Genomic DNA, 72,089 nt, shown 5'->3' on the forward strand with positions numbered 1-72,089 from the left:
TCAGGAAACAGACCAGACGACATGAGTAGATAGGACCGCCATATCAAGCGGTCCAACAACGGTCGAACCTGTCTAGTCTCCTAAAGAGACGCACTCTAATTCCTATTCGGGTACAAAATAAATTGATATTATCTTAACCAAACAATATTTGAATAATTTTGACAGACAGCGTAAAATCTGTATTGGAAAGGTCAAAACCGACACAATCCCCATCAATACAGCTGTCATACCGTTCTGCGTCCCCGGGCATCTTTCACTTCTATCGAACTATTTTGTTTCAATATTGGATCCCTGAATATATTATGCTAAGCGGGTACCCCGGTTTGCTTATAATTTTATCAAGGATAATATTTTTGGACTTAAAAAATACATTATGTTGAAAACGATATTTTATTAGATAGGTAGGTTTGCCGTGACTCTCAGTTGGACGTAGTTTAACATAAAAGATCCAAAGCACCGTCATGTTACGCTTTAACTTCGCTTTTGTTGCTATTGAAACTAGATCCAAAATCAAAAAAATTAATCGTCGAGGGTTCAATACTTTTTGTTAAACTAGTTACGTCCAGTTTTTGTTGTGGTTACGAGGTTAAGCTTTAAAAAAGCAACCCTGTTGTCCCTTATATTTTTAGGGTTCCATGGCCAAATGTTAGAAACGATCCCTATTATTGTCACTTCGTTGTTCATTTATCTGTCTGTCACAGGACTTTATCTGGGATCTGAAGAGCTGAAACATAGAGAAAAAAAAATGCTATAATTTTTCTATCAGCGGCTGTAGGTCAAAAAGTAAGTGTACCATTTGTTGCAAGGCCGACAACGCATCTACAGTCCTGATGGTGCTGCGGATGTCTTCGTCTGACGGTTATCATTTAGTATCCTCTGCTCCTTTGTCTACTATTAGGTACTTACATAAAAAAGGTACTTTATGAACTCAAACAAAAAGAAAAAGAACTGCGACATAGCCCGAAACATGTCGAGCTAAACGCATTTAATATAGGTGTTGTAATTACCTGTTGTTTTGTGTGTATACCTGTTACGTGTTGTAATAGGCATAACCCTATTGTATCGAACTGGCTCAGTCGATTTTTTGATATTACGGGTTATTTTGTATCACGTATCACGTTGTAGACATGCTTACTACTTTGCGAATACGACCCCAACCACATGTCACTCTCAGTAGACATATTCGGCTTTCGGCGAATCCCAGAATATCTGGTCGTGGCTTTAACTGCGACTTACGAGTAGCTAGACGCTCAGACTATACCGGCTCCGACTGTAGTTTCTTTAGTTTAAATAAAGGAATAGTCTTATACTCGTACTTGATTCTGCAAACTGGATAAACTTAGTTACTTCGGCTTAACTGCCAACATAGGGTTAACTAGTATCAAAATGCATGGACTGACTCCCAATCCAAAGTTAACGAAGTTCTTTTTTTTACTCTAGACAGTGTAACCGCCCCTTAAAATAATTCTAAACAGGTATGAACCTGTACTTTACGTAACAGAAAACAGCGCACGAACATCCAAACGATACACTCGACGCCCATTCTAGAGCGAAATGGCAATATAGCCGGCTCGTCCGTTCGCTCGCCCGGTTGTGTGTTAGACAAGCACTGAATGCCTGGTACCACGAAACTCAGTGCGCGCGGTGACAAGCGACGCTCGTAATACAGTTTACGATAATTAAGCGACTGTTACTATTCCGAAAGTTTATCATAATATCTACTAATCAACTCGCTCAAATAGACTGTAGATACCTAGTTTAATAAGATGTTTTCTTTTACTCTGTCAAGTTATGGAACTAACTCGAGAGCTCTGCTTTGCATTAAAATGAATTTCCTTTCACACGCTGTCACAATACAGTTATGAAAATTTTCCGCAAACTTGTTCTAAGGAAGGTATTAGGTACGCTCGCCGTGTCAGTACCAACTCGTTATATACGTTTCGGTCAAGTTGTACAAGTCGGAGTTATCTTTTCTTTCGTTTTATGAAAGTTGGCCACGTCGTCAAGTTGTCGGGCGAGTTGTTGGGAACTTGGGGACAAGGCTTATGACTTGGTAGCTTTGGAAAACGTGACAAGAATCTAAATTCAGCCGTGACATTCACTAATCACGTAATGATAATAAGCTCAGCTTGGTAATAACTATAGGTGGGCAAGCAGATAATGTCAGACTTCTGAGAGCGAGCGATATGACACGTTTGATGTCCAAATCTTTTTTGTTTTGAAATCAACTCTGAGGTTATCAAGTTAAAATATTATAAAATGAGTTAAAGTAGTGAGATTTCAGCTAAAAAACTCATGTAATTGGCCCCTTAATTCAATAAATTTAGGAATCTGTGGAGATATATCAAAATCTACGTGCTGGTACAGTCGCCAGCATTAATATCTGCCACAACAGAGCCTGCAAAAATATCTGACACGTCCTTCCGGCCCTAGAAATAGAGTTGTATCAGATATTTATGCACGCTTGTTGTGTCATATATTGGTGCTGGTGACTGTACCTATGAGTCTTAGAGATTACGTCTAGCAAAAGCACAATGTCAGAGTGACAAATGTAGACAAATGAATGTTAAATTAACACAAGCGTTTATAAATAATTACTTTTTTTTACAAGCTTTTATTTTATATAACACGTATTACAAAGTACGCTTGCGGTCATTTCTTTCGGAGCACTTTGTCTACAAATTGACGATGAAAATTTTAGTGCACATGATTTAGTTCAATTGAAAATACTTAGCAACACATCATTCACGAAAATAAGTAGATACAGTCAAATAAAATTATATCTAATTCTGACCATTACAGAATGAACCTGCGAAAAATTTGTCAACTTAACACCATGAATCCTCGGCGTACAGTTCTAAACATACTAATTTTACTACCGTGTACCGTCTTCATATTTAATGGTACTAAATTGTGTCTTTAATGATATTTATTTGGATAAATAAAATAGGTACTAGATTTGACTGTTCCAGTTTTAATTAATTGAATGACAAAGACAGAGAGAGATAGAATATAATCGAATACACAACTTAAACATTACGACAGGCCAGGATGATCTGTTATCACAAATAGGTTTGACACCTCCCCCAAATAGAGCATCCTGTATTGAAAAATACAATAAAATATAACAACCTGTACATACAATATATTCAGTAAAAAGAAAAAACATCATTAATATTAGAAACTAAGTTAGTCACAGCAATCTTCTTGCACTTCCTCTTGCGGCATTCAGAGACGACGTGTCCTTTTTCTTGCAGCATGTACAAACTGGTGGGCGAGGGCTTGAATTCTTCGAAGAATTGGCGAGCAGCGCAGCAACTGGCTCTTTTGATAATGAATTGCGTATGTCTTCTTTCAATAGGTTCGCAGCTACGGAGTCTGAAGTCAGTTTTGTTCCAGAGTTTTCAATTGCCATGACCATGGGGTTATACTGATCAGTCAGTCCTGTTAGCATAATGAGTCCAACGAATTCGTCATCAACGGGCTCGTTGACTACAATGAGTTGCTGCAGTGTGGCACGTATCTCACTCACGAAAGCTTCCATATTGTTGAGCTTGGAGTCAAACAGTTTTCGCAATAGTTAGTCGCCGCAATAAGCCGTTGTCTGCGTATGCAGCTTGTAGCTTCTTCCATGTTTCTTCTGCCGTTAAGGCACTCATCACGATAGGATAAACTCTCGGAGTCAAAGAAAGGCAAATTTTTGCAGTAGTTTTTGCGTCAAGGCGTTGAAAAGCTTCGTCCCCTATTTCTGCTTTAAACTGTGCGGGGTTACTTACACAGTCCCAAAGGTCGCACATGATCAGAACATTCTTCATAGCGAAGCACCACAACGTAAAATTTTTTACTCCTCTCAAGTTTTTCGATACTTGGAAAAATCGTAGAATTACTTTGTGCCGACGCCGCTGTGGTTGCCGATGGTGACGAGGATTTCCCGTTTGTCTCCATAGCACTTATACGAGTACTGGACCCATAACCTGATATTTATATGGATAAATAAAATTGGTACTAGATTTGATAGTTCCAGTTTTATTTAATTGAATGACAAAGACAGAGAGAGATAGAATATAATAGAATACACATTTTAAATCTTAAGACAGGCCGGGATGATCTGTTATATATCACAAATAGACTTAAAATTTAACTCTACTTTAAAGTATTTATCTGAACATGCTCCTAAATACAGTTAAAACTACGATCATGTTTAGATATTTGATACCTACTGAATGTTCCTCTCATTCACTCAAAAATTAACTGGTAGAGGTCCCTTAAAAGGATAAATTTGCCTTTTTACAAGTATTTCTAATATTGTCATTTTTATTTGTTTATTTATTTATATTTGTACCATAAACATACATAAATACATATTTATACCTAAGTACCTAAACCGCTCTGATGTTTCTTGTGGAATTATATTATTATCAGTAAATGTTTTTTAAACATAGTAGTGATTAATGGGTGATATAAATTTTATCGTACACTAATTATGTTATACACAAGCATCATTTTTTTCTTCTTGGTCCCATCCCATCTTGCTTGAAGATAATAACTATCGGCGAGCAACATAATTATTAGGTACAACCCAAACAATAATTATGTTACGTAAATTAAAATACAATTACGCACAATATGGTTCCTGTTTGTCATAATATCATTCCCTTATCTTATACAAGATAGGGCAATATCGCTAAGGACGAAGGAAGCCCAAATGGAGCCTATAACAATAAATTATGATCTCCCTTATACATGTAGAACGATCTAATGGACTAGGTTTCGAAGCCTCTGTTTAGGTAATGGATGGCCGTCTTTATTTCTTCGTTCGATTTGTGTTCGTGCTTTACCTACTCTGTTTCGTGTCGTCGAATGAGAAAATGTAAATCCTCGTTTTGAGAAAAAAATCCTTGCCAGTTTTTACTGTATTACCATCAAATTTTTGTCATAAAATGCAGTATAAAAGAAATACGTTTAAATATTTATTTGTTTGAATATTTTCCTGTTTAAGAGATAATCTGCAAGATTTTTACTTTTTAGGGTTCCGTGCCAACGGGACCCTATTACTGAGACTCCGCTGTCTGTCTGTCTGTCTGTCCGTCTGTCACAGGGCTCTATCTCTGAAGCCGTAAAAGTCAGACACTTGAAATTTTCACACATTATTTATTACTGTGGCCGCTATAACAACAAATACTAAAAATAAAATAAAGTTACAAATTAAAGGGGGTCGTCATACAAGAAACGTGTATTTTCCAGCGTTTTTTGGTTGCTAAGGCGACCGAGTCGCCGAGCTATGTCATTTGAATATTTACCTTTATGTTTGCGATTTTAATGATGTTTTATAAAAGCTTCGATAGTATAATATAGTGACTGTCTGATTGTGTGGTTTATTCGGTTTTGTGCAAAATCAATAAAGCAATTTATGAACCACAAACCTCAATGAAGCCAACTTTGATAAAGCGCTGGCCAAATCCACACCGTATTAATCACTATGTTTACCTATTGTTTTTTACACTAAAAAAATCATAGTAAGTATTTAACAGTTTAAAATACAGTATACAATTTATTCACACTAGCTGAGCTTCTTATTATTTAATTACACAACATACGAAGTCTGCCGAATTTCCCGCGAATGAACAGAGTTGACAGATATTTTTTTTAACCGCGCGCGGCAAGTTGCGGGCAATGGCTTCAGAAGCAAACAGCCTGAATCAAAGAGAATGAGAAATGGATTACGACAGCACCGGAAGTGTTAATTGCTTAGTTTGGGGCTAGGTCAATTGGTGTAATTTGTCCCAAGATATCATTATTATTATTATATTTACACCTACACAAGACCCACTTGCATCATCGCTAATTTACGTCTAGGGAAGATAAGAAGGTGTTAGGTAGGTAGGAGGTAGTTTTTTTTAATTTATTGTACGGCTTTGTTCCTACGATAAATATTATAAAGCGGAATTTTTTGGGTCAAATCCTACAAGTTCACTGTGACCCACTTCCTTCCAGTGGTCGGATAGGAAAAATTCGTGTCTAGATTCCTGTCCTAGACACGAATCCTAGGGCTATCGCGTATGAATTCGCCGCTAGAGGCTCTAGTGTAGCGTGGGGTCTCCGAAATGTCAAATCTCATAGTTTTGGGTGAGCTACGCGGGTTTGTTTATAATTAGAATAATTTTGAGAATATTTTGCATAACCTGAAATTACTTATGGCAGTTATGCGTTACCGGAATGAATGTGTGTGTTTTGAGACAGTTTTGTCTTTCGGAAACATTTGTCCTCCCTTTTTTTCCGAACAAAACGGGACTACGCAACACTGTGGTTGCTCGATATTTTTATGGTACGGTTTTAAGGTGTATTAAATATGATTTTAATCTAAACTTTGTTTTCACGACCGTAATAACTGGCTTTGAAAGCCACACTAACCTCACGCAATAGTAGCGCCATCTAGAAAGACAAAAATGATAGCCCTCATTGAGTGAGCACGATAAATACGATTTTTTCCGATATAACCTAACCTAACAAACAAAACCGGCCAAGAGCGTGTCGGACACGCCCAAAATAGGGTTCCGTAGCCATTAAGAAAAAATTAAGTAATATTTTTCTAAGGATTTCGTATTTTATACGGAATCTTCCAAGTTTAGGTATATTTTATACTTTAGGCTGCTATTTACTCATAAACTACTAATAATTCTCAAGAAAACTTAGCCGTTATAGTTTTCCTTGAAAGTTTGATATACCTACGACCATCCTGAATTTTCCAAAATTTTTCCACCCACTGGTTTAGATTTTAGAGGGGGGGACGCTCGATTTTAATGAAAATTTGCACTTTAAAGTTTAATATTTCGCAAACAAATCACTGAATCGAAAAATCATCTTACCAAAGCCCTAATAGTTTTAAAATACCTATCCAACGATATCCCACACTTTACGGTTGGATGAGAAAAAAAATCACCCCCACATTATGTCTATGGGAGGTACCTACACTAAAATATGTATATTTTTTATATTTTATTGTACTATTTTGTCGGCATAACTTACATATATATCCGTGCAAAATTACAGCTTTCTAGCATTGATAGTCCCTGAGCAAAGTCGCGGACGGACAGACAGACAGACAGACATGGCGAAACTATAAGGGTTCCGTTTTTGCCATTTTGGCTCCGGATCCCTAAAAAGTTGGAAAATCCCCGATTTTGTCACTTCAAAGTTCAATATCTTAAAAACGGCTGAACCGATTTTGATAAAACATGTCTAAGAACCTTCGATAGAAAACCTGCTTTTAATCAAAAAAACCGCATTCAAATCGGTCCACTTGTTTAAGAGATACGGTGCCACAGACAGATAGAACGACACACACATAGCGGTCAATAACACCCCTCTTTTTGCGTCGGGGGTTAAAATACGATGTAACACCGTTATGCAGTCCATCTCTACCTTTCTATAAAACTATGCTTTGAAAGAAAATCGTACTTACCTACCCCATGCTCGCCTCCTTAACAGCGTGCCCCCCGTAATATCTGTAAGTGCTTTCAGACGGAGATATTCATAATACATTAAGTATCACTCTTTTATGAAGTAAATAATATATAAGCCACTTTACATATTATATGTGAGCTACGGCGCCGCATTCTTCTTCAATTTGACTGCACAGATGTTTTAGGTTATAACGCTATAAGTTTTGCGAAAGTGTACCTAAATATTCATTTTTTTTAGGAATTCAGTAAAGTTTGAAACAAGAAAGGTTTGCTTAATGTTTCTAAATGTAACCTGAAAAAATAACTGCAACTAAGGCGTTTGGTTTTTTAACTTTTGGTGATACTCACTCATAACAAATATTAACCGGGATAATCATTACTATCTTAAACACAGTCTTATTTTTGATTTCCGTTAGCTTTTAGGGAACATCCAACGTGAAGTTGATTTCTTCAAGACGCTAAAAAGTGTCGTAACTCTTACTGTTGAAAATATAATCATGAATTACTTTATTTATATTAATTATGTAGAATGAAACACAGCACCAGCAGCAGCAATAATGCACAGTGTTAAGGTTCTTAATTTATGACCTTTCCTTAAGTCCCTAACCAAAGAGTATCTTTATAAGAGGTCATACAAGGCCCTCATTTTGAAAAAAAAATACCTACAGAAGTTAGTTCTATAACTATAAATTGTAAGAAAACCTATCTCAAGCATATTATAGTATTTAAAGTAGCATAGGAAAATTCAGCAATCCCTTGAAAGATACGGAATTCTCACACAAGTTTATCTTGTACTTGACGGTTTTTTTTATAAAACGGCATAAGATGAAGGTTGAAAAAAACGGTAAATGCAATAACGAGTACCGTCGCTTTAGACAATATAGTCTCACATTTCCAATAATGTATCAGACACTAAACATCCTTTGACCCGCAAACTTGCTCGGCCATAGATGTTGCGTTAAACGGAATGCACTTTGAATGTCTGAGGATTACATGCTACGTGACAATAGCCGTGTCGATTTACTCGAGCGAATAAGCTGTGGAAGTGTTAAGTAGAGGGACTCAGGCGTTCTAGCTTTCTAGAGATTTAATACGTCACTATGTGGTTAAACTAGACCAAAGTGATCGCAGCTGTACACATTTCTGATTTAATTAATATTAAAATAAGATGCTAAGCCCCTTGTTCGTACCTACACGCTCACTACTATTATTTATACTACCCAAAAAAAAGAAGCCACGTAAGTTTCATTGGTAAAACAAAAATACTATTAGATATAATACGGTATTTGACTATTTTTTATAAGTTTGATAAAATTAAAAATTCACAATGCCTGTTATCGAATAGGTAGAGAAACAATTTTTAAGCTACCTTTACAAATAACCAAGTTATAATGGTTTGAAATTCAAGATTAGACTGAGAAAGACATACTGGCATGTGACGTCACACGCCAGTACCACCATACTTGCTGGATAGAGAAAAGCGTTTGAGAAAGAGACAAGTATACATATTTTTCAAAAAATCACTATAAATCCTATTTTCAACCGATTTAAATTTTCTCTTCGCTAAACACTATCTGTATATCTATATTTTCAAAATAATATTTAGATATGGCAAATTAAGTAGTTGTCAAATACCGTATTCTTTAGAAGTAACATTCCTTGTCTAGATATGACTTTATTAATACAACCGTAACACAGCACAAATACTTTTCATTCAATAAAATGTATTCAGATAAAAAAGCTAACGTGATTTTGCAATCATTTTGATTTCATTTTACCAATGAATTCTTATTTTCTTTTGACTAGTATAATAATAATGTTATATAGCAATTATTTCGCCTCTATCTATACAGGGTAACTCCCACGTTGTGAACAATTTTTTTTGCTCTGAACCTTTAGTTTGATCACTTGTACGTAATAATATTATTATGCTAAAATCTGTTTGTAATCTGTAATCTGTAAATGCTGCATTTTTCATCATCATCATTATAGCCGTAGAACGTCCACTGTTGCAAAGTCTTTGTCACTATTTTAATCTACCTGTGCTTATGGAGCACTATCTGTCATCTTGTAATAATTAGATTTATCATAGTTTATTTATTTGTTTTTTGATGTTTATCCGACTGCCTATAATATATTTATTTTAGACGTGTATTATATACACGATAGTATGTGTAGATGTATTTTTTGCGGTTTAATTTTCTGATCTACTTGATGCACCACCTGCGGTAAACTAGTATTTCCTTCTTTCTGTAAAAAAGGTTGCCTGAAAGAGATCGCTCTTAAGCGATAAGGCCGCCTATTGCTTGACTTGTAATTTTCTCTCTGTGTACCTGTTTTCTGCATCGCTTACTATTTCTGGTGTACAATACAGAGACATTGTATTGTATGGTATTGTTGGACACATGTTATATATTAATAAATGTAATTAATTCTTAAATTATTGAGATGGTTACCTAACTTTTTATATTAAAGTTTTATAGAGTCGTATGAAGTTTTTAAGATGATTGAATTCGACCTCATTATATTTGCTGGCCGGAAACGTTACTAAGATTACAGTCATTAACAATTAACAATCTCACGCAAAAAATTTCTTGTACTAAAGGGTTATTTACTCTTTTTTACTATTGAAATTAAATAGCGTCAGTTAATTAAATAGTTTAATTGTTTACTTCTAAAGCTAAATACACTGAGCTTGCCTTGAAATATTGCGTTAATAAAATATTGTTAATGAATTAAGAGTGAAATAAATGAAATCTAGACATTATTTTTTTTAACAAGACAACATGCAAAATAATAACTAAATGAAAAGCCCGTATTACTTTGGAATTTTTAGTACGATTTCAATTTATTCAAATCAACCTACTAATGTTAAAGTCGTTTCTTAAGAAGAGCGCGAACTAAATACGTATTCCCTAGTGAACTTTAAAAGGCTTATTCTAACGTGACAATGATAAATTGCTCTGTAACAAGAGACCAAGAATTTAACTATTGATTACCTACAGGACGTCGATGCAAACTTGTAATCGCGGGGGATTACAGTTGTGAAATTATGCAAATTCCGCCCCGACCGAGGACCCTTTTGTGTAATTCCGCTAGGTATTAATATCACGATCATTTGGCACTTAAACATTGTTCGAGTGTTAAATGAACAGAATAAATACGGCGTAAGGGCTTAATCGTGATGGAATACTGTGTTTCCTGAACACTACAATTTGGCCGCTTTCTAGTCTAGGGTGAAGGAGCATTTAAGTACTAGGCAAGCGTGCTCCATCGTAGGCCTCATCCTCGCTTTCCATCAGGCGTGATTCTGGCCAAACGCAAGCCTATACTGTATAAAAAAAAAACTGCTGAGTCTTACTTTAGATAATGTCTTCTGTGGGTACTTACTTGAAACTGTGAAGGTACTGGTAGGTTAACTGTTGAAGCGGAGTGGTGAGCTAAAAAAATTACCAATTCCAGTACGCAAATAATATAAAACCTACTCTACTTAAGTACGTAATTTTATTGTTTATCAAAAATCAAGCATTTCTCACGGACCAAACAATCTAATTTATTTATTTTATTAAATTTCACAGCATAACATTAAAAACTAAAGCACTGTAAGTCTAAGATAGAAAGTCGGCTGTTGATTGTTGTTGCTGATAGGATGCTGTTGTTCTATTAAACTTTGTATCGTAGTATCGCATCTATTGTTAGGTTAGTGTAGTAATAGCCAGAGTAGCGGTAGTTCATGTCACTTATCGTTAACAAACTTCAGCTGACACTGTCTTCAGCGGTCGTACTAGGTCTTTAAATTTAAACCCGAAAACTAACAGCACCGTTTAAAGTGCTAAATGAAATGAAGGCCGTGCTGCCAGGAAACTCGCAACAGCGTCATAGAATTTTAAAGGCAATAAATTTTATAATTTTATGAGCGTGACCGAGCAACCCTCTTTAGCTTTTTGAATGATCCGCCCCATAATTTCCGTGAATAATGACACTTGGCCACGCAACCATTACTAACAAAAAGAACATCTCATCACTGGGGTAAATGACCCCTCTTGTTGTGCAACGTGACAGGACTAAATAAAACGCCAATTTAAACAGTTTTTATTTAAAAATTCATAAAAAACTTTACATTTAGCTGCAACTGTAAACTGGATGTGTACGTGTTTTACATTTATGTGTTCGCTAAGCGTATATTTGCCTTACTTAGGTACTTAGTTATAGTTTTTTTATAGAAAAAGATCAACGAATTCGACGGTCATAGAAAAAGGTGATATTAATTGAACATAATGATCAAATCCCACGTCCATCGTCTCATTAAATATGTATGTTAAATATTGAGCTGCATGCGCCTATTTAATGCGTAAGTAATGAGACCACATTTTCCACTGAAAACGAAAAACATCTTTTCAATAAACTTTTATCATAACGATCGGGAGAGCCCCTGTTTTCTGTTGCAAAGCCAACTTTATTTTTAATCATTGTCTAGCATCCGATGGTTCTTTATGTACAAAAAACTCGACTGTTCATGAGCACGACATTTTGTGGAACCATTGTAAAAGTTTTTCAATTAAAATATTTTGATAGGACAGCACAAAAATTTCGGAAAATGCGAAAAAATAGTCCAATGTTTTGTTTAGATTCATTTATGAAAAAACAAATTATTTATCAAATATTCGTAGTAGATTTCAAGCGTAGCTTATTGATAACATTAAAAAATCACAGATGGTTGTAACATTATATCTGAACAAGTTCAGCCTACAATTAAGTCGGTTCATATAAACATTATTTTTCATTGAACTTTGACTTTTCATGTCTGTTACAGTACTTAGGTAACAATAAATACGTCTTTGTTAGATTTACTATAGAAGCTTTTTCTTGATCTTTTACACAATAGTTATTTGTGCAACAAGAGAGCAAAGTTGTTTTTTGTTGCGAGTGTTGATTTTGAATCCCGAGTAAGCAACGGATTCTATAATTGAATCACGAGCGTTAGCGAGTGATTCTAAGTTAGAATCCTGAGAGCAGCAAGGGATTCAAATACACGAGATGCAAAAAAACTTTGGTCTCGTGTGACACATAAAATTTTTCACCTTAGCAGCGAGAACATCATTTAAATGTAACATAAGAGTAAAACCCCATATACCTACCTGTTTATAAAACAAACATTTTTTTTAAATATAATCCGATTATTAAGAAACAAATATAATAATCACATTTCAAACCATAAAAAAGTGCCCAGGAGACACAATACAAATCTCATACTCATAAGATGCATTGTAATTTTTCTTAGACCTTTTTGTGCTAAAGTTATGTCACACTTATTTTTTAATACTGCAAAAATCCTCATCTTGGGGGTCATTAAAAAGGTTGAACAAGAAACGTATAATTTATTATAAATGTTATTAAACCTATATGAATTTTATTAAGATTTCTATTACATAAACATAAATAGATTTGTTAAAAATTAATTCAACTTAACAAATATTTATTCCAACTGTAGAGGCAGTATACGGAATTATTTTATAAAAAAAAACAAGAGAAGCGGCTTTCGTGCAACGAGGTTGCATACTTTATTAAAAGATTGGGAAAATTTACATTTTGGAAATATTTCGTTGTCATGTAATTTATTAGGTATCTATCGATATATTTTTAATATCAAAAATTTAATTTAAGATCGTAATCAAAACACATTTGATCCTATCTCTCGCTTTTTTCGTGTTGAAGTGAAATGACAGATCAAAGTAAAGTTCAAATATTTGGAATTCAGTGAGTAGACCCAACACTATACTCAGCATTAAAAAAAAAGTTACTTTGTCTCACGGAGTGAGCAAAATGCGATTTTGCTCACTGATTTCTCATAGCAAAACCTGCCTGTTTGAGGTGCTAAGGTGAAAAGTGACTTATCAGTCAGATTCATCTAAGTGTGCCAGTAATTTTACTTTGAATGTACAGTGTTATTGAATAACAAATAAGTTTTATAGCTGGATATCTTAATGAAATTTCAGATCACATTTAAATTGCACATACGACTATAAAGACTAGTATCAATATATTCTACTTCATTCATTTTCGTGTTGATTGTTAAAATGCAATATCACTAAAAACAGTAAGTCCTCGATGTATCATCTGCATCAGTACTGTGACGTCGTCAGCCATAATAATACTGCGAGTTTGAAAATCTGCTCAAACTCTTTGGACTAACCACAAGTTCGTGATCAAGTTCTGCATCTTCTTTTTCTCTACTTGCTTCTCTACTGAGCCTGCCAGCTGCTACTTCTCTGTACTGAGGTGGTATGTAATCCAAAGTGCCGTACATACTAGCACCAGCACAAGGGTAGATGGTCGACAGCGGCCTCATAGCCCGTAATGTCCCCTTACTTCCCGGTACATCTCTATAAAGTATCATATCGGGATGCGCAGGATCATAGAACGTTCCAGAAATATGAGTGACGTCAATATCATTGTCAATATCTGAAACAGCGTCACTAAAGACGTTTGGCGCTTCCGCAATGAACATGTCGCCATTTTTGGAGTTGTTTTTGTTTTTCCGAATGATGTAACAGCGAACACCGATGAGCAATATGCAGAGAATTATGAATAGAAGAACGCTTATACCAATGTAAATAAATATGTTTAGGCGCACCGCCTCTGTAAAATAATCAAAACAGGAAGTTAGGATAACGAGCGTAGTTAAATATAAATATGTTGCAATTCCTACCGAAACAGTAATGTTTCTAGTGCCGCTTATCCATCGCATGCGCCAAACCCTCGAACATTGTTTCAGCAAGCAGTCGCACACAATATTTGTTACTGTCTAGGCAACAGAAACCTATCAAACCTAAATAAATAGTAAGTAAGCAGGCAAAAATAGACTTTGACAATGTGGTCTTTTCGAAAGCATGGTAGTTTAATGATACATGTATAAAAGCCCCTTGCAGCTACTTACGAAGTACGTAAACGTTTCGATTGTAATGAAACTTGATCCGTTCACTCGCACGACCAACGATAAGACACTTGACTCTGTAAAAATGTTTGGGTTCCACAGAAAACCAGCGTTACTACACATAACGTGTGGCAACAAATGCTGAGTGGAGGCCCTTTTTGGTGTCCTGTCGTGTCACCAAGTAACTTAGTTTTAGTGCTACTTTAAGTCTTATTACTGTAAGGTGGTGATACTTATGGAACCAAAATAAATCTCTCTTTCTTTCTTTCTAAAATACCTGTGAGAAAACAGCTCAAATTATAATTGCCTGTCGACTGCATCACTGAATCCGCGGACAGAGCTTGTTCATAGAATACCACGGTATGGCATGAATCGTGACTCATTCTCACCTCACAGAACAGATTTTGTATGTATGGGGGTATAGATGATAAATACGCTGTGGTGACACGTATTTTTATAGGAGAAAAACTGAAGGTTTTCGTTGTTTATTTACTTAGATTTCTGCGGCCCAGACCAGACATTGTAGGTACAGACAATGTCCGAAGATTTGCCGCGCGAGGCGGTGACACAGCGTGATAGTAAGTGGATATTTCAATATACCTGTATTATCCTTTTCACTTTTATCAGGCTTGCGCGATCCACTCCCATCCTCGTCATTGTAAGATGGCTTTTGTGTGCTGACTGGTTTTGGAGTAGATTTCAAACCTCTATCGGTGATAGGTTTATCTATGCCAGTGTCTGTCCATCTGTCACCGGCGTTCACTAAATAAAAGGAAATATAGTTGATTACGTAATTATTATAATTACAAATTTCTACTGTTGAGTTCCATGAAAAGAGATCATTACAGCAAGTGGCAAGCGCAGCGCAGGACGTCCACATACGAGATGGACGGATGATCTGGTTAAAACAAATTCACGGTGGATGCAGGACGCGTCCAACCAAAGCAACTAGACGTATATGGGGGAGGCCTATGTCTAACAGTGGACATCCTACTGCTGATATGATGATGATGATGATAAGATCATAATAATCATCCTAGCTTAGCTGATTACCACACTGAAGATGAAGGGCCAGCGTGAAGTAACTTCCAAAATGTGTAAATATTTGCTCATAGATAATTATCAATGTGCTAAATACTCTTCTCATTTCCTCTTGAAAAATTTTAGGTTGTGCTGACTACGTAGCTATTCTTTTTGACTACTGTTAAAAAGTGGTACTTGCATGTGTTGTGCAATACCTGAACTATCGAACAAGTCTGAGCCGCGGTCTGCCTTGGTGAACCCGTCCTTTGCCTCATCCGCCTCCAGCGCGGACTCAAACTGCTCGGTGAGAACGCCCAAAGGCACTGCGACCAAAAATATTCACTTAAGTAATTAACTGAGAAAGCAACTTGTTTTCTGTACGAATGAGAATTGGCTGCAACAAAAAGTTCATATATAATTAGGCTTCATTGCCATTGACAAAGAGAGTTGAATTTTTCCTGTGATGCCATTATGTATTGTGTTGTGATTAATCAATCAGGCTGAAATAAGCCAAACGTTTAACGAGAAGTTACTCTGCGTATTTGTTTTATAAAGCCATTTTCTAAAAAACACAAGCCAAAAAATATGGAACACAACGCCAGGACTCAGTGGTATTATAAAAACCTTAACAACTTCGCGATACCAAAAACTAAAGAACACAAAGAACTAAAACTTGTTTCCGCTCCTAAAACACCCAGCTATTATTATTGTGTAAGCTGAAACTTAACAGATGCAAACAGAGTGTGATAGTTTGTTTCAAGAAAACTTTTGAAACTTAAGAATGCCCCGAGTACACGGGCTCTGTATTATTACGCTTTCACACTGTACTGAAGAGCAAAAGTAGGACGAATAATAATGTACAACCCCTGTTACCAAAGCATTTGATACAAAGTTTTGTTTTTAGTACCTACCTACCTGGTATACCTATACCTCAGTAAAACAGATCGCCAATTTTTTATTTCGATTATTTTATTTGCGAGATTCCAGGTGTGCCGTTTCGGCAAAATATTTTTCGCCAAATTTCACTTCCCAAAAAACTTATCGCAGTAGTTTCATTTCCCAAACGAATCTTTGGCATATTAACATTTCGCATTTTATTCATTTGGTCAAATTATCATTTGGCATAATTTTATATTGTCAAGTTTTATTATGACAAACGTTTATTAAGCAAACGTTTTCTTTTGGCTAATATTATATTCCAAAAAAATGTTTGTTCAAAATGACACTTTGCACAGGAACCAACCATTGAAACCAACTGCTACCAGAAAAGTAGGTTAGGTAAGGCTAGAATTGCGTCCCCCATAGAAACGAACTGCTATCAGAAAAGTAGGTTAGGTTAGGTTAGAACTGCGTCCCCCACAGAAACGAACTGCTACCAGAAAAGTAGGTTTTATGCCATGCAATATTTTGGGAAGAGTGCTTTATGCCAAACGATAAATTTGACTAAATAATACTTGGTAATATGAAACATGACTAAGTAATTATTTTTGAAACAATAATTTTCCAAAAAAATATTTACCAACTGTAAAATTGCGATAAGTTGTTTTAGCAAATAAATTTTGCCAAATGATACTTTAGGAAAAGTTTTTTGCCCATACATTCCTTAATCCGAGATTCCAACCACAATTATCACTGTAAAACAATGCAACAAGACTAACGATAAATGGAAGAATAAAATAAAGCTACTAACTACAGTTAATTACATTTCGAGAAGTGATTTACGGCTTGCCCAAGAAAAAAGGAAATGGAAGCTGCTCGATTACTCCTCGTGGAATACCAATTTAGCATTTTGTCTCAAAATTAATCCCATAGGGAGATCCTTTTATTTTTATTTTACTAATTTTAATAATTAGTAAATCAATGCTGATTCTTTAAATTAGAAAGAAAATGTGGCAGTTGTATTGTATTAGGATATATATGCTATTATTAGAAGCTCGAGTTCGTAACCACATTTATTTATTTATTTTTACTTATTTATTTATTTTCCAATAAAAAATTACAGCATTACAGTAAAACCAGTGCGCTGTAAAATACAAATTATACAAAAAAGACATTAAAAACAAAAAATACGTAACGAGAAAAAAAGTTACTTAGTTACTATTGCATAGCTAATTGGTTATGTATGTATATTACTTTTAAAGAACACGTTGGTAGAAAACCTATAGCTTCAAAGGGACATGTCGTCTGTTTCTGCTCCCTGCAGATGATATGAAATTGACATTGCTGGCTATGACGTTGTATCTTAAATGGCGTTGCTTTAACGTTACAGACTCTGAACATGGCGTTTGGCACGGGTTCCCGAAAACAGTACTGGAAGCTTGAATCTCGCATCTTCGCTTTCCGTGGCATATCTGCATTACTCTGCTCGCTGCATTTGTCGCCTTGCAATCTGCATAAATAAAATGATGAAGCCCATTAACGGACGGAATTCACTCAGTTGACTTAGTGGTTCGAGTTTCCTTTAAGTACACAAATAAGTAAAATAAAAAAAATAAAAATGTATTTATTTATCAACTCACAAAGGACTACATTCGATACATTTTCACAAAAGTTTGTTTACGCAAGTTTCAAAACATGAAGAATCCTTTGCGAGAGACTGGAGTCTGAACTAGGTGGGTACCTGTATTACAGATCACCAGGCTCTCACCCCAAGGACGCATAAAATGACAATTAATTACATATTTACAAGCAAAAATATATCAAAATACTTGAAGTGCAATTAACCATTTTAACATACAATACAGGTAAAAAAAAAATAGTAGATAGTTATGAATAATTGTTAGTTATTATATTTATAGTTATTATATAAGCCCAAGAGTACATGTCGTATTTGTGTGTGTGTGTGTGTAAAAGTATGTGTCTTTGCGTGGGTACATGTCTGGATGTGTGTTCAGTAAGAGAGCTCTTTAGCGAAAACCCAATAAATCTTCAATCTCGTCATATGCTAATGTTTGCAACCAATCTGTCATCTTTTGCTTACATTCTCTGTCGGTAAGTGTATATATTTTAGCTACTCTATTTATTCTATTGTATAGTTTTGGACTAAGGTAGTCAAAGTGATGACGAGAAACTGTCAAACGACAAGTATTCACTGAACAAATTAAATCCGCTCTGCGCCTGTTTCTAATAAGTTCAATGTTGAATGGAAGTAATTTTTGTTTTTTTAAGATAATTTGCCGGACAAACAGACCTCTTACTGTTAGAACTTTGCTCTCTTTATAAAGCGCAGTGGTGGGATATCTGTAAGGTTTTTTAGACATCACCTTTAAAACTGCACGTTGTGCCCTTTCTACTCGCAACATTAAAGTTTTGGCAGCTCCCCCCCATACAGAAATACAATATGTAAGTAATGATTGTAGTAAAAGAAACCGCAATCAACAATCGTATTTATCCTAATGCTAATTATAAAATGTTATAACGTGAAAGTTTGTGAATGTGCGTGTGTAGGTTTGTGTAGGTGGTGATGTTGTGAGTGTTCGTTTCTGTACATAAAAGAATGAGTGCGAGTAATTTTTCCATGCATATAGCAGTTATGGCCCTATTGTCGAGGATTACATACCCATACATACATACATAAAATCACGCCTCTTTCCCAACGGTGTAGGCAGAGACTACATCCTTCCACTTGCTATGATTTTGGCATACAACTCTCGCTTACTCTACATTTATCAATCTTTTCATGCATGCACGTCGGTTTAGAGTACTCCTGACCCGACCTTTCTTAAGAACGTCCCCGATTTCATCGTGGTACGTTCGTTTAGCCTTCCTCTCCCAACGTTCCCATTCACGCTTGTCTTACAGATCTGTATGATAGTCAATCTGTTTTAATTCATTCTGTCAACATGCCCAAACCATCCAAGCATCCCTTTCTCAATCCGTGTGACTATAGGTACCTTCATTTACACCACAGCGTTCCCTTATCGCACTATTTCTAATTCTGTCACTCAATTTCACATCTCACATATTTCTTAACACTCTAATTTCTACCGCATTTATTCTACTCTCGAGGATTAGTCTTTGCTAAAGAGAACAATATTACTTAAATAGTTTAGAAAAAAATCTGCAATTTCTTAGGGCATGGATAGAAACAGGAACATTCGATAATAGTTGCGTTTCAAAGCTCTAAGTACAAAGTTTTAAGTGTGTGCACCTCAGATATTTTTATATTTTTCTCCGTATTTTTAAAAATATTTTGATCGGATTTCACTGCCAAGTGCAGTTTCATTTGCTTTTTTGCTGGTTTCGGCAGCAAATTGAAACGTAACTTACGTAACTTATTTCAAAAGAACACAAGATTATAAAACAAATAACAAGCTTATTTTTAAAACGACTGCTTTTATGGCCCCTATGAAGTGAATGAAACGAAATAAAAGTGCACATTAACGGCTTGTACAATGTGCGAGAAACAGAGCAAATGAGGGCAACCATCAATCAGGTGGAACAAGTTATGCCAGGAGCACCTGACCTGACGCGAAACTTATAGCGCAGATTAATTAAAAATACCCATGAATATACAGATGTTGTGTATAATGATTTGGTATACATTTTTGTATTTAATGAGTGACATTTTCATATCCATTAATATGAAACTTTATTCATCATCATCATGTCAGCCGAAAGACGTCCACTGCTGGACATAAGCCTCCCCCAAGGCTCTCCACTCAGACCGGTCGTGTGCTTTCCGCATCCACCGCGATCCCGCGATCTTAACCAAGTCGTCGCTCTATCTTGTTGGAGGCCTACCGACATTCGAGAACATTCTGACCCCATCGTCCGTCAGTCCTGCGAGCAATGTGCCCCGCCCACTGCCACTTCAGTTTCGCAATTCTTCGGGTTTTAGTCGCTCTTACAGAGTGCAAGTAATATTTCAAATGGTTCACAAAACGACTTAATCATACATAACTCATATACCTAATAAGTATGAGACAAAATTTTACTAATTCATTCTCAACTCATTCAGTTTAACTATGTTAATACAAGGTCTTGATATGCTCAACGGATGTCATCATAGTGATAGCAAAAAAACATGCTCCAAAACGACCGACAAGTTGAACCAAATAAAGTATGCCTTCGGCACATTCATAAACAATTTCGCTGCATAACGTATAAATTGAAAAATTAATACAGCAACGGCAAACTTTCTGAGTACATGGTTAATGAACAAATTAATTTACCGAAAACTTGACTGAAATTTTGTCGCTGTTGCTAAAATACGCTGCTATGTATATCGTCTTCAACACTTTTTAGTACATATCTACATTGAAGTTTCTTACAATACGCCCGTGTTTGTTCATTCAACCTCATAAGTTCAATGAACCAAAAAAATACAACAATAACATATAAACTTAGCGAAACTTGTCATTCATTCGTTCCCTAAAACTTCTACGTCTGTCTGTAAACGATGTGCTGCATTATTCTTATATTTTAGTACTAGTCTTGTTAAGGATTTAGAAAGGTATTAAATGTTATTTAGAATAAAGTTTGTTTGAGGATAGCAAACTTCTATGGAAAGATACAAAAATATGTATTAGGAGCCCTCTTTTTTGGATACAGTCGAGATCAAAGATATGTTTACACTTTACTACCTTGTCGCTATCACTTCATGTTTGGAATTTTGTATAAAATTGACAGAAAACTTACAGTGACAAGGTACTAAAATGTAAAGAAATAACGGCCCTTAGTTATCACTTTTCATTTCTTCATTGAAATATAAAACATTTAAGTTTATACCTACATTTATTCTAATCTAAATTCGATCTATTTATTGTTTTCGATTTATTCTCTATCACTGAGGTACCTGCACCAATATCTGATACGACAAAGCGTGCATAAAACTATGATATTATTATGATATCCGCAGTAGATACACCGCGGCACATTGCTCGCAGGACTGATGGCCGATGGGGTCACGGATCGGGAATCGAGCTGTCGGTAGGTGTCCAATAAGATGAAGCGACGACCTGGTTAAATCGCGGGATCGCGGTGGATGCGGAAAGCACAAGACCGGTCTGAGTGGAGAGCCTTGACATAATGATGATGATGGTGCATAAATTATCTGATAAGACTCTATTTCTAGGGCCGGTAGGCCGTTTCAGATATTTTTAAACGCTCTGCTGTGGCAGTTATTAATGCAGGTGACTGTGTACTGTATATAGTACTTAAAAGTGTTAATAATTTGCAACCACACAATCACCACACAATTAACTTCACAAACACATACCAGCATCCTTTTATCGGCACCGAAAGAAAGAAATATAAAAGTTTTAATACCAGGATCTCAGAACATAGCAGGTACTCACTTTCCTCGGGCATTCCCTTCTGCGAGCACTCGGAGTCAAAAGCGTTACGGCCATACTCCGCATCGAATACTGCTACACGGGAATAGGGGTTGCAGCTAAGCTTCAGGATGTCGTCCTCGCAGACCACCCGGCTCCGGAACTCGGCTGTGATTGTAATGTATGGTAATGTTTATTTTCTTCTACTGAATGAACAATTAAAAAAAACTGAAAGTATCCGAATTGTATAGTGATTTATTTGTCAAAGACAGCGCCATCTCTCGTGCCGGCTGAGAAGTACACATACGTACGTACATGTATTTTCTATTGAGGATATATGGATCCATTGGCCGTATTGCCTAACGCGCTGACGTTCGCGATCGCATTTGCCATCTCTTTCTACCCTCGTCTTATGCCATGTGACAGAAAGATGTGGTGAAAACGATTACGATTCAAAGTGTGTTAAACATTAAGGCTTCAGGTCGTACAGACTCGTACAGTCCAGCACCATATCGGACACAACCAAGCGTGACTGACACGACATTATTTTTAGGACCACTAGAACGTGTCAGATATTTTTCCACGCTCCGCTGTGGCGGATATAATGCAGTCTGTACCAATAGCGCTTGGCGACAAAAAGTCGCAATGTAGGTAATTTTTAAAAGCTTGTTTCATTGATCTTTGAATAATTCTTATAGCGACACTTATCCGATACTTTTCTGTAATAGTTTCATCTTACCATTCCCTCCCTCTTACTACTCCCTCCTAGCTTTATCATAAAGACGAAAAAATTACGAAGAACATTCAAGGAGAAATCCGACGATGCCTTTTGTTCCTTCACTAACTATCTACCGAGCTTTATACACAGGCTAGAATCCCAACAGGCTAGAACCCTTTCCCCATTAAAGGTAATCCGACACCACCAATACGCTAAAAGCTTTCGTTGAGTGTTCATTTATTAATTAGTGTCAGTGTCCGAGTGTTTTGTGTTTAGTAATGGGAAATGAATAAGTACCGTGGGGCACACGCGCGTTTGTGCCACCGCGTTTATTTGAAACTAGCCATTACCTGTTACTTTGTCTAAGAAAAATTTGTCCATCTTGTAGGTAAAGAATTCTAGACAACTGGAGCGATTACGTACCCCTACCTAATTAAATACCCTAGTTTTAAAACCCTGTTATCTTTTTCGAGTATCCTTAAAACCAGTCAGACATATTTATCTTTAAAAACTTATCAAACAAACAAACTTATAAAGATATCTCTTGTGATATAATGTCATGTTTTGAAATAAGTACAAATACAAATTAAATAGTTTATTTGGCCAGATCACTTACAATTAATCTCAAAATATTGGAACTGTAATTTTATTCCACGTCAGACGAAACATTAATTATTATCTTTATTATTGTAACGAATATTATTCTAGAAGGAAAATCGACGGTAGATTTTCCTTTCATTGCAAATAAACGTTGAATTCTTGCTAATTGCAGGATAATACCGGCTCAGAGGAATTCCGAAGAAAGTGAACAATTTCAACATTGAATTTTAATTACATTTTTGTAATATAGACATCAGAACAAAGGAAATATCTCGCCCAAGAAAATAAAGCCTAAAAATGTTTTAATTCAAATTACGTACGTTTTGGACGAACTCTGTCTCTCTCGAACTTATTGTACCGCGTCTGCAACTTTACGTGAACCAATGTTAAATTGCTTCTTTTCTTTTATTTTTATAAGATAAGACTTGCTTTTTGTATAAAAATACGTAGAAATACGATGCACACGTTATCGTAATCAGCATAAAGACGTACATAACTAAGTAATTTAACGATATAGCGAGTCCAGAAAAAAAGGATAATGAAAACAGTAGTGAAACACGCGCGCTTTATTAACTTACTTTAACACGTCAACATTAACCTACTAAACATACTAATTTTTATAAAGTAGCTGACACTTTTAATTTTACTATTTTTTGTTGTAGCGGCAATAAAAATACACATTAAGTATGTGTAAAATTTAGCTGTCTATTTATTAAGGTTCTCGAGATATCTACAGCCTGACAGACAAACAGAAGGAGAGCAAAGCGTTCCGGGTCACCTTTCGGATACGGAACACTTAAAAGATTAGTTACGTCAATTGATTAGTTCTTATAGCGGAAATTCGGCAAACTATTAGCGGTCAACACGCGGCGTTTGACCCGCCCGCGTGTGGTAATGAGAGCTCGCCACACCTTATCAGGCGCGCCCGGGGCGGCGACCCCGTCCAGGAATTTATTAACGCCGCATAAATCACATCAATACACTTCCAGGAGCGCTCATAAAAACCGCCCGCTCACGCGATTAGTGGATGAACCCCCTTTTGTTTCGTAGCGGTGAAATATTGCTGGCCGTTTGTAATTCGGTCCTTGGATTTTGAAAATCGAATGGCTCACGTGCAATTTAAAAACAATTTGTTTGGATGCGTGCTGGGTTAAGCAGACTGTGCACAAAATAATAAAAAATAATCGTAAACAGAAGATATTTAAAAAAAGGAAGGAAATTTGTATTTATGGCGTGTATAGATGAGTACCTATTTCTCAAAAAGCTGTCCCGTCACGAAATTACAAGAAATCAGTTTGTCAAGAAATTATTAACACTAAGGACGAGATGATGAAACATAAACTGCATAAAAAATAATTCAATCAACTAGAATTTCCTTGCTCACCGGCGACCTTTTGCGGAGGTCCATATCAATGAACTAAAACATCCAAAATTTCTTCACGTCAGGAAAAGTCACGAAATCTTGTGAGGAAAGAATCGTACTTTTGCAACAACATCGAAACTTTCTATTGGGTCCAACAACAAAAATCTGGCTTTTTATCACCTTTACCACAAGGTTTTGTGTATACACATTTAAACATAATTACTACTTACTAGCTTTTGCCCGCGGCTCCGCCCGCGTGGTATTTGGTTATCGCGCGCTGTTCCCTCGGGAACTGTGCATTTTTCCGGGATAAAAAGTATCCTTTGTCCCTCTTGGGCCCATAAACTATCTCTATGCCAAAAATCACGTCGATCCGTCGCTCCACGGCGTGAAAGACGGACAAACACACAAACATACAAACACACTTTCGCATTTATAATATTAGTATGGTTTTTTTGTGTTGAAATAGCGTCAGGTTTTTTTTATAAGTAGACAACTGAAAAATTGAAAATGGACAACTTTTGAGAAATAGTCAGATACCACCTTTTGCCATGGCATACACTAATAAATAGCGTACACAATATAGAAATACCTACGCTAAACAACGGAATCAGAAAAAGCAAAACTATGTTTTATTGAACCTCAATAATGTATGCATTTTAATACGCTGTTTAATAGGCTGGAGTGCACTGATATTTTATTCATGACATCTCCAAACATACGAAATAAAATTAATAACCAGGAAAGCTTCATAAATTTTTAATCAAACAGACGTTCTTCTATAGATGCTTTAAAAATAAATATATTTTATAAATGCGAAAATTTACTGACAGTTGAAGGCATGCGAATGGTCTGAGTGGTCTAGAATGGGTCTATAAATAATTCCATATACTCGTAGCTCCTAGCTACGTGACTGCTAAACTGTTAAGCCCGCGAACTACAAAATGGCGGACTATAGAAGTTTATTGACGACCGGATGGCCAAGTAGTAAGAGAACCTGACTACGAAGCTTGAGGTCCCGGGTTCGATTCCGGCCGGGGCAGATATTTGTATGAATAATACGAATGTTTGTTTCGGGTCATGGATGTTTAATATGTATTAAAGTATGTATTTATCTATATAAGTATGTTTATTCTTTGCCTAGTATCCATAGTACAAGCTTTGCTTCGTTTGGGACTAGGTCAATTGGTGTCAAGTGTCCTATGATATTCATTTATTTATTAGTCTGTTCGCTGACAGTTGATAAAAAAATGGAATTATGCAATTATCCGGGATAAAACTATCCTATGTCCCGCGACTGAAACTTTATACCAAATTTCATCTATAGTGGTTCAGCGGTTTAGACATCAAAATAGATGGTCAGATAGAGTTACTTGTGCATGTACATATTAGTTTGGATTAACTACTTATGCCTAATTAGTAACTTACATTGCATTATCTTTGTTTCACATTTTCAACTACATAGTTACCTACTGAAAAGTTGTGCGGAAGAGATGAGCCTGCCGGATGAGATAAAAATAGAGATAATTTATGTCTATTTTTATTCTTCTTTATAAAATTGTGTTCTATAGGTATTGTATAGCGGAAGTGGATAAATCTGAACTGACTTCTGATTTAACATTAGGTTTATATTTTTTAATTTATGCACAAACTGCAAAGTGAAACGTGGATAATATTACACTACATTGAATAATATAATATTATTACCTATTGTCTAGAATCCAAAAAAAACAGTCATGGGCGAGTCGGACTCACGCACCAAGGGTTCCGTACAAATCTGTATGTAAATAGATTGTTGAAACCAGCACCTAGCCAATAATTAGGGTAACAGGAGGAATGTCGCTAGATGGCGTTAGTGTCGTGTCCGTTTGACGTTTCAGTCTTGCTTGCGATTGGCTCATTTAGTTATTTAACCAATCAAGAGCGCGACGCAAATGTCAAACGGACCTCACCATACTAACGCCATCTAGCAATATTTCGCCTCTCGCAAAACATTCATTAGCCCTTTTTAGGGTTCCGGAGCCAAAATGGCGGAAACGGAACCCTTATAGTTTCGCCATGTCTGTCTGTCCGTTCGTCCGCGGCTAGAAAGCTGTAATTTTTCACGGATATATATGTAAATTATGCCGACAAAATGGTACAATAAAAAACTAAAAAAAAAATTTTTTTGGGGTACCTCCCATGGACGTAAAGTGGGGGTGTTTTTTTTTTCTCATCCAACCCTATAGTGTGGATAGCTCTTTTAAAACCATTAGGGGTTTGCTAAGACGATTTTTCGATTCATTGATCTTTTTGCGAAATATTCAACTTTAAAGTGCAAATTTTCATTAAAATCGAAAAATCTAAACCGGTGGAAAAAATGAAAAAAATCAGGATGGTAGTAAGTATATCAAACTTTCAAGGAAAACTATAACGGCTAAGTTTGCTTGAGAATTATTAGTAGTTTAAAAGTAAATAGCAGCCTAAGGTATAAAATATACCTGTACTTGGAAGATTCCGTATAAAATACGAAATCCTTGGTAAAATAATTAAAAAAAAAAATTCGTAATGGCTACGGAACCCTATTTTGGGCGTGTCCGACACGCTCTTGGCCGGTTATTCAAAGATCCAATGTCGTTCGTTCCTCCAGCCGGCAGCGTTCGCGGGCAAACATAACATTGAATAACTGCCATGATATTCCGATATTCTCATAAAGACTAAGTCCTTGTGGCCATTATCTACGAGATATTGGATCCCTCGCTTTGTTCTTCTTCGGCCGAAGATTTTGCAGATCCGCCTGGCCAGCTTTTATTGATTTACGTGCAATATATTCACGGCCTTTGTAAATAAATATTCGATGGCGCTGGGTTCCTTGTTGGGAAAGTTATTAAAACCATCCTTTGGGAATGTCGGAAATTTCGCTCGGTTTGCCGCGGAACTTCTAGGGGTAAGTACTTGTGAACCGTAGAAGGCAAAGTAGAAATAAGGTTTTTTTTTATGTCCATTCGGTTAAGTATAAACTTATGAAACTTTTAAGATGGTACGTTATTTTACATTACTGTTTGTTATGTTATGTTTTATTGAAACTAGGGATCCTCTTGCACTTGCACGTTGCTTATTATTAAACTTTTAAGAAAATTTTATTAATAGCTTAATACAATATTAGTCCTTACACAGAATGTATTTGTTTAGATTTAAAATGCTTATTTCCGCGACTATCAATTATGTAATTCAGCATGAAACATAGTGAAACATAAATCTAATGGAAGATTTATGGCTTTACCATAAAAAGTACGAGACGTCTTTTATTTAAAAAAAAATCCTTGATTTCGATTCTCCTTTACTGCCCTCTTAATCCAAAAGGTGGTCTCTCAACAACAAAAAAATCACCTTTGAATTAAGACATTCTGCATTAGAATGTCATCAGAATGTCTTCAGCTACACAATGGTGTAAAAAGTATTTTTTTGAGATACCGTCTTTGGCCATAAGAGTACAGTTTTATATCACGGAACCACAGTCTGTGAGCAAAACTCGCACTTGAAAGGAGCATAGTCTGGTTATTGTCCATGTTCTGTTAGTTCGGATCTCGTAAATGTATGTCGATAGGCGGAGCCTTTCATTCTATCCGTTTTTATGTACTTCATAAGGTAGTGAAACAAAGCTCGCTTCGTAAAACAATCATTGGGAGCTATTTTTATTAAAACTATAGGCCTAAGAGAGTTTGTTCTATTTTATCGTGAAGGAGTAATAAACATACACACACACACAGACAAATTTTGGCATTTATAATATTACACGAGTAGTGGGATTTATTATTATTTTCACCGTTTCCCAAATATTGTTCACTGCTGGCCAGCTCTACTGAGTTTTTCACCAGGTATAAACGAATATGATAAGATCATGATATGAAATTGCCTAACACATTAGTGGTTTATCATTTACGCTTTATTAGCACTAGTTTTAGTTATTAGAAATACGTAACGATAAGGTATAATATGCATTCACTCTCATTAACAACCAACCCAAAAAGAGGGGTATAACACATAGATATAAGTTTAATATCAATGTCTGTCTGTCTTTTAACTCTCAAACGGATGGATCAATTTCGATGCGTTTTTTACGTGAAAGCGAGTTTTCTTGCAGTGCTTTTTAGCTATGATTGATATAAATCGTTTCAGCCGTTTTTGAAATATTGAATTTTGAAATAACATTATAGGGGGATTGTCAACTTCTCTTAGTTTCGTTCGCTTCACGCCCGCGCAATGTAATGCACCTGCAGAATTTTTCTTGCAAGTGAAAACTGGATTTATGCTGGGTCCCCACGTTTGGCAAGCGCCGACAAACGCACAGGACACAGTCATTATGTCGTAGTAAGTAAAAGCTATTTCTATCTTACTCTACCATATGACTGCGTCCTATGCCTGTTGCCAAACGTAGCGACCCAGCCTTAAACCTCGACAAACTTACGTGGTTTGCACTTGAACGCCACTCGCACGAACTTCCTGGCGTGGGGGCAAGGGTCGATGGTCCCCGCTGTCAGCTTTGTACTGAACTGACAATTCGACTTCTTTTGGCATGCCTCCACCACTGTCTGCAACAGGGAGTACTGCAAAAGAGATAAAAATTAGCAGCTGCTTATAAAGCGAACATATAAACTTTTATTTAACTTAAAACGCTCTTATACAAGTTTGTTTTGGTTTCAAAATAGACAAACAATTTTTCGACCATGGTAAGTTCGGTGACAATACAATAATCTGGTAGGTTGTGAAATTTTGCTGGGCCGACCAGGATCGTTTCCGGAGGAACAGGTATGTAGTTTGGATGACAATGCACCACACGTCACTCGCCTTTTTTGACCTCTCTTATACAGCTGATGAACAAAATACTATTATTTTTACGGTCCATTCTACACTAACCTTACGCTTCGGATAGTCATCCATCTGATCTATCGAAACAAACAACAGTCTTCACGCTTCCTTGACGATCGTTAAGCACATTTCAATAAAAATAATAATATATTAATATTTATCGTTCCCTCGTCAAGGGTAAAAAACGAAGGGGCAAACGCTTATTAAACTAACACACCCTTGGCTATTACCGTTAGTAGGTACAACGTAGAAGTCCCAATGGAAACCTGCATGTGGTAGTCAGTTAACTTTTAATTTGGTTGTTATTTAATGAACAACTTCATAACTGCTGTGAGCTCAGCGTGGTTTTAAACGTGTTTTGATAGAACTTACTGTTTCGTTGAAATATGTATAAAAGTTTGGTCGACAAATAGAATATTATTTGGTTTTCTACGCGTAATTTGTATTTTATCAAACCTAATGCAATGATATTGGCATTGTTATGGCCACCGACGGATGCTAAACAAGGTTGAAAATACCACAGGTTACTTAAAGGACTCTATGGCTCTCACCGTATCACATCATGACCGTATTGTAACGTGTCAGGCCAAAATATCCAGTTCCCTGGTCAAGCCCAATACCTCCATCTAATAATTCGTAAAAAATTCGAATTTATACTTCTACATAGTGTTCTTTTTCAACAGTCAATTATTTCGACTTATCGGGTTTGACCAGGGAACCCTCGATATAATTTGTATAGAAAAGTATGCGACTTTGCCCACTAGCACGTTCCGTGACCAAACGTCGCCGTCACGTGTCTTATATGCGTTTGACAGTCCGTTATCGACACGTTCCTATAAGGTAGAGACCTCAATAGTTACTACGTCATACGGAGTTAAAATCTGCCAAAGTGCGAGTCAGACTCGTGCACTAGGGTTCCGTACAAACTTGTAGGTTGGTGTACCACTGCTCATTTACAGTTTACATAATACCTTCAATCGTTTTCAAAGCGCAACTGACAAATCATGAGTGTAGAGTTAGAAATGAAGTAGAATTACTGACTTAGCAAAACACACAGAATATTCCTTTTAAAATAATGAAGGTATTCAAAAATAAATGCAAATAACTAACTTAAAATGTAAAAATATTTTTGGGGTGTCTGAGGTTTTCAGTTATTTAATTAACACCTTGTATATCATAAAACTTTGTAGCTGGCATATCAGTATTTTAAATCGCTTTGGCAACAGCACCTACCTGCATTGGGTTAGGCCACAGGCAGTCGTTACCCATGACCTGACCAGGCCGGTCTTCCAAGCATGTGTGTTCTGGCACTGTCGCTGGCTTTCCATACTTAGCTTCCTGAATATTAATAACTGTGCCAGTGGGGCATGCTAGCGTCACCAGCTCGTCGTCGCATGCCAAGCGATGCATGTCTTTAAGTGTGCTGACGAGAGAACCTACAACAAAGATGATTATTGGAGGATATAATTAAACATTAAACTAGTTACACTTCAGCAGCAGTTCCACCAATAATGTTGAGTAATGCGTTTCTCATTAACCAATAAACACGCTTCGTTCACCTCCGCTCAGCTGATTTCACGAGACATGTGCTGAAGCGTTTCTATTGGTTCATGAAGAACACATTCCTCGCGACACATCCTTGCACATTATTGGTGGAAACACAGCAAAACTAGTTTGCTAATGTCGTTCGGAACTCGAAACAAAAGATCGGTTTTCTTTTTCTTTTTCATTTGAATCTTCGGGAAAACGAAGAAAAGCGATGAGTCCCGAGTGACATTAACATTCTAGTTGTTCTGTATAATCTCAGTATTACTCGTAGTAGATGGCGCCAATAATAGAGCAATTAGTATGTAATAAGTATACGCTATGTGTGGCAGATGGAAGAACGGACGAATGGACGCGGCGTGACAACAATAAGGTTCCATTTAGACATTTGAGTACGGAATCCTAAAAAACTTGAGAATATTTTCGATCAAAGCATCAAATTAAATCAAAGAATAAAAAAACTTAATCACGCATGTAATGTTAAATTGTGCCTGACGTTTTAATTTAATTGCGATGACCGAAGTCACGAACAGGCTTATAAAGTTAACTTGGTATACGTGCAAAGCGTGATAAATTAAGTCTAAACAATCATGATGAGACCAAACAAGGAAAATCGCGTACACCAAGCTCAGCTAATAGCAATGTAATGCGCCCATAGAGCTTTCCTGCAGAAAACTGTACTTGGAAATAAACTACGTTCAGATTACAGAGGTGTTTTACCGCAGGGAGTACTTAGCGGGATAGTATCGTCTTATAATATAACTTAAGCTTCATTTGGACTTCTGAAAACTGATACCGTCCATAGATAATAGAGAGGTAATATTTTTGGAGAGGCTGACATTAATTTGGTATAATAAACACAAAGCAAAAGCTCTTGACTTTCACAACATATCAAAAAATAACGCACCGCACAAGGCGCTGCAAAAACTGAATTCTGCACCGTGTGCATCGGGTTTAAGATTGTTTATTTTTACAAACAATGATCATGACATCACAAATAATGATCAGCAAATAGTCCAGGAAAATGAATGAACCATCTGTAAGCTTCGCTAAGTACATACCAAGTTACCAATTGTTTTCCTGAACCTTACAATGTAAATACAAGGTTATCTTACGAAAATAAATATACCAATTTTTAGAGCAGTTCTAATTATGATTAGGTATTAAGGCAAAAATAGATCATATTTTGTTTTTACCAAAAAATGGAACCGACTGCAATAACCTTGTACAAATAACCGACTACAAATAACGATGTAGGATTAGGAATTAGAGATTTTGAGATACGAGCTTTTTCAAAGTAATGATGATTAGGAAGCGTTTGAGCCCTACTATCAAGTCAAATATGTGATATTTTCTTGAGAGAGAGAGAGAGAGAGAGAGAGAGAGAGAGAGAAGCAAGGTAGAAATTTGATATGGACGCGTACAATGCCTGAATCAATAATTACTATTAGCAAATATCAACATCATCATCCCACCCTATGTACGTCCCACAGCTGAGCTGGAGAGAAAATATAATACGATATAATTCCCAAATACAAATTTGTAATTTCACCTCTCTACGTGAACTTAATTTAGAGACCACTTACATTTGTAAAAGCAGGTTAATTTTCAAGTACCTATTCCAAATTAAATTTCCATAGGCACTTGTATTAAGTACCGCTTATCTCTTAAAGCCTCTTTACTGTAACTTGCGAAAAGAACCTCCAAACATAAAGCAGAGAGCATAAAGTCCTCGATAAACATTTATTGGTTAAATTTAATCGCCAATAAGAATTTAGCCGGTTTTCATTTAAAACCCGCATTGTGTCTTAAGGGTGGTAAATAAGGAATTACGGACGAGAGTCTATTAGAAGCCCGAAGTCGAAGACTGAGGGCTTTAATGAGCCGATGTTCGTAATTCTAGTACCGCCCGAGCGACATACAATGTTTTTCATCACATTTGCGAGTAAAATTTTATATTTGTAAAAGAAAAAATATAATTCTTCCAAATATTGGCGATACCTTAAGCTGCGCTCTTGGCAGCGCCGCCCTCCCCTTCCATCAGCATGTGCCCGAGCCCCGTGTGCATGTGGGCCTGCTGCTGCGGGCAACAGCAGCGCGCGCAGCAGTATCAGTACGGGCTCATTGACTGACATGACTCATTTACCGACCGTGGGCTTCATGACAAGAAAATTAGCACGGGCAATGACTCATTTACCGACCTTGAGTTTCATGACAAGCACATTAAGATCGAGGGTTTTATTTGGGGGGTTGCAACCAAGGTAGCCTGCATTTTACGACACTGTTTACGAGCAAGTGTGATGAAAAATGTTTTTAGATATAAATAGGCAACGCGATTAAATATTACAACAAATAAAAGCCGGAGGTTTTAAATAAAAAGATAAATCCTTCTTATACCGGTCAAACGTCCAAGCAAAAAATTTAATAAACTGCGCAAGGATGTACTAAATTCCACTTGTATATGGGTCTCGGTATTGCGAAATTCGTTCCTAAAATATAAACTAGGCTATATTCTCACCTTATCTGACAAATTTGTGAACATAACCCTTCTAAAAATCTAAGAAACATTCATTGAACACATACAACCGTCGACTGTTTTATTCGAAACTTAAAAAGTATTATTTGATTTATAAATAAGGTAATTTAATCCTATCCTACTAATATTATAAATGTGAAAGTTTGTGTTTTTTCAATGGTGCGTGTGAAGTTCCCAATCGGAATCGGGAACTACGGCCCAAGCGCTCTTGTTCTGAGAGGAGGCCTGTGCCCAGCAGTGGACGTATGGCTGGGATGATGATGATGATGAAAGTTTGTGAGTGAGTGAGTATGTTTGTTACTTCTTCACGTTGAAACGGCTGGACGGATTTGGATGAAATTTAGCAAAATTTAGTTTATAACCTGGATTTAAACATAGGATACTTTTTATCCCGATATTCCCACAGGATAGGGATAAAATCTTGAAATAACAACCGATGGGCTTAGAGTCATGTAATTAGGTATAGCTGGACATCTGAAATAACACATAGGCTACTTTTTATCCCAATATTCCCACGGGATACGGACAAAATCTCGAAATAATAACCGCTGGGCTTAGAGTCATGAAATTTGGCATGGTTGTTATACTTAATATAACGTCAATGAAAAATACGATGTAATTTTAGGGAATTCCCATGAGAATTTAATAAAATCCCGGAAATTCAATTCACCTGCTGTATCTAATGATTTACGCGTGCGGTGCCGCGGGTAAACGCTAGTTATACATAATTATGGTATTACGTACATACAAACAACTTCAGATAAACCTCCAAAGGGAATATGTAAAACGATTTATTTGCTTATATATAATGGCTTGATACAGTAAATAACAACGGAAGCAGTGAACTATAAACAATTACTTTGCTCACCCGCTACCTTACAATAGCTATATCTATGCAGCAAATGTGTATTCATACTGTAAGAACAAAAAAACAGTTTGTTCTTACACATCTGTTGCATAAACGTATAGCTATCACAAAGTCACGGGTGAGCAAAGTAATTTGTTTGCAGCTCATTGATATGGACCTCCGCAAAGTAACGCCTGATTTAATAAACGGGTGCAATTATTTTACCAAAAAAAAAGTAAGCAAAATAACATGGTGTCTATATAAAATGTACCTACAAATAAGACAATTGTAGCTTTGTACATGAAACACGATAGTCTTACTCGTATTAAATATTTTAACCCAGATAACTCACGTCTTAAATCGAGTTCACACACACCGATAAACGTACCTTTACAGAGCGATGTTGTTAGTGTTGTGTGCTACCCTAAATTTGACAGTTGTAATGAAAATGATGATGAAAACGCGCGGACGTCGAGCAGAGCGGCGGCGCGCAGTGCGCGTGTTGCAGCAGCCGCTGAGTCGCGTTGCTCCAAAGACGAAGGGCTACGGATTAGCCCGAAACATGTCGAGCTAAACTCGATTTAAGACGTGAGTTATCAGGGTCAATATAGTTAATACGATTGTAGCTGTTATCCGTGACACTGCTTTCAACAAGTATAAAGCATTGAATGTTAAGCTAAATTTCTCTGAAAGCAATATATACGATCGCATCATTAAAGTCGCCCAATTCAGTTTGAAAACTTTCAGGGGCATCGCTAGCGTTCAGAAACAAGCACGTTCCGGGAAATTCGGGTTAAATAAACAAAATCTCCATTATCGTTGAAGAAATATTTGAATTTTGTAACTTTGATGATTCTGCATCTTATGGTTCGTTGTTGTGGACTTTTCAAATGAATTATTCAGTCATCTGTTACAGATAGCAAAGGTTTGATTACTGTTTAAAAAAATAAACAGAAATATAAACTTGGACACTTTTTACTTTTCTGTATCACACACATAATTTTCAAGTGTTTTTTTTTTTGTTTGGGGCAACTATAATAATAATAGGTAATTGTGGATTAGTATCAAAATTAAACTGAGTTAAAATGATTACTAAAAGTAAAATAAAAGTAACTAATAACTAAAATATAAGTAGAAAAAAAAAGTTATTTGGTATGTATATAAGTAGCTGGACGTCTGGAATAACACATAAAATACTTTTAATCCCGGTATTACTACGGGGTTGGAATAGTCTCAAAATTTAAAACTTAGTTGGTTAAAACATTACATTTTTCGCGGGTATTTTATTGCAACGTTAATGAATTCAAGTATGTAAATTCATTAAAATTCTGGGAATTTCATTTGAACTGCTGAATCTCCTGATTTACGCCTGCGAATCCACGAGTAAACACTAATGTATTATTATAAAACAAGCGCAGACTACACTAACCAATTATGCTTACTTTGCAAGTTGCTTGGATGCAACATACTAGGTTAAATTGAAATTTGGAAACTATTCGATGCATAATGCATGCATACTGCTCTATGCGTGCTGAGTTTCTTGTGAATTATAATAAATCTTTCCAGTGGAGAAACATAATTTCAATGTGTATTGTCCATGTTCTTAATAATTTCGTATCTTACTTTATGAATCAAAATATTTTGTAATATGTACAGTTCTACAGCTTTTGCCGGCTGCTTCGCGTACCACTAGATCTAGTAGTTGAATTTAAATTCCTATGAGAATTTCCAAAATTATATGTATATACAAGATGTTTATAGACGATTTAATCCCACTTTCGTGGGTACATAAAGGTACGGTCACTGTAATGCTGTGTAAATAAATGTTGTGTAATAAACAAATAAATCAGAATTATTCTGCATACCGAATTTCATTAAAATCCTTTCAACACACGACAGACACACTCCTCACCAACATATCATAGCTTCCCCCATAGACCTCCAGCTGTTTCGGTTGGAAGCAGCCTCATCCACCGTGACTAGGCTTTAAGTCATCCATCCATCTCGTTGGTCGACGTCCTACGCCCGCTACGCTCGCCGACCCGTGGTCTCCGTTCAACAACTTTTCGGCCCCATATTGCCACTTCAACGCCTTAATCCGCTTGGCTACACACAAACGTTTAACCCTTTGACCACCACGGACGGTAAAACACGACAGCTGAAAAAAGTGTCATAATGGCCATGTCGGCATTTCGTGGCGCATATGGAACGATTTTTATATATATATTTTTGGTGGCTGTGGCCAACCGTGGGCAGTTAAAAGGTTAAGAATATTAAGTAGCATACGACCTAATAATACTTCATTCCACATAAATTTGTACTTCAGAGACAAAACCTCAACTCTTGTACCTCCTTAATGAGATAAATAGGGACGTTTGAAATTTTAAATATCTAATTTATTGAATCAGGCGTTACTTTGCGGGGGTCCATATCAATGAACTCAAAGAAACAATGAAGTTTTGAGTCTAACATCTAGTAGTATGGTGTATGGTTGTGTTGCTCTGAAGATGAGCTCTGGTTGAGTTCGAACACGTCAGTGTATTGTGGTGGTGCTGTGCCCTTAGAGTAAGTTTTCGGTTACAAAATACGTCTCAATCGCATTCGCGTTAAAATCTCAATTTGTATGGAAACACGAACAGCGCCTCTATCGGAACGTTTGCGATGCGATAACCGAAAACTTACACTAAGGGTACTGATAGATGGGTTTGTGTGATTTGTGGGTGTCCTTACAGTGTGGAGGTGGAGGAACTGCAGCATGAACACGCATATCTTGCATAAACTTAGTTATCATACGGTCGCGGGTGAGCAAAGAATTTTTTTGAGTTCTTTGAAATATCTGTTTATGCTGGCTGGAAACACAGGCAATATCCAACCCACAGACAGAAGAGGATTCGTCATCTATTTTTCATTTCGGAAATTGAACTTCTTTGTAACACAAGCCCGCAAACAATGTCCTTTACCATAGAACGATGCAAGCTGTTTGCAAGGCTTTGACGAGGCTCCAATTACTTTGACTAAAGCCTGAACTAGCCTAAAATCTGTACTAAGATTAGTTGTTACATTGTAGAAGCGTTGTAGAGAGTGGTTAAAGTTCAATGAGCGTGTTGTGTAAAGATACTTTTGCGCTTAATTGGTATTTAAACGACATGCTTGAGTCAATATAGCAAATTAAAATGGTTTATGGGCAAGCATGAAAAAATTAAAAAAAGAAATAAGTCAAAGATGACATAAGCCACACCGAGCTGTAGAGGTGGGTAATCCGGATCTGAAGATTCAAAAGAGTCAGATCCTCAAGCGGATCTGAATCCCTTAATGACTCCTTTCAAATCTTATTGACTCCGGAGTTACTAACTCCGACTGGATCGAGCGGCTCGCCTCGCATCGTGATCGCCGTCACGCTCACTCACACTGACTCGCTCCGTCCGCCTGCTTTCGCTCTCGCTCGGCTCGGATCGGATCGCAGGGCTACTACGAAACTCGAAGTTCGTATCGTACCGTCCCTCTCGCTCTCGTATTAAATAGTATAAGTGTCAGAGGGACCGCACGACACGAACTTCGATTTTGGAGTTTCGTAGTAGCCCTGCGGATCGGATCTTGAACTTGGATCTTATTATCTATGTTTGGTTGGTCGGTTCGGTTCGGTTCGGTTCGTAGTAGCCCTGCGGATCGGATCTTGGACTTGGATCTTAATTATCTATGTTTGGTTGGTCGGTTCGGTTCGGTACTCGGACTTGGACTAACGAACAAATCTTTCTCTCTCACACGAATCTGTACTTCAGTTCAGTCAGCGGGTGGGGCACCGCAGTACCGTACCGACACTGACCGACCGAACCGAGCCGGAGCGGATCGGCCATAGATAAATTAATAATCGCTCGAAAGAACCGGGGTCAATAAAGGAGTCGGATTCAATAAGCGGATTCGGTACCGACGCCGGAGCTGGATCTAGTGAGTCAGATCACTTCGCGGAGTTGAGATTACCCATGTCTACCGAGCTGCTTTTATTTTGTTTGTCTTTTTTCTTTTGTTACCTTCTAGCGACATCGACATGCCCCGACTTCACACGAACGCAATGTTGAAAAAAAGAGGCAAAATAATCTAATGTGGTAATCATACATTTTTTAGATCCCTTTCCCAAAACTACGCGTCTCTATATATTCAAAATACCACAAACAGGACTTATCACGCTAAATACACGAGTAATATTTACCTCGACGTTAAAACGTTGTACGCGACTCTAGTTAGACATAATTATTACATATGTTACGAGTACTCAAAAAACTTTTGTGACATACTAACTTTTGTGATTCACTAAGGTCCCTGCGCCTTGTAAGGCCCATTTTTTGCAAAACTTCAATAAATCAAAAATAAACAAAACTTTTTGAAATCTAACTTTATCAAAGTATTCCTTATTTATTTGAGAAGAAAATCGACATAAAATTAACAAGTGAGATCAAATTTCTTAAAGAAAATAATCATTTTTAAAAACCTTTGATGTGGGCTTTTTTAGGAATATAGGCACTTATCATAGCCCGATTTTAAACAGGTAATTTTTAAACGCTACCGAAACAAAAATTATATCGATATATTAAACTTAACTTATAATATGAGTTTCTTACGTAATCAGTCTCTTACAATATTATTTTTGGTCATAATTGGACGGTGGGCCATCTTGGGCTTAACAAAACTGAATCTATCAAAAAAACATAAAAAACTTTCAAAAATATAAAAATAAAAAAAATCCTCCGCTTGTTCAACTTAGCTTGCAAATTAAAAACTTTTTTGAATATAAATTTAGTGGGCCTTATGAGGGGTATTGAAAAGAAATCAGTGAAATGGGAACGAAAATGACTAACTATAATTACTTGTACTTAAGTAATACACGCAATTAACAAACAAATCAAAGTCTTGTAGGCCTTTAGATACATTCTGGACATGAAAATTCTTTTACATTATTCTTAGTTAGTCCATCCATAGGGCCATTTAGGGAGCCCGTGTGGTGGGCCTTTATAGGCACTTTTCTCGGCAGCGAGGATTATTTCTATAAAATTAAAAAAAAAACAAAAAAATATACACAACACTTACCTGCATACGTATGCCCTTGAAACTAAGTAACTTTTTATTTAAAAATAATCCGAAAACAGTTTGGTTTTTCCAAGAAACACTAAAAAGTTTGCGAATGTGAGGTTATAAACCGTAAGTCGTTTGCAACTTGACTGACAAACTGTCCACTGCTGCCAAGATGGCGTCTTCCACCATTCGATATGAACTTGCAGTTATGTCTATGGTACTAACCGAACATGGGCGCGAAATTTGAATTCGTTCGAACGGTTATAACTATAAAATTTTGAATGTGGGCTATCTTAGGAACAGGGCCATCTTTGGCGCAAGTACCTTATTGAAAACCGCATTAACATCGGTTTTGTGGTTAATAAGATCTAAGCGTACTCGTACATACTTTTACATAGGTACAGAAAGACGACAGGAAATGATTTTAATTTACACTATGTAAAAATAAAAAAAATGGTCAAGTGCGAGTCGGACTCGTACATGAAGTCGTAAATAGTCCAGTACAAGTTTTTCTTAAAATTCTTCTAATATAAGTTTTTTTTTGCTCACTCTACTTTATGCCCCTGGTTACCAAAGTACTCCTCAAGACGACAAACGAGTCCAAACTCGATGCGGTCGTGTCGTTTATCACCGAGTTCATATGGTCACCCGCTAGCTTTATCATCAGATCAACTCCATGTTATAATAATATTGCATTGTCATCGGATTTATACATGCGTGTCAAATTTCAGCTCAATCGGTTGAAGATATCCACTTCAAATTTGAGTTGACAGATTCCACCTGAGCAAACATATAGTTACATTAGATACACTGCAAATAAATATAATGCTTTTAATAAGTTTTTCTAAAAAAATCATTTTTAATACAAGGTTTTTTTGCCGAATGTACTTTTTGTTGACTGTACTTGCACTGTCGTCTAAACTACATATCTGTACCAAATTTCAAGTCGGTACTAATAATTATTGAGGAGTTCCCTCCAGCAGAGACGATCCTGGCAGGACCTCCAAGATGTCACTACCAGATTATTGTATTTTCACCAAATTTACATAAGTATGCCAAATTTCAAGTCGATCGGACCACTGAAGTGGGTCAAATTTAGCTTCCAAGATTTGAGCAAAACAAACAATAAATAAATAAAAAATAAAAAAACAGGGCAAGCTAAAGAGAAAAGCTTCAAAAAATATCGCCGAAAAATTTAATAATAAATAATTTAACGTTTATTTCAGGCTCTAGTCCATATACTTCGTGTTAGTTACAGTCTTATAATGATAATGTTAGTAGTTTAATTAATTGCGATTGAATTTATCAAAACAATAAAAATAAATAGGATGTCATAGTTCTAAAATTAAAAATAATACAATAATAGTCAAAATAACAGAAAATTATTTAAAATTAAAATTATAAAGAATAGTCGTTGGATCACTGAAATCTACCTATCCTATCCCACTAACATGCCGGCTACAACAGTGCATAATGTAGGGGCAGTCCGTTTGTCTGCTATCATCAACAGGACGTGTTGGAGCTGTCGCACACCCTGCGCACCAGGCCGCAGCGCGCACGCGCATGCTCGCGTGGAAGCACGCACGCGCGCCTGCGCGCCTCCGAACATGCCCGACGCACTACACCAGCGCGGCAGCCCCATCAACGCCCTGAACGCGTTGTTGTATTGGACACGAAGAGCGTTGTACGCCTTCTGTGTGTAGTTAGCCCACAGGCTACATGTGTAAAGCGACGTGCAGTACGCTTTGAACAGCGTTATCTTCACATCCCTGGAACATCGCGCGAACCTGCGAGCTATCATATTTGCCCTGACGCACAACGCTCTCCGCTCCCGTTCTATGTCCGCATCGTCCCTTAGGCCGGTCGTAACAATGTGACCCAAGTACTTAAACCGGTCCACTCTTTCGAGTGGAGATCCGTTCAAAATTACCGGTGGAACATTAGATGGACGTTACAAACCCGCCTCAAAGACCATGAACTGACTTTGGCTACATTATATTTTAACCCATGGCTTAAGGCGTATTCCTCACAAACACGTAGCAACCTCTCAAGACCGCAGACTGACGCGCTCAATAGCACCATGTCGTCCGCATAGCTCAAGTTATTAACGCAGACCCCTCCACATAGCAACCGACATGCTGCTGCTGAGCGAGACAATTAGAGCATCCATGCAGAGATTGAACAGTGATGGGGACGTCAAACCCCCCTGCCGCACCCCACATTCAAGTTTATACTCGCCTGACATTGCCCCAGCCCATCTTACGCAATTGACCTGATGTCCATACCAGTACTTGAAAATATTTATGAGTTCTGACGGTAAGTTAATGCTTTCAAGCTTTCCCCACAATACTTCATACGACATCAGATCAAATGCTTTGGACAAGTCCAGGAAGCATGCATACACAGGTGTTTTACGGTCAGTATAGTATTTGACGGTACTCTTAAGACTCAATATCGCACTCTCTGTGGACAGTCGAGGCCGAAACCCAAACTGATTAGCATGCAGTTTATTTAAGCACTTGTGCAAATATTTCGAATAAAAAACAAGTCGTATTCTCATCCTCTTTGGTTCTGGCTGTTTGCTTCTGAAGCCATTGCCCGCAACTTGCCGCGCGCGGCTAAAAAAATATATCTGTCAACTCTGTTCATTCGCGGGCTTTTCGCGGGAAATTCGGCGGACTTCGTATGTTGTGTAATTAAAACAATAAGAAGCTCGACTAGTGTGAATAAATTTTAAACTGTATTATAAACCTTGTAAATAGTGTTAAATACTTCGTATGATTTAGTGTAAAAAACAATAGGTAAACTTAGTGATTAATACGGTGTGGATTTGGCGAGCGCTTTATCACAGTTTGCTTCATTGAGGTTTGTGGTTCATAAATTGCTTTATTAATTTTGCACAAAAACGAATAAACCACACAATAAGACAGTCACTATATTATACTATCGAAGCTTTTATAAAACATCATTAAAATCGCAAACTTAAAGGTAAATATTCAAACGACATATCTACCCGTTGCTAGGCTTGCCGTGGCTCGCCTTAGCAACGGCTAATAACGCCTAGCAACCAAAAATCGCTGAAAAAAACACGTTTCTTGTATGACAACCCCTTTAATTTGTAACTTTATTTAATTTTTAGTATTTGTTGTTATAGCGGCCACAGTAATACATATTCTGTGAAAATTTCAAGTGTCTAACTTTTACGGCTTCAGAGATAGAGCCCTGTGACAGACGGACAGACAGACAGCGGAATCTCAGTAATAGGGTCCCGTTGGCACCCTTTGGGTACGGAACCCTAAAAATGAGATATTTGTACTGTCATAAATAAATGAAAACCATAACTTTTTATAACATTCACTTTAACACAGATTTGTTAGACTTAATCTTTATAATTATTTTGTTACAATGTTGGAACTAACCCTCATAAGAAAGGATCCATATCTAACTTTAAATATGTTGTCTATAATCGATCTATAGTGAAAGAAAACGGAGACAAGCTCTCCATCTCCATGACTCGCACAAACGAGCCTTAGGCATTGTTACCCCAAATTCAAACAGCTCTCGCAAACAATTCCAAAGATACGCCTTTGATGTCATACGTTTTGCCGTTGATGTCATCCGTAGATTTGCTTATGGGCTGGGCGGACAATGGTATTGCTAATTGATGAATATCATATAGCGTGTAGGGTCACGCACGGGCCAGGGCCTCGCCCTCGTATATTAATTAAAAACGTGACAAACTCGAATCGGGCGCGTGACCGACTCTCGTAAGGGACAACCCTAACTAAATTTTATTGGCTACGTTTGCGAGTACAAAGTTACCTCTGACCCAGTTATTTTGATGTACCCACGCACATATGTACATAGGTCAGTAAATACAATGATACACTCAAAATCATTAAGCCCTTGAACGTGCTTTTAGTTTAAGAAAGTCTGTATGTTTGTAACCAACGATTTAGGCATCCAAAAAATTATATGAATTGGGTAAATATTGCGTATTATCTAATTGATTATGTATTAAAAAATATTGGCTATTTTTCATCACATCAAAAGACAATCTTTGAGCAACACTTGCCTTACCTACTTTGCCTTGCTTTGACGACCGGATAGGTTAGTCGTTAGAGAATCTAACTACGAAGCTTGAACTTCGATCCTCGGTCAGCACAAATATTATATTTATACTTAACCTAATCATTCTAAGGGTTATAATCTTTTTTGTGTTTTTATATATATGACCATAACAATACGTTAATACCTTATTAACTGTCATCATCATCATCATCATGTCAGCCGAAAGACGTCCACTGCTGGACATAGGCCTCCCCCAAGGCTCTCCACTCAGACCGGTCTTGTGCTTTCCACATCCACCGCGATCCCGCGATCTTAACCAAGTCGTCGCTCCATCTTGTTGGAGGCCTACCGACAGCTCGTCTCCCGGTCCGCGGACGCCATTCGAGAACCTTCTGCCCCATCGGCCATCCGTCCTGCGAGCAATGTGCCCCGCCCACTGCCACTTTAGATTCGCAATTCTTGGAGCTATGTCGGTAACCTTAGTTCTACTGCGGATATCATCATTTCTAATTCTATCCCGTAGAGAAATCCCGAGCATAGCCCTCTCCATAGCCCTCTGAGTGACTTTGAGTTTCTCATGAGGCCCATCGTTAGCGCCCACGTCTCAGATCCGTATGTCATCACTGGCAACACACACTGGTCAAAGACTTTTGACTTCAAACACTGCGGTAATTTGGACGAAAAGACACTGCGAAGCTTCCCGAACGCTGCCCAGCCGAGTCGGATTTGACGTGTGATCTCTTTCTCAAAGTTGGACCTACCTAACTGGACCGTTTGTCCAAGGTATACATTGTCGTCAACAACTTCGAGCGCAGAGTCTCCGACTACTACGGGAGTTGGTACAACATGGACATTAGACATGACTTTCGTCTTGTCCATGTTCATTTTCAGGCCAACTCGGTCGGAAACTCTACTGAGGTCAGCGAGCATAGCACCGAGGTCCTCCATGGTCTCAGCCATGACTACAATGTCGTCGGCGAATCGAAGGTGAGTGAAGTACTCGCCATTAATGTTGATGGCTCGTCCTTTCCAGTCCAAAACCTTAAAAGCATCCTCCAATCCAGCGGTGAACAGTTTCGGAGAGATCACATCTTCTTGTCTGACTCCCCGCTGCAGAGGAATAGGCTTCGTGCTCTGATCCTGTAGTCGGACGGACATAGTGGCGTTTTCGTACAGACACTTCAACACTTCGATATACCGATAGTCAACTTGGCACCGCTGGAGAGCCTGCAGCACAGCCAAGTCTCGATCGAATCGAAGGCTTTCTCGTAGTCCACAAATGCAAGGCAAAGGGGGAGGTTATACTCTTCAGTCTTCTGTATAACCTGCCGCAACGCATATGTGGTCTACGGTACTGTAGCCTTTTCGGAAGCCGGCTTGTTCGGGAGGCTGGAAGTCGTCAAGCCTGCGTGTGAGACGGTTTGTGATGACCCTGGAAAACAGCTTGTAAACATGGCTCAGAAGTGAGATGGGTCTATAGTTCTTCAGCAAGGTGTTATCACCTTTTTTGAAGAAGAGCACCACCACACTTTTGTTCCATGCTTTCGGCGTTCTCCCTTGGTGAAGGACGGAACTAAACAGCGTCTGAAGGCCCTTAAGGACTGGTCTACCACTTTCAGGAGTTCGGCTGTAATTCCGTCGTCACCCGGGCTTTGCCATTCTTAAGCTGTTTGAGGGCCATACTAATCTCGTACAGGCTGACGTCCGGGATGTCTTCGGTATAATGTCGGGTTAATCTAGCCCTCGGCTAGCTAGATTTTTGACAGGTGTTCGGGTTGTCGTGTATAGCTGTCCATAAAACCTCTCAACTTCTTCCAACAGCTCAGGTTTGGATGAAACGATTCTGCCGTCGTCGGTCTTGAGCTTCATCAACCGGCTTTGAGCAACAGACAGTTCCCTGGTAAACACCTTAGAGCCCCTGTTACGCTCAATAGCCTCTTCAATACTGGTAGTATTAAATCGGCGTACATCGCGCTTCAGACACTTTGAGATCTGTCTATTGAGCTGCCGATAGCGACAAGCGTCACCAGAAGACTGCAGAATCATCTCACGCCTCACCTCCATGAGCCTAAGGGTGGAATCCGAAAGCCTTTTGGTTCTAGTACGGCGGGTCTTGAAGAACTTAGACCCGACCATATGGACAGCTTCCACAAACCCGTCGTTGTAATCATCCACGTCGCTACCTAGGCATTCGAAACGATTTTGAAATTCGAGCTGAAAGCTCTCGGGGTTTTGGAGCTGAGCAAGTTATTAACTGTACTAGGTGTTGTTTACTTTGTATCTGCATCCTAACCTACACAGAACACTGGCAATATGCGACAATTTCTCCGCAGATACATCTCGACGGGCACATCTGACTATCACCGGAACCCGATGGTGCTATCCTGTCTATAGCAATGTGAATGAAACGTCGAGATAATCTGAAGGTGCTTTTCCACCGGCGAGACGAGACGAGGCGAGAAGAGAATTGAAATTTGTATGGCGGTGCCCGCGGCGGGCACACGAGAATGCATACAAATTTCAATTCTCGTCTTGCCTAGTCTCGTCCCGCCTCGCCAGTGGAAAATCACCATTACACACGAGTAGTAATGAGTGAAAACGGCAAAAGTTTTAAAACACTATGTGTTAATTTTCCAAGATATTAGCTAGTATATGTTAACTTTCTGTTAGAATAATCTTGAACTGTATGCTACGAATCCATGACGGCACGATGCAGTGCTACGACGTAGCAGTTCGTAGACGCCACACGGAGCGTAGAAGTCTTATTCTGCTACTTACAATTGTAGCTAAATAAATATGCCATAAAGAAAAACTTGTAAAAAACAAGTCTCGCAACTCAGTTCTTCTACCGTAAAAAGTTGTAAGTTGTGTGTTACCAAGTCGGTTAATTTATTCAGTCCCTACTACAGATTTTTGTTATTATTTAATTTTGCTGATGAGTTCTTCTTCTGTCCTTTTGTCCTTTTCCTTATAAGCATTTACAACTTTTACCACGTAGTCGTGCAAATGAGAATGACCTACATAGCTTTACTTGTTGTAATTCAATTTTATTTACTATGCTGCTTACTATACTGATTTTTCGGATTGCCCGAACGAGGTTTGCTTTAAGTAAATTCCTGCTGCCAAGACTCTAGTCCTACTGTAAAACGTAATGTTACGCTTGTCATGGGCAGAATAGGGATGCCACAAGACGCGGGCTTTAATTACTCGTAGCTTTAACCCGGACAAATGCAAGGAAAACGTTGATACGAGGATTTCTTGCAAACAAACTTTTCTAAAGCACACGAGCGTTTGCGAGTAACGAGCATTCACAAATTGTATGTTTTTTCAAAGTCATGCGCGCCCGTGACGCACCCTTACTTTTAGCGTAGGCAAAGTTTTTTGACGCGAGATACTGTAAAACAAAGCTGCTCAACCTTTTTGACAGTCGAGCCAAATTGAAGGCACAAAATTTCCAATGTGCCTGTAGTTGTTAAGAAACGCTTTTATTTGCTCAACCTGTAACTAATAAATCTCATCTGTACACGAGGTGCGACGGTAAGATGTTAAATATCTCTCTACTCAAATCCAAAAAACATCGTGAGGATCTTTTCGTCGACAGTCTTCTTTTTGCCGATGATGCAGCCTTTGTAGCCAATTCCGCGGCTGAACTTCAGTCAATGGTGGTCAATTTTTCCCGGGCGTGTTCCTTGTATGCTATGACTGTCAACACCAAGAAAACAGTTGTTCTTGCACAAGGAATTTCTGTCGCCCCTTCAATTTCGCTGAATGGCGCGATGCTGGAGGTAGTTGACAGGTTTTGCTACTTAGGATCGACCGTGTCAAACAATCTCTCGCTTAATGCGGAGATCGACATTCGTATTGGCAAAGCGGCGACCATGTTAGTACAAGAGTGTGGAACAATAAAAAGCTCACCACAAAGACCAAGATGGTTGTCTTCCAGGCTTCCATCATGAGCATCCTTTTGTATGGAGCTGAAACCTGGACAACGTATGCAAAACAAGAGCGTCGGTTAAACTCCTTCTACATGCGCTGTCTGCGTAGGATCCAGGGTATTTCATGGCAGTCACCAATGATAGGGTTCTAGAAATTGCACAGCTGCCTAGCCTAATCGCTCTTCTCAAACAGAGACGCTTACGTTGGCTAGGGCATGTGTATAGAATGGAGCCCTCTCGATTACCACGTCATGTCATGCTCGGCGCAGTGGCCAATGCCAAGAGAAACTTCGGGAGATCTTTGCTCAGATTTAAGGACTGCGCTAAGCGAGACATTGCCGCCTTCAAAATTGACCACCTTGACTGGGAAAAGTTGGCGGGGAAACGCACAGATTGGCGTGGACGTGTATTGGAGGGTCGCAAGTATTGCGATGAGGCCTGGCTCAAGGCACTTGCTGACAAGAGACAGAAACGACACCAAGGCGGTTCTGCACCAACATCCACAGACTTCTCTTGTCTGGCCTGTGGGCGAACATGTTGCTCTCGCATCGGTCTGGTCATTCACCAAAGACGTTGTGCACAGGCGCCACGCCAAAATTCGTCTGGAACAGACGCGTAGGCCTGATGAACTAATAAAAAATGTAATAGACTCGAATAACCTATTTTTCACACAATTGGGTTTTTAACCGTCTTCAAAAAAGGAGGAGGTTCTATGTTCCAATGTTTCTATTTTTTTATGTACCTATGTTCACCGATTACTCAGTCAATTGTGGACCGATTTTCAAAACTATTTTATTGTTCAAAAGACTACTCTTTTGAGGTGGTCCCATTGTCACCAAGTCAAGATCTGATGATGAGATCCTAGGGAAATCGAGAGCAAACCTCAAATTTTATAGACACACCTATGGCGATTTTAGCATTTTTAGCATTAAAAACAAGCATTTACATTCTGAAAGTATCATTTGGTAAACTGGACCTGATGAAGAAGACTGTAAATGACCAATGGAACTCATCAAGCTTAGTAATACTCGCTCGTCTATAAACGATCACGATTAATATACCTAGATAGCGACTAAGCGGAAATACAAACTGTAATAAAGATGCACAGAAAAACCAGAAAAATAAGACCAGCGCTGGGAATCAAACCCAAGTTCTCGGCATTCCGTGCCGCGTGCTATACCGCTACACCACCGCTGGACAACGGTACTGACACAAATTTCTCTTATGCACCACATAATCTCAGCCTGTTTGTTTAGTCACTTAAGCAGCGACACTAGCGACATCTATGCTGTAGCCCTCATCGAGAAACTTTGAGCACTTTTTTGTACTTTCGATATGGGTTTTTAAGGGATGACCGTAAAAGTAAAAAAAAATTGTAATTGAAATAAAAAATACAAAAAGATTTCAAAAAAACAATCTTAATGATTCTTTCGAACTGATCTGATGCTGAAGCCAGAAGGTATGCAACGGAACTCTGATATAAAACAACGTAACTAAGCCGTGTTTGGACTTAATGGAATCGTTGTGAGACGTACTTTGGCTACGAATCACTAAAAAGTGAGAAATAAACAAAAATTTTAACAAAAAAGTGAAACCGACTCCAAAAAAAATAAAAAATAACAAAAAATGGAACCGACTACAAAACCTTTGAAAATATTGTTTGACCTACTAGCTCGAAGTCGGTGACTCAGCACGACCCAGCAGGAGGGATTGAAAGTTGAAACCCATAGTATGTAGGTGAGGTAGATGACTATTGTTCCGCTCCTGCTGGCTCATTCTGAGGCACCGACTTCAAGCTAGTAGGTAGAAAAATATTTTCAATGGTTTTGTAGTCGGTTCCATTTTTTGTTTTTTTTTTTGGAGTCGGTTTTACTTTTTTGTTAATCTGGCACATAGACGTCCCACTGCTGTGCACAGGCACAGAATAACTAATAGTACTACCGTACAGCAGGGACTCTCTCGAACGAAAGTCAAGTTTGGATATAAAATCGATACCTACTCTTACGACTTGCACGCGAAATTGAAACTTATCTATCATGTTACACACGCGTTCATATTCCGTTGGGCACCGTTGACTCAAAAGCGGTTTGGCGCCAAGAGCACAGGGTTCCCACTCGCCGATGAATAAAGATAACAGTGGGCATTAGTATAAATTCAATATACTACCTTTGATAATTAAGTAAATATACTTTAACATAAATAACAACAAAGCATAACAATGATAATAACCTACTTATCTAACTACTACTCGTACCTTTGTCTACTACAGATTTCCTTATTATCGAAACCATGTCTTAATATTATTTCTGACCAACCAATTAAAGAATTTTATCACTAGATAACTAGTAGTACCAGGCACTACTACTAGGCTGGGACTTAGTAAATAAGAGAAGTAAAGAGAACGACCTTTCAATATCTTTCGGAATGTTGTAAAATGATAATTCCGATTCATTTAACTTCTTTTTATTTATACATCCGTAAACACAACAATATAACTTATACGAGATATATCGTTTTGAAGTTATTGTTGCAGAACAAAATAAGTGGACATCTAAACAAATCACGTGCGACGCGTCCAGCCTGTGAGCCAAGCGGCAACCCACTGCCTAATGATCAGGCGCGCCGGCCGAACATACCTAAACTGCGGAGTGTCCAACCCCTGGCACAGGTCTGATGAGAGAGCTTATCTATAGTGCCTACGCGGATTCAGTACGGATCGGGAATTTCACACACACCATTGAATTGCCTCACAGGTGTTTGCACACTTCTTCACTTTCTCTTCAGCACAAAGCTAGTGGTAGGTACATTTTACTTTAGTTTTGTTTTTTGTGTATTTTAGTTTTGACTAATTCAGAGAAGCAAGCCAGGGATAGAACTCAAGATCCTAAGCTCTGCTTGAGCGGCCATAAGTCAAACCATAAGGCTACCATGGCTTTTCAATCATTTACGACTTAACTTCAGTAGAAAGTTCAGTAGTTGAATACGCCAAAACTTTATATAAATCGCTTTAAATCAATTTTACCTACTTATCTTAATTTAATGATAGGTATAATATACACATCGCCAGAAGTTATCTACAAATTACTTCAAAATAACTTTGACAAGCACAACAGCTATAAAGCCTAGAATAACAGTTAAATAACAAACAACAAACCCTAAATTAGATTTGGCGCGACTATACGCAACATTGTTAACTGCTCATACTTGTGAATAATTTATCAGGATAATGTATTCATGAACGATTATTCATTACTTGCTCCACATATCCGCAGGCGAGGCTTAACCAAATCCTTTAAAATAAACACACGTATTAAACTGTGAAACTCCCCGTGATTATGCCAACGATAAATCTCACACCAACCTAAATTATCCGAATAGATGCTCGAAGGGCCGGGGAGGATAAGGCAAGCGACGATTATCGCGATCGACGACCTATCCATCCTTAAAAACTCCACAACAAAGTTCGAAAAGCACGCTAAAGTACAATGTCAAAACAAAACACTGGCATTCCGCAAACGCTCAACAAGTCACAGAATCCATTAACAATTCATGAAACGTCAACAGCACTGTAACCAAAACACACATGGCCGGGTCACGTGGTCAGCTGTCAGGCGTCGCTGAGCCCGGTAGTTGAGGCGAACGTGTGGCCACTATGACTCCGGTCGTTCGACTGACTGGGCTGACGCGACTTCACCCCTTCGACTATATTGGTCACGGCTCGCGAGCCCATCAATTTCCTCTGACGTTTCAATGAAACCTTCCCTCCTTCCCTGGAGATTGTTAGTTTCGTCAGAAGTAATTATCCAGGTGGAAGAGAATATTTTTTGTTATAATTAACGCCATAATTTTTCACGAGCATTGGGCCGTATTAATTGGGGAGTCCGCTGAGATATAGGTACGGAGCTACCGAAATTGTGAGTAATTAATCTACATAAAAATATATGTATTCTTTACGTAAGTTACTCAAATTGAACGAGTACTTCACTCCGTATAATGTAAGCTGGCGCTTGACAACGTTCTCGCAAAATAATTTAAAACGCGCCCAGCGTTAATTTAATCTTTAGAAAAGCTGGTGTTTTTGACGTCGACAGCGTAGCTACTTTTAGGTTCAGTGACAGTAAAATACCAGTCAATGTACTATTAAAACAATTGAGTCGTATATTATTCAAAAGTTCTGTCCAATTTTTCCCAAAGACGTACTGAGTAAAATATTTATATTCTTTGTACAGTAAAACGTGCCCAATGGGTACCAAAGTAATAAGTTATTATTATAAGTCACTTCACTACTAAGATTATCGTAAAAAAAAAACTAAATTAACCTCTTTATAAAAACCAGCCAAGATCGTATCGGACACGCCCGAAATAGGGTTCCGTAGCCATTACGAAAAAAGTAATATTTTTGTAAGGATTTCGTATTTTATACGGAATCTTCCAAGTTTTGGTATATTTTATACCTTAGGCTGCTATTTACTCTTAAACTACTAATAATTCTCAAAAAAACTTAACCGTTATAGTTTCCCTTGTAAGTTTGATATACCTACTTACTACCATCCTGAATTTTTTCAAATTTTTCCACCCACTGGTTTAGATTTTAGAGGAGAGGGGGGGGGCTCGATTTTAATGAAAATTTCCACTTTAAAGCTGAATATTTTGCAAACACATCACTTACCTAATCGAAAAATCACCCCCACTTTACGTCTATGGGAGGTGCAGTAAAATATTTTTTTTGAATTTTTTATTGTAACATTTTGTTGGCATAGCTTACATATATATTCGTGCAAAATTATAGCTTTCTAGCATTGATAGTCCCTGAGCAAAGCCGCGGACGGACTGACAGACAGATAGACAGACGTGGCGAAACTATAAGGGTTCCGTAGCCAAAATGGCAAAAACGGAACCCTTATAGTTTCGCCAAAAACCGTGACGGCATGTTGTCCGAAATCTGTTATCGCCATTTTGTATGATAAAGCCATAATTCATTTCCTTTGGAGAAGTAACATGTTAAACTAATCTACTCTATAATAATTATCTTCCCTATACAAAAATTTAAAACAACTTATTAGCATGAATTATTTAAATGAAGGTGTTATAGGTACTAGTGGAAAAAGTTTTAATCCAAGATGGTACGAACAAGGAAGAACAGTAATTAGTAAAATGGCAGGTAATTAACGTCTAAGTGCTCTTTCAAGTATTGTTCATTTTAATTCAACATTTTGTCTTGTCAAGTGCAATGCTATAGTAAAATTGTGATTTCTAAATTAAAAGTGGCTTCTATTTCTTAACTCGCGTAATGAAATAACGTTGTATTCATTTTTCTTCTTTGTATTTTCAGCTACATTTTTCAAAATGACTATTTTGTTAAAGTTACTGTTGATTTGATTATAGCGCCGAGCGTATAACCTACATACCTTTATGGTGGGTAATGTTGGCCATCCAATTCCGAAACTCGTATATTTTATCACTACATATACATAGCTACAAACGTATTTAATTAGTGTACGAAACACATACACATATACATAATAACAAACTACATATTATTCTTTTTTGGAAATATAGTAAACGGTTTACGTAATTACACAAAATTACATTATTCCATGTTACGGCAAAACTTGTTGTGCTAAACATTTATTATAATTTACGTTGTTAAACAAAAAAAATGCTGATTAAACAACACCCAATTTACAGTTCTCGTGTTTATAGTAAATAAAATTAGAAACCGAACCCCAACACCGCAAATGTATCTCCATATAAATTGTTAATTTTCTGTTTTATTTCCATATTTCACGAAAACATTTTACTGAGGATCTAAAAAAATATTAAAGCGGTAGCGGTAAACAAAGCGAGCACGTTTTTAATTTAATTAAAAATGTGAAATTAAGGTTAAATTTAAATTTAAAATTCTCACCACGTTTACGAAATCATTATTAACATTTACTATCGCTTTACAAAAATATTAAAAACCTAACCGTGGACTGAAAATAAGAAAGGTTTCACCTACACAGTCCACTTAATATTTCGGAAATCAAATGAAAACTGGTCATATTATAAGTAATTTTGAAATCTCAATATTATTTTACGCAAGTATATTTCCGCAATCTCAATATGACTTCGACTACTTACTTCGACTTTTTACTTCTTAACTGGGGATCGTGGTTGTATTCGGTTCATGGGGAAATGCGACCTGCCCACCTAAGTACAGTAAAAGGGTGGAATAGCGATATTTTGTTAAATATTCCTGTCTCTATCACCCTTCCATTTCACTAAGTAAGAAAGGGCTGTATTTTTCAAGCTCCAGTTTCAAAGCACTGAAAGGCATTTTTCCATAAGCTAGTGGTCAGTTCAAAAGCTTTATTCGGTATTTGACTATTTTTAGGGTTCCGTACCTCGAAAAAAAAACGGAACCCTTATAGGATCACTTTGTTGTCCGTCCGTCCGTCTACCCTTTTTCTCAGGAACACGTGGAGGTATCAAGCTGAAATTTATATCAAATTCTCAAGTCTACTGTCCCTTGGAGCTGTGTAAAAATCAAACTTCTAAGCCAGCGCAATCAAAAGATACAGCCGTTTATGCCGCAAATTTTCGAAACTCGCAAGGGAATCAAAATCTACTTACAGGGTACTTCCCGTGAACTCAGAATCTTGAAATTTGGTATGAAGCAACGTCTTATAGCACAGATAAAGGAAAAATTGCGAAAACCGTTAACATTACATTACTACTACTAAGGTTTGTACGGAACCCTCGGTGCGCGAGTCCGACTAGCACTTGGCTGGTTTTTTTTATATGTTTTATAAATTAAAACTTCACAATGCCTGTTATCGAATAAGGTCAAGGAGGGCATTTGCGTCATACTTTTTGATAAGTTCACTTTGGCTGGTCATAACTAAGATGATACTTACTTTTTAATAAACCTGATCACTGTATTAGATTAAGCATTTATTTAACTATTTACAGGTACTCATATTAAATTGCTAGTACTGTTGGTCATTTTAAATATTTTTTTTTAAACATGTCAGTTGACGGATTTTATTTTCCCGACGGTTTGGGGCTATTCCGTCAACATACGATTTTTCTTGTATCGTGACGTATTACAAACATATACGTCAAGTGAACAAATACCGCTGAACTCTTACTCGAAACTAAACTCTAGCGACCTCAACTTAAGGTTAATTTTAGATTGTATTGGCCAATATATTTTTTCAGGGCAATTCCGGCCTATTTTTTCAATCAGGAGTAGTAAACCTTTTAAAACAGATTCCCAAACCCTAGGAAAAATCCGTCAGCTACGTTTTTTAAATAATGGGCTGTTTTTGTGCTCACCAGTTAGCGCCACTGTTGAGTAAGGTCCGACCGAAGTACAGTGTTGTTATGTTCGCAACAATATTTTTAATTTTAAATCGTATTTAATAAGTACATTCCAATGTCAGCTGTCCACACTTCAAAGCATTAGTGTAAATTTTCATATTATTATTATTTAATTAAGTCAAATCAAAAAGGTTGGCAATATATGAAATAGGGAAATTCCAGCACATGACGGTTTTGCCCGTTTCACAATTGACGGATTTGTCTGCTCGATCATTTCGTTAATACTAATGTTCATTCACCCATAGTTTCTCACCAACAAATTATAATTGAAAATTCATAAAACTACCAACAAACATGCATATCGAACTATATAATAAACTTACTTAGTAATTTTGAACATGAAACTACCGTGAGACTCACTCATATTAAATGATATTATAACGGATAACTCGCGTCTTAAACCGAGTTTAGTTCGACATGTTTCGGGCTATTTCGTAGCTCCTAAGAAGAAGGGCTAACACCATGTCGAGCTAAACTCGGGTTAAGACGTGAGTTATCCGTTACAATATCATTTAATACTTAGTAAGCCGCAAACTTACATTTTCTCATCGCACCGTCACGAAACGCAGCAGCACACTACACTCACGTTCGAGTTCGGAGCGCAACTGCAACTAAACTTTAAAAGCGTTTTTTTTCCATTCACTGCCTAGACAGTGCCATTTGCTTTTGACCGATCGAGTGAGTAAGCGTGTACTGTTGTTTGAATGGCCGCAAACGCCGTTAGACGGAAATGCCCCGCTGACGGATTTGGCCACCCTGGCCTTATACAGGAATATATAAAAACCATGAAAGAAATCAAAAACCAGGCTGGTTTAAAAAACTTTAAAAGGTAAAACAGGTCCAGAACTCTGTTCAACAGTCGGGACCCATTAGTAAGTAGATTTTTTTGAATGGGTCCTGACTGAATTTTATGTTACTTAACAGTTGTACACTACCAGATTTCATATATTTTTTTTATTTTGTTTTTAACGAGCAGAGTTAGTAACATGAATTGCGTCTCTCATGCACCTACAGTTACCACCTCCGATTTATTGACAGACGGATCAGGAGTTCCACCTTACGTCGCTGTCAGAGCTCAAAGATAAAGGAAAAATTGGCTTTATCTTTTTGCAACATCCGATAAGGTATTTGACGAAGCCCTTTTGGCAATTTCTGCTGTCTTTAGTGAGAGCGATCCTAAAATCATGGATGCGTGGATTCTAACAAAGCGAAAAACATTCAGTTACTTTTGTGTCGTGATTGCGCGCATATAAATAACTGATTCTGTACTGAACGTTGAAATAGGCTTTGACATGAATAGGGTGTATAGCAGAGAGTAACTAACCACGTCGTGTCACAGGTTATAAAAAAAAACCCGATGGAAATTTTAAGTGGTTTTCGTAAAAACGTACTGCATTCGTTGTTTTACTCTCTAGTCAACTTGTTAGATTATTTTCCCATGATCATTTTTTCTTTGCAGCAAAATTTATTTTTGTGTTTTTACACGAAGGCAATATTTGCAAGTCTGCTTTTTTAATGAAGCTTATTTTCACATTCGCGTTTTTTCTGTCGCATTTTTTTCCAGTCGCATTTTTCCCCAATCCCAATCGACACAGAAACAGTGTCGATGGAGCCCTGGTATCACAGAGCCCCTGTTTCCCATCGAGTCTTATGTACCCCACTACTAAACCACACATCCAGGCTTAACGGCTCATAGGTAGGTTTAGGTTTTGCTAGTTTTGCATCGGCCCGAAGGGTCAAAACCACCCAGAATAGGAGCTCCGCTCACGCGGAGCTCCGTCAAGACTGTTTCTGTACCGATTGGGATTGGGGAAAAATGCGACACAAAAAGAACGCGAATGTGAAAATAAGCTTCATGAAAAAAACAAGCTTGTAAAAATATTCGTGTAAAAACGCGAAAATAAATTTTGCTGCAAAGACAAAATGATTATGGGAAAATAATATAACAAATCGTCTGTCTGTCTGACTGTCTGTCCGTCCGCGGCTTTGCTCAGAGACTATCAATGCTAGAAAGCTGTAATTTTGCACGAATATATAAGTAAACTATGCCGACAAAATGGTACTTAATATAAAAAAAATTAAAAAAATTTTTTAGGGTACCTATAGACGTAAAGTGGGGGTGATTTTTCGATTAAGTGATGTGTTTGCAAAATATGCAACTTTAAAATGCAAATTTTCATTAAAATCGAGCGCAGCTCCTCTAAAATCTAAACCAGCGGGTGGAACAATTTGAAAAAATTCAGGATGGTAGTAAGTATATCAAACTTACAAGGAAAACTATAACGGTTAAGTTTTCTTGAGAATTATTAGTAGTTTAAATAGCAGCCTAAGGTATAAAATATACCTAAACTTGGAATATTCCGTACAAAATACGAAATCCTTAGAAAAAATACTACTTAACTTTTTCGTAATGGCTACGGAACCCTATTTCGGGCGTGTCCGACACGCTCTTGGCCGGTTTTTAACTTAAGAACTAAAACATACTGTAAGAGAAATATTTACAACCGTTCAGGGGTAAATTATCGGACGCAAACCAAGTGAGACCTTAAAAAAGATGTACGTGAAGACTTTCCTCCCCAGCACACAAAATCCGTATATTTTATACTGTTCACCAAAGTACAAATTATTTTGTATCGTGACTCGCTCCCCTATCGCATGTCTCGCTCGAACAACATAAACTAGATACATTTTACGATCACTAATGGGAAGGGACTGACATTAATGTCATGTTAAATTATATTAAATAATGGAATTCGTACCGTGACATACTAGGCGTCGCCCGCCCTGTACAATCGACGGCAAACATTTATTCACATTTTAATGCGAATGCGAATGATGTGTTAGTGTCAATACGTCAAAGGATAAAGGAAAAAGCCCATTGTCCATGCAAAAAGTAAGTTATTTCAACACACCTTTGGTTAATTACTCTGAGATATCATCTTCTTCTTCCCATTCCTCTCCTATCGGAAGTTGGACAACATTATTGATGGCGATTCAGATTTTGTAGGCCGCTGCTCTAAACAAGGACGTGGTACTGCAGTTGAACCGATCTCGTAAATTCTTCAGCCACGAGTGTTCTCCTGCCCACGCTTCTCTTTTTGGCAATCATCCCCTGAATAATAAGCTGGAGAACTCTGTACTTGGCATTTCTCATTACATGCCCAAATTAACACAACTGTCATTGCTTGATGGTCTTTAGAAGCTCAAGGTGCTTGCCCATTCTTTGCAATACTGCCAAGTTGGTTACTTCGTCTCACCAAGAAATCTTTAGAATGCGGCGGGCTCTGAGGTATAAATTTGCGATTACGTTTGCGAAAATAGTGTTCGAAGGCAAAAAAATTTGCACAATAATTAGTGCTTTCATCGATAGACTCAGTAAACGATAGACTAGATAAATGTGTCTAAATATTTACGAAACTCATTTTTGTTTACATCAAGTTGCTACCTTGTCGATAATTTAAAAATAAAACTAATTGTTAAATAACAGAACATAATATTATGGCGGCTTAAAATGTCTCAGGAGTAGGTACATGTTAGAAGGTAGTGATTTATACGTACCCGAAACTGCGTAGATCAATTAAACTTAACGTAGTGCCTGTTATTTATGCGCATTGATTTCGGAAAGTAGAAGAAGGTCACAACATCTCACATTAATTTATGCGGTAAATTCGAGCACGTAATACTACTTTGTTCTTAATATAACATTAATGGTAAACAATAAGTTACACGCCGTAAAGGGATTGCCTTTTAAGGAGTAAAACATTGTTCTCCTCTCTTCACAAGGTACGTCGGATTGTCAAAATCAGTGTATCTATCTACTGCCTTACCGCGCGGGTGGTCCACAGTTATATAATAACTGCAGTATTTGCTACATGAAACACAGACATGAAGGATTTTTGATAGTATAAGATACACACAAATAACTGTTACCTTTGCAAATATTACATGGTATTTTGGGGTTTTTCATTTGAAAGTGTGCTTATAACCTAACCAACAAAAAGTTGTCACTTCAATGTTCAATATCTCGGAAACGGCTGAATCGATTTTGATAAAACATGTCTAAGAACCATCGCTGGAAAACTGCTTTCAAATAATAAAACCGCATTCAAATTGGTCCACTCGTTTAATAGCTACGGTGCCACAGACAGACACACATAGCGGTGAAACTTACAACACCCCTCTTTTAGCGTCGGGGGTTGAAAATTAAAAACCAGACAAACCCCATTTTTTGTATGTGTGTGTGTGTGTGTGTTTTTTTGAGGTTATCAGTACTCGTGTGTTAGCGTGATAAGTCCCGGTTGTGTTATTAATTACAAGTGTGCTTTACTTTTTAGGGTTCCGTACCTCAATAGGAAAAAACGGAACTCTTATAGGATCACTTTTTGTCCGTCTGCCTGTCTGTTAAGACCCTCTTTCTCAGAAACGCGTGGAGGTATTCATTTGAAATTCATATTAAATACTCAGCTCTACTGTCCCTTGGAGCTGTGAACAAATCAAACTTCTAAGCCAACGCAATCAAAAGATACATGCTGCAAATTTTCGACACTCGCAAGGGAATCTAATCCTACAGGGTACTCAGTAGTCCCGTGAACACAAAATCTTGTGACTTGGTGCGAAGCAACGTCTTATAGCACAAAAAAAGCAAAAATTGCGAAAAGCATACATTTTTAGTTAGATCATAATATGAATAAAATATTTTGCATTTTTTTTAATAAATTGTACGGAACCCTCAGTGCGCGAGTCCGACTCGCTCTTGGCCGGTTCTTTTTTTCAGAATTAGGTTATTCTTACTCAGATTACAGCTATTGATTTGGACAAAGAAAAAAGTATCCCAATTTTTTTACCAGTTTGGTGACTTTTTTTTCTGTATTATTATACAGGTTTATATGGGTTGCCAAAAAAAATGCATGGAAAATTGGGGATATTCTTCGTCAAAATCAATAGTGCTCGCGATTCTGTGTAAGAAGAACCGATCTCTGGAATAAAGTGAATGATAAGAGGAACACATAAAATGAAAACTCGCACTTATTACCTCTAACTGTTTAGCAGCTGTAACTTATAAAAAGTAATTTTGTACGAGTAAGTCGATTTTTCTTAATATTCAAATTGTGCTAGTCTGGCGCCAGCGATTATTTTAAAATATTAACTGGTTTTTTTTTTATAAAACAGGCCTTTTCTAAGCGGATAAAAACACTTAAACTTTGTATTTTTAAAAACCTTTAGCAATGAATAAGTTGAAGGAAAATATAAAACTTTCTTTTGAAGTCGGTTTAATAATTCAAATTGCTCTTAAGGTCCGTACTCTGAACGCAAGCTTTCGTTAAAGTAAATAACAAATTAATATGAGATAGGGCTAAAACCTTGGAGTTACATTAACAAGTATACTCGAGTCGTAAATAACTTAGTACATATTATTCCCCGTGCAGTAAAAACAATGATAAATTCTTCACGTTCTCTTATTTATGAACGTTTTTTAATACTTGAATTGACAATCTATTCTCCTTGAGGAAAAAATAGAAAAGAAAACGTTTGGGTATTCTATTCATTACCTATTCTTAGATTACAAGCACGTCCTCCGTCGAATGAGTTAGGAGTTTCTAAATAAAGGTTTCGTAAAAAAGCGCTTATTCAACACCTATTTACTTAAATTTTATTAGTTATCCTTTCTTTCTAAAGTGTGTGACAAGCGTTCAAATACTTGTATTTTACAAAATATCTGCATAGTGTAGCACTACAAAGATATAAAAAATGCACTACAGAATACGTGGTAATTTAGTACCTATTAATAGAATAAAACAATTAAATAATCGGTTTTTCGCATATGATGTGGTAACTATATTTAACAATTGATATTTAGAACAAAAGCAACGGCAAAGTAAAAAACTAATTAAGAGATTAGGACTTAAGTATAGGATGTAATTAACTAAACTTAGAATGAAAAAAATAGGCTTTCGTTTTTTGCGAACGAATAAAAATTCTATGTTAAACATGACAGCAAAACAAGCCAGATTAATTAAGAGAAATAGTACCTATTCATAAAAAGGTTGCAATAAAATTTGTAGCATGATAATAGCTACAATACTTTACAATAGGTCGAACGCATAACTTGTCTGCGTGTTATTAATAAAGATAACCTCGGTGACATGTTCCAAAATTAAATGACATATGACTTGTAAATTATATCGAAGCGAAAGACACAGTCGACGTTTAAACGTTTAATCAAATTGAAAAGCCGTGCTGGTTTGATGTTTTAGAATTTAGAACGATTTTGTTTATTTGGGACTGCCACGTGTATAGGCGATGCTTACATTTAAGTAAATTACAAGCCATAATAAAGCAAAATATTTGCTAATTTATTTTAAATCACCTGACCGTTCAAATATTTGTAAGGAAAGCTTAAATAACTCTTAAATTAAATAATATTAAGTTAAGGGCCTGTTTCACCACTTGTCAACTAACTTTAAGTGACGGATATCAGTGATGCCGTCTCTGTTTGTTTTGTCCGAATAAACAAAGATGGCATTACTTTTATCTGACACTTAAAGTTAGTCGTCAAGTGGTGAAACAGTCCCTTAATGTCCCAATTTTTGACATGTTAATGTCCAACAGATGACACCTTGCCGTCATTTCTATTTCTAATGACAAAATTAAAAATGGTTACTACTAACAAGTGACCGGCGCTCGGACGGAATAATTTACTTTTCACACCCCTCCTTCAGAAAAGTAACTTTTCCTCCCTGACGAGAGGGAGCAAAGTGCAACTTTTCTGTTCAAGGCTTTTCTAAGTATATTATTGCAAATGACATTTTTGAAGTTGATAATTGTAAAGCCACGCCATTTTCTACGCTGGTTGTTCTTTAATAATATTTAGAATTTTTTTTTTCAAGTTTTTTAATGCTCGGTGTGAAAAGTTGTATGAGCCACTCGGGAGCAAAATTATTTTCATCTTGGGCGTCAAACACTTGAATCCCTCATTTCGCTCAGGCTTCTACTTTAGAATCCCTCGCTACGCTCAGGATTCTATTGTAGAATCCTTCGCTATATTCTGGATTCAATGTACCTACGCCCTCGCCGTAAATACATCATTTTGCTCCCTTGTGACACAAATAAATATTTAAAAACTCTTCATAAACATACAAAAAAGACAAGTACTATTCCATTTCAACCATAGCTTAACACAAAAAGTTCACTCAATAATTCGTTCCGATTTCTACAAAACAAAACCCGTACATAAATAACGAAGGAGATAGATAAAGCGATTCGAATGCCTAATCAAGTGGAAAGTATCACATTTTCAGTTGACCTAATCTGGGAAACTTCAGGGTATTACCTGACGACGAGGGGGAAAACTTGATGTTTTCCTCGCCAAGGCATCAATCATGGCGGCGGGATAAAAGACAAATGATGTGAAAATTTTTCAAACTCACCCTGTTTTTTCCTCTTCATTCTATTTATTAGTTGTCAGCGGAATCCATATTCGAATAATAGAGACGCAATCTATGTCTATTATTTGACAATATGTCTTTAGCGCGTTTTTCGGTAAATTACGTTTTCAAATAAACTGTTAAAAAAAATCATTGAAAAAAATACAGCTGAATACTTTTAACCGACAATCGTGTGCCTGCACAATATACAGGCAAGGACAATAATTATATCGTCGTAAAATATATTGTGTGGCGGTGATTAAAAAAAGTGAAATTAACAAGCGGTTTTCCATAAGTTAAGTGAGGCCTGTCTTTGTAGATGCGTGTGACCCAGAGATTAAATGATAAAAGGAGTAGAAATGTCCTTTCACAATCGATTGCCTCTCCCACTGTCAGTGAGCACGAGGTAAGCACACGTTTTTTCTTTTTTCATAGACTTCTATGAAAAAAAACGAAAAAACGTGTGCTTACCTCGTGCTCACTGACAGTAGTACTCGCTGTTTTTTTTTTTGAACCACCATCTCTGCGAAAATCCATGTTTTGATCAGTTATCTTCGTTACCTCGAGAAATTTTTAAAGCATAACATTTTTAGTGTGATCCAGTGTGTGATTTAGTGTGATCCAGCCCGTTAAGTCGATCGAATGTTTTAATGGAATTTTAAATTTTAATTTTTCACATAGTTTGATATTTTCAACAATCAATCGTTTCGACTTATCGGGTTTGATGACGAACCTCTCTATGTGCTAACTGCTGAGGTCGTTTAAAGTTAAATTCAATTTCAAGGGCGAATTAAAAATAACTTCTCACTACAAAGACTAAAACAAAATTCCTTTACAAATGTTATTACTTTCAAAAAAATCTTGACACGATTGAAATAAATCGAGTATAAAATGGTTGATCGCATGAATAAGGCTTTCTTTGATCGTGCCTACCCCTAATCGTTGAGCAAATCTCGGCTCGGCTTTGCTGAAATCTATTGAATGAGGCAGACACTAGACATGTGATTTGGATGTAACAAATATTCTATCATTTTGTGGCGGTATAATACTTAGGTATCTACTTTTTCAACTTAGTACACGTTCAAGTTGACAACGTTCACAAAAAAGATTATTTTTACCTAGCTTATTTTTATGGTTGCGCACCCTAAGGGTAACAATCGCAACCCTGTTACTGTCGTAACGCTGTCTGTCTGTCCGTCATATGGCTGTATCTCAAGAACCGAAATAAATATCTGAATACATATTGTGTATTTCTGTTGTCGCAACAAATAATAAAAATAAATTTAAATTAAAAATTAAGGAGGGTCTCCGTCAAAAATATCGTCACATGCACTCTATTATTAAGGTGTTAGAGTTCATATTTCGATCTTTTTGATCACCTTGGCTGCTCCGAAGTATCTGATGGTGACTGTACAAGAATCGTAAGTTTTTTATTTTGTTTCTGCTGAATCTCTATTTATTACGTTTACACATTAAAATCTTTAAATTCAAAACAACAATAATAATATTTTACATCAGAAAAGTCAAGTCAAACGTGAATTGGTTATAGAGCAAAACTTAAAAGAATAAATCAAAGATTTTGTCGTGTTCATATATTTTTGCCCTTGCCTGTACGGAACCTGATACGCGAGTAAGACTCACACTTGGCCGGTTTTTCGTTTCCATTACGATAAAAATAGTATTTTTTTAGTAAATGTTTCTTAAGCGTAGATGTTTTAGTATGTCGCTTTTTCAATACAGCTATGTCGAGTACGGTTTTAGGTTATTTTCAATCCTATTAGATGTGTCTAATTAATTTTTTGGCAAGTTAAAGGGTCCTCTCTCGCAGCGTGAACTGTCACCAACTAGCAACAGTACCGTAAAATGCTTCAACTTTGCCCTCTGGCCCCAACATTGCCCGAGTTGATGTAGAGTCGATAACTTAGCACTCTTGTAGGTTTTAAACTTTTATCTACATGGGAATTATTATTACAGGGGGATAAAAAATTTAAAACCTAAAGGGTGCTAAGTTATCGATTCTAAATCGAATCAGGCAATGTTGGGGCCAGAGGGCAAAGTTGAAGCAGTTTTCGGTATTAATTTAATGTGACAACTTTACTATTTATTTTATTTAATTACAAGACTTCACCAGCGGCTTTCAACGCGTAATCCATTAATTTGGATTTTACTGAATTCTCATGAGAATTTCTGAAAATTGCATCGTTGCATTAAAAACTACCGTGCCAAATTTCATAAGTCTAAACCCAGAGGCTGAAATTCTGAGATATTATCCCAATCCCATGGAAGTACCGGGGGAAAAGTAGCCTATGTGTTATTCCAGTCGTCCAGCTATTTACATACCAAATTTCATCCAAATCCGTCCAGCCGTCTTAGCGTGACGAAGTAGGTAACAAACGTACCTGCACACATACACATACTCACAAACTTTCATATTTATAATATTACTAGTAGGACAAGAAATTATATCCATATGTATTAAAGTGATGAACTTGGTTAACTACTTTCCAGTGTTTAATTTTACTTAAAATAATTATAATTTATGTACACAGACACAGTATATGATTATTGTAGCTGCTCCGCAACAAACTAATTGAACTAAAACTCAACACGGTTTAATTAAAAGTATAGCTTCTATAAATATTGTTCGGAACATGGAAAACCATTATTTAATAAGTACAAACTACATTATCTGGAAACGAGTGTTGTGTTCCCTGAATATAAATGTAGTGGCATAAATTACATATTTACAATAGCATATTACTTATACCGTTATAGCAAATTGAATAACTAATAATTGGTTTTCATTTATTATTTGAAATGCCGGTATAATTTAAATTATATTTCGACCGCTTACTTTCTCAACCTCTTATCTACCCGAGATCTCGTATCTATCGTCATATATGTTATGGACCAAGTATTAATAAGGGCATTATGAATAATGACAAGCTATAACGGGCAGTGTGATAATTATTATCTAAACTTCATTATTTATGTATGTATGTATGTATGTATGTAAACTCTTTATTGTACAAAAGAAAATTAACAAAATACAACTGACAAACTTTAAGATACTTGTACAAAGGCGGACTTATCCCTTTAAGGGATCTCTACCAGTCAACCTTTGAGTGGATGAGAGGAGAGGAGCAATACGTTAGGGTCCGACAAAGAGTGAGTTTAAGAGTTAAAATAGTGGAAGCTATTATACAGTGATTTAAACAATATAATACATAAACTACAATATAAATAAATAAACTACTATATAAATGACCATAATACATATAATATATTAAACAAAGGAATGTTCTCAAATATTTAAGGAGAAGTTGTAAGCCACATTCTTCTCAAGCCTTCCCTAAAAGAACCCACGGTGGGAGATTGCCTGATGGAGGTCGGTAGCCGATTCCACAGCCACAGCCACACAAACACACACACACACACACACGCACACGCACACGCACACGCACACGCACACGCACACGCACACGCACACGCACACGCACACGCACACGCACACGCACACGCACACGCGCACGCACACGCACACGCACACGCACACGCACACACACACAACACACACACACACACACATTATCACATTATCCGGGCATTCAAAGTCAAAGTCAAAGTCAAAATATCTTTATTCAATTTAGGCTATATAGGACCTATGAATGTCAAAAAAATCTACCACCACCATCATTATGAATATTGCTACATGATCGTTGGGCAATTTGATTACAACTGCATGATTCTTGGCTATCTGAAATCTGTTATTCAATCGGACTGTTTGGTGCAACGACGAGCGCAGCGAGTAGGAGCGTGTTAGGTTCAACTGTGACCAAACAAGCACGAGGCGAGCGAGCGAAGCGACCGTGCCGCGGCAGCGTCCGGCGAGTGCCAGAATTAAATTCTACCATTAAGATAACTTACTTTACAGATTTTGACAGATGTTTATAGATTCATTAAATTTTACGTAACAATAAAAAAAAGTAATGAGACATGTATAATGCCCGGGCAATGTAATTAATTAAAATAAAAATAGTTTATATCAAAATTGCTATCTCATATTGGTCATTTTTCATAATGCCCGGGCATTAAACTACGGCGATATTCTCAAATCACAAATACTAGTCTTTGCTAGTCGTAAATAAAATTAATAGAACAAATTATTTCTTTTGTATTTTTCTTTTTTAAATCCAACGGGTTTACAGTTTCCTAATCTTACGAAATCTCACCAGGGAGGGCGGGGGAGTCAAAAATTCCTAAAAAAAATCTCAAGTTATTTATGGACGCCACCAAAGACTATTTTTAACAACACCTTGTTGAGTTTCGTGCCGGATTCTTCTCAACAAAAATTTTTCGAATCAATGATCCATTTTTTTGACATTCATCAGTGCTTGTTATAATGCAATTGCAATGCAATGCAATTGAATAAAGATATTTTGTCTTTGACTTTGATGAACTGACGATATTGAAATTAATAATAATATTATGTACTTAATCTAAGGGATTCGCGCTGCCATCGTACATCCACTAATACACTCATTTTAGTTTTTTAGAATTTTTAACCGTAACGTACAACGGCAAAAACCACTAGACAGTGGCAAAATTGTCCTCCGACAACTATGTAGGTAATCTAAATTTCATTCTAAGGCGCGCAACTCAAGATAGTCTCACGAGAATACTATCCACAATGCTTTCGTTTCTGCTTCCAAGTTTGCTCATCAAATGGTGTAGGAAGAGCACGTTTATACGTAGAATGTGAACATGGCGGAAGATTCCTTTGTCCTCGTTCGGAGTGAATGATTTCATCGATATCGCTTTAAACTAGCTTAATCGAGCATCGGAGAAACGATCTACCGCTACTAAACTCTGCCCTCTTGGGTGTAAGACGGTATTCGTTATTAATGTTATGCATGACTACTTCTTCCTACTAATATTATAAATGTGAGAATTTGTATGTGTGTATGTTTATAACCTACTCCTTAACGCTATAACCTAACCAACAAAAAGTTGGAAAACCCCCGACTTTGTAACTTCAAAGTTCAAAATAATCAAATTTTAATAAATAATTTAAACTAACTTATAGTCATAGTATCACTTGCTACTGTACGTATTTAGCCCGTAATAATGCTAATAAAATAATATTTTGGCGTCTGTAACACGAGTAGGTATTAATGTATCACTCGGCTAAATTATGGACGATAGGAAGTCTTATCATTCCCGTGGTGTGACTGTACAATATAAGTAATTTATGAACATTTATTTCGTATGGTTTCGGTCTTCCAATTGACTATTCAATCGAATCCTTGCAAATGCTAGTAAAAAAATAAACTTAAACTGTACAAAGACACTTACTTGCCCACGAACGAATGAAGCAAATTATAGTTTACATAAATCTGAACACTTATTTTAATAATATATGTATATTCAAATGGAGCACACTGATTGCCTGCCCTACTCACTTCGAGCTTTGCTCGATCTTAACATATTTTGTGAAAGTTCGCTCTCTCTCTTTCTTTAGCAAAGTCTCTCTATGTCAAACAATGAATAATAATGCTGGCATGCTGCATAAATGGCGTCAAAAAACACTACTCTTATGGATATTTAAATTTTACTTTTTTCTGCAGACACATTAACGTTGCCGACGTCACAGCCGCGGTAAATGCCCCCGTAAAGAGCGTTGCCGTAATTCCATTATTGTTTGATTATTCACACCTCCCTGAAGCGAATAATAGGATGGGCGCCGCACGAGCACATGGCAAAATGTGAGCGAGTTTCGTGGATTTTTTCCATTTTATTTAACCGAATTATACGTTTTTTTTTACGTTAGCTGCATCATGCTACAATATATATATGCAACGTTCAGTTTTCTGTTTGTGTGCGTTTGTACGAGTATAAGATTTGCATCATTTTATGATTTTACTTGAGCTACAATTATTTTAAAAACGAGCCTTAAATTTTTGTATGATTTTGGTAATAAAAGTATTTTTTCTTCTATTTTATTTATGAACCGTATATAGTAAATATTATGTCCAAAAAGCATCAAACAACATAACAGACGGATATCTTATCTCCGGAAAGATACTCTCCAACAGCAACCTTTGAGTGGACGGCCGTGGGCGGCATTTACTGTATTCATAGTCAAAGGGAGCGATTGTATTTGCCTTTGGTTCCTAACAAAATCATATCTAGCCGTACCCTTCTAAAAATTCAAATACATTTCGAATTCAAAGTGGACCGGAGTTTGCAAACACCGCTTGTCGTCCGTGTTTGTCGGAGCCACGCTATGTCGGCATCTAATACCTGGTCGTCCTGTACATACATGTATTGTTAAAATATTTACGCGATGCCAACCACAGAACGGTTTACTTAGGATGAGTAGTTTCTGCGTCAGCCCATTTACGTGAATGCTCATTTGCAAACATGACCTAGACTGTAATATGTTCCTACTTTCGGAACGAGATGTACACTAACGCCGCGCGCCGTACTTCGGCCACAACTTGACGCGACCAGCAGCTAAGAGAAGGTTTTTTCTATTCATCGCGCGGCCAATAGGTTCGCTGGACAGTGATTACCTAGTAAAACACGCCATGAACAGAGGCAACTCGTCATAATCGCCAGTCACGTATCGTCGTTGCCCGCAAGAACCACGATCCGGGGAAACTTTCTTGTCAACATGACATAAACGTCTCACAATGTAACATATTCACTGAAATGGTAGACATGTCATATCCAACTATCAATATTCAGCAATGTGCTTCTAAAAGTACTGAGTCTAAATGGTTCTCTGCCGTTTTGGCAAAATATTTTTTCCAAATGTTTAATTTCCCAGTATCATATTTCTCCTTAACCATATTATTTTTGGAACTTTCATAAAACAAACCTAACCTAACCTACTGTGCTCTATAAAAACCATAAGAAAATATTCTGAGAAAAATTTTTGGTTTCGGAGAAATTTGATACTTGGGAAATGAAACATTCGCCAAATGAAACATTTGGGATAAGGGGAAAGAGTAGAAATGATGAACTGAAATGGCGTAAATATATAAATACGAAAGTTTGTAAGTCTGTTCGGTTGTTTGTTTTTTTGTTACTTCGTAACGTCTAAAACCGCTGAACCGATTAAGATGTAATTCGGTATACAAATAGTTTGAGTCCCGGGGAAGGACATAGGATAGTTTTTTCCCGGAAAATTGCATAGTTCACGCGGGAAAGCAATAACCGAATTCTACGCGGACGGAGTCGCGGGTAACGGCTACTAAGACAATATTTTTCAACTGTAGCATTATAACTTTATTGGGGTACTAGCGTTTACCCGTGGTTTCGCATGCGTAAATTATTAGATACAGCATTTAAATTTAAATTCCGGGATTTTATTAAATTCTCGTGGGAATTCCCTAAAATTACATCGTGGTTTTCCTTGACGTTAAATTAAAACACCCATGCCTAATTTCATGACTCTAAGCCCAGCGGTTATTAGTTCGAGATTTTATCCCTATCCCGTGGGAATATGGGAATTTTTGCCAAATTTCATCCAAATCTGTCCAGCCGTATCAGCGTGAAGAAGTAGCAAACATACTTACTCACTCACTCACAAACTCACTTACTCACAAACTTTCACATTTTATAATATTAGTAGGAAGTAGGATAGTAGGATAACTGAAATTGTTCATATGGACCGAATACGATTATTTCTCGTATTCTTCTCTTATATACGCAGAACTCTTTAGGTACTAATTTCTCTGTCTATCTACATGTATACTTTATTTTTAATTAACCCCCGACGCAAAAAGAGGGGTGTTATAAGTTTGACCGCTATGTGTGTCTGTGTGTCTATATGTCTGTGTGTCTGTCTGTGACACCGTAGCTCTTAAACGGGTGGACCGATTTGAATGCAGTTTTTTTATTTGAAAGCAGACTTTCTAGCGATGGCTCTTAGGCATGTTTTATCAAAATCGGTTCAGTCGTTTTTGAGATATTGAACTTTGAAGCGACAAAAACTTTTATTGGTTAGGTTATAAGCACACTTTAAAATAAAATGAAAAACCCCAAATTGCTATAGAAAATATCTCATGCCAAAAATATCCTACCAAGACCACTTTTATAACCCAATAAAGCACTTAAAAACTTGTAACATAAACAGATGCCTTTAACGTTCGACTAAACACTGACAAGGAGTTTCATAACCAGAATTTAAATATTTATTAATGTCATAAAATAGGCAGCAGACAATGTGTCGAGCTATTCTCCACCGTAACCAGGTTTAACTGCGCCTTAAAAAGGTTAACGATGCGTTTAAAAGTTCCTCCAGCTTTATAACCCTCTCTTAATTTTTAACACGCATCCATTAGGTCGCGGAATGGTGTAAGGAAACTTTGCGGCTACTTTTACTAGCCTGTTTTAATTTGCCTTGTTCGTTTAACAACAGACCTGAGCAACTTTGCTTTGTATTTGCCAGCGAAACGCGTTTTCCTAGACATGAAATTATCAACTAGGTAGATAGATTTTCGAGATCTGGAATATGGCTAAAGTTTAAAAGTTATGGCTAAAGTTTGCTATACTGCCCTCTTAAGGCAAAAGGCGGAAGCTCAAAAAAAACCCTTTAGTTATTTACATTTGACGTAGAATGTCTTAAGCTACACAATAGTATAAGAGTAAATAAATCGAAAGTTTTTTTGAGATACCGCCTTTTGGCTTCGGAGGCGAAAAATCAAATACTAAATGCGCTCTGGTCAAGGCTAGGCTATTTAGTAGCAATAATATGGACTCGTCATTCCATTCCAGCGGATGCTAGACAGGCGCGGGCACAGCCTGAAATTTTGGAGGGTCCTTTTCATTCATTTATTTTCGTTCATTTTAGTCAATAACACATCCATTCATGAGAAAAAAAAGCTTTTTTTATTTTGTAAATTTTTAGAAGATTTTTCATTTTTGACTTTTTTCGAGTCATGACCGCTCCAGTCTCCCTTCAGTTTGGCAACAAGACAATAAAAATCGTTATTCATAAAAATAAAAGTTTTCCTAAACAAACGCTAGCAAATGCCAATTTAGTTCTACGATAAATATTGAGCTAACGTATTATTTTTTTTCAGTCAACAAACTTTACAAAGGGTGAAGACAGCGAAGAACAAATAAGTCGTAAAATAAAAATTAATATAATGTGGACTCTGATCTCAGTGGACTTAGTTATATTGGACAATAAATAAGCGACAACAACTACGTTAGTCATTAACTTAGCGAATTAATATATATTAATATAATGACAAATCCACTAAGCCTGTCCTACTAATTATCACTTACCTAATATTATTAACGCAAAAGTAGTTCTCTGTCTATGTAAGTATCTGTCTGTCTCACTGTCTGTTACATTAGACCGCTGAACCGATTTAAATGACACTTAGCACGAATATTAGGGTGTTGCTTTAAAATCAACTTTGTCTCACCCCGCCATTGGGTTCTACGACCCCGATTAACGAATGCTAGTTTTCTATTTCTTTTTTAATGAATTTTGGAGGTCACTCCCGCTTGATAAAGTTTATAAAAAAACGTAAATTGGCATCAATACAACATGTCCCGGTTTTGTAATTATTTTACTTTTAGAATCTTGGACATCTTGGTGTACCAAGTAAAGGAAATTCCCGAGCAATCGCCCAGGAATCCCCTCTACTCGATACACCCCCCTCGCTCCATGATGGTTACCAAGTCATTCACGACTTTATAAATAAATACCTTGATGTGAATATAATCTACTTCAGTGTCATACAAATTCTAATTTTAATTTACTTATGCTAAATTGTCACAAATTTATTTGATTTTCATAAAAAAAATGTACTTATGAACTTTGTGTTTTCAAAACTTTGATAGCTGGTAGCGACCTCTAAAATTAGTTAAAAAATAGACTAGCATCCGTTAGTCGGGGTTCTAAAACCCAATGGCGGGGTTAGACAATGACTTTTATGAAAGTTGATTTTTAAGCAACACCCTAACGAATATAGTTTGAATATTAGGGACAAAGTAGTATTTTTTTAATGAACCTACTTTCCATGGACTAGGAAAGACCGTTAAATATTTTACT

At 37.1% G+C, this 72,089-nt stretch overlaps 1 protein-coding gene across 1 annotated transcript; it reads right to left on the reverse strand.

Moving 5' to 3' along the window:
• Nucleotides 1-11,543: 11,543 nt before the first annotated feature.
• Nucleotides 11,544-50,884, reverse strand: LOC141428632 (uncharacterized). The gene is made up of 8 exons (XM_074088636.1): nucleotides 50,587-50,884; nucleotides 30,458-30,660; nucleotides 28,824-28,962; nucleotides 21,720-21,863; nucleotides 17,699-17,809; nucleotides 15,636-15,743; nucleotides 14,998-15,159; nucleotides 11,544-14,102 (listed from the first exon to the last, which is right to left on the reverse strand). Exons 1-8 carry the CDS (start codon nucleotides 50,663-50,665, stop codon nucleotides 13,603-13,605), a joined length of 1,446 nt encoding a protein of 481 aa, XP_073944737.1. The 5' UTR covers nucleotides 50,666-50,884; the 3' UTR covers nucleotides 11,544-13,602.
• Nucleotides 50,885-72,089: the final 21,205 nt, after the last annotated feature.

Source organism: Choristoneura fumiferana, chromosome 6 (assembly GCF_025370935.1).
Source record: "Choristoneura fumiferana chromosome 6, NRCan_CFum_1, whole genome shotgun sequence".
Lineage (NCBI taxonomy): Eukaryota > Metazoa > Arthropoda > Insecta > Lepidoptera > Tortricidae > Choristoneura > Choristoneura fumiferana.

Excerpts from the sequence above, each read along its gene's own strand:
- LOC141428632 (XM_074088636.1), bottom strand. The coding sequence starts at position 50,665 with ATGGATAGGTCGTCGATCGCGATAATCGTCGCTTGCCTTATCCTCCCC. Across the intron at positions 28,963-30,457 it reads TGTGGCCTAACCCAATGCAG|TACTCCCTGTTGCAGACAGT; the intron begins GTAGGTGCTGTT and ends TCTCTTTTGCAG. Across the intron at positions 15,160-15,635 it reads AGACTTGTTCGATAGTTCAG|TGAACGCCGGTGACAGATGG; the intron begins GTATTGCACAAC and ends CCTTTTATTTAG.